The sequence below is a fragment of the Mandrillus leucophaeus genome, unplaced genomic scaffold, assembly GCF_000951045.1.
Source record: "Mandrillus leucophaeus isolate KB7577 unplaced genomic scaffold, Mleu.le_1.0 Scaffold1029, whole genome shotgun sequence".
Lineage (NCBI taxonomy): Eukaryota > Metazoa > Chordata > Mammalia > Primates > Cercopithecidae > Mandrillus > Mandrillus leucophaeus.
The window spans coordinates 104808-176620 of NW_012098421.1; the positions used below are offsets into that span (position 1 = coordinate 104808).

The following is a 71813-nucleotide window of genomic DNA, read 5'->3' on the forward strand; positions in this document are numbered from 1 at the left end:
ATGATGGAAAAGTGTATAAGGAAGTTAGTATGTTCGCTTTGAACCATGACTAAGTACCTGGTACTGGACTTGCCTTCCTGTCACAAACGAATAAGAAACTAGAAAAACTACTTAAAGCAACTGTTTTCAGGCAATGATAAACAGGCAGCACGTGACTGATCCATGAGCGCAAAACACGCAGGTGAACTCCATAATCAGGAAAGAGACACTTAAGTAAAGTGGTGGCCTTGCTGAGTTGAGGAGGAATTTATCAGAGTTCAAGGCTGTTGGAATGGCTGAAATTTTGTAGGCTAGAATATCTGAGCGCTCTCTCTCTCTCTCTCTCTCTCTGTGTGTGTGTGTGTGTGTGTGTGTGTGAAAGAGAGAGAGAGAGAGGAAGAGACAGAGAGAGGAGAGCGAAAGAGAGAAGGGGGAGGAGGGGGAGAGAGAGAGGGAGAGAGAGACGGAGACAGAGAAGGGGGTAACACTGAAAGCTTGTATGGAAATTCACTGAGGATACAGATGTGCCAGGCGAGACCTTGCAAGACTTAGCAGAGCTTGCCTGCTGTAGGGGAAAGGCTGAAGAGTGATACTAAGGGTGAGGCAGTGCTGGAAGACATTAGATTTCCAACCTAGCAGTGGAGTAACTTCACTAATACCTTGAGCACTTAATTGAGAATCCAGAACCAAGCCTTAGGAGAAAGACCCATACAAAAGAGTAAGGGGAATATGCTAGGACTAAATTTAAAACCAAATAAGACTTATACTGAAAATGAATAATACCAAATTTCACATGACCCAAAGAATCCACCACTAATTAAGCTGCATGCCACACAAAACATAATATAATTTAAATAAGCCAACACAATCCAGATTCCCTATAAATATCACTACAAATGTCCAGTATACAATTAAGTTTTATCAGATATCCACAGAGATAGAAAGATGTGAACCATAAGAGAAAAGGCAGTCTATTAAAAAAAATGTCTGTGAGATGATCCAGATGTTGGGATTAGCAGAAAAAAAATTTAACCTAGCTTTTGTACTTTCAAGGACTTAAAGGAATAGAGTCATAATAAATGGGATATCAGCATATAAATGAAAACTTTTTTTAAAAAAGACATATTTCAAGAACTAAGAAGTACAGAATTTGAATTTAAAAATTCACAATATGGGTTTATCAGTAGACTGGACACTGCAAAAACAACAAAAAAGTTAACTTGATGATAGATCAATAAAAGTATTCAGTCTAAAGCTCAGGAAAAAAATGAACTGAGTCTTGGTACATATCAATATGGAGTGGTCTTACATACATATAATTGGAGTCCCAGAAAGGGAGCAGAAGCATAATTGCACAGAAAAAATATTTAAGACAATAATGGCTGAAAATATCCCAAGTTATCATAAAGCAAATGGACAAATCTAGGAAACTCAGTGAATACCAAATAGGCTAATTACAGAGAAAATCACACCTAGACACATTATGGTCAAACTGCAAATAACCAAGTATTGGGAAAGAAAAGTTTTACAGGCAGTCTGAGAAACGTAATACATTATGCATGGACAAAAATAATAAAGTGATAGCTGACTTCTCATCAAAAACAAGAGGTTAAAATCATCAGAGGGCTTAAAGTGCTGATGATGTATAAAAACTGCTAATCCAGAATCCTATATCTAGAAGAAAATCCTTCAAAACCGAAGACAGAATAGATATTTTCAGATAAATAAAAACAGAAAATTCAACACCAATACACCTCCACTGTAAGCAATGCTAAAAAAAAACTCTTTAGGATGAAAGATGACATACCAGATGGAAACTGAAATCTGTAATGTTTTAGTTATCCTTTTGATATAATAGATTTAGTAACTTAAAATAATAATCATTTATTATTTCTCCCTATTCTATAGCTTTGCTTACCTGGATGATTCTCCTGCTCTGGATATTATTGGCTGGGGTCACTCAGGTGGCTGCACTCAGCTGGGTGTTTAGCCAGGGCTGGAACTTCCAAACTAGCTTCATTCACATGTCCGGTAGTTCAGCTGTGTGGCTGAAATGGTTGGGATGGTTGGCTGAAATGTTTTTCATTCTTTAGTAATCTACTCTAAACTTATTTATTTGTTGGCCAGATTTCTAGAGGATAAAAGTAAAGGTGTATGGCTTCTTAGGGGCTAGGCCTAGAATTGGTATGACATCACTTTCACCATGTTTTGTTCATCAAAGCAAGTTAAAAAACCAGCCCAGATTCAAGGGGTGGGAACATAGATTCTGTTTCTTTTTTTCTTTTCTTTCTTTTTTTTTTTTTGAGACAGAGTCTCACTCTGTCACCCACGCTGGAGTGTAATGGTGTGATCTCGGCTCACTGCAACCTCTGCTTCTCAAGTTCAAGCGATTCTCCTGCCTCAGTCTCCCAAGAAGCTGGGATTACAGGTATGTGCCACCACGCCCAGCTAATTTGTGTGTGTGTGTGTGTGTGTGTGTGTGTATTTTTAGTAAAGACAGGGTTTCACCATGTTGTCCAGGCTGATCTCGAATTCCTGACCTTGTGATCCACCTGCCTTGACCTCCCAAAGTGCTGGGATTACAGACATGAACCACCATGCCCGGCTGATTCGATTTCTTAAAGGTAGAAGCAACATGCACATACAAGAATGTGAATACTTTTTGACAGCTATTTTTAAAGATAATTCACCACAAACAGGAAGAAATGAAAAGAACTGGAAATAGTAAAATGTAGGTAAATACATAAAAGGTAATATATATTTTTCTTCTCTTAATTTCTTTGAAATACATATGACTAAGGCAAAAATAACAATGTGCATAGATGTTATATATATGACAACAAAGCACAAAGGACTTGGGGAGGTGGTAAGTAGAACTTTACTACTGCAAGGCTGTTTTATTTTACATGAAGTATCATAATTTTAACTCTAAGGCTGTGATAAGTTAAGAATGTATATGATAATTCTCAGAAACACTGTAAAGCAATAATGCAAAAAGATATAATTAAAGCCAACAGAGGGATTAAGATGAAATACAAAAACATTAATTAACCCAAAAGAAAGCAGAAAGTGGAGAACAAAGGAATACAAAACTAATGGGACAAATCAAAAACAAATAGCAAAATGATAGACTTAAACTCAACTATCTGTTGTCTGTAACAGAAGCACATTAAATTAAAAAACACAGGTTGAAAGTAAAAGGATGGATAAAGATATAACAGTAAACAGTAAGCCAGGAAGGCTGTAGTGGCTATACTAATATCGAATGAATTAGACTTCAAGATAAGGAGTATTATCAGCGATGAAGACATTTCATAATGATAAAATGGTCAATTCATCAAGAAGACACAAGAACCACAAATGTTTATATGCCCAATAACAGAGATTCAAAAATGCAAAAGAAAAGCTGACAAAACTAAAGAAAGTGGCAAATTCACAACCACAGTTTGAGTTTTACACTCCTATCTCAATAATTAATAGTAACACTACACACAAAACAATCAATATAATATAGAAGATCCGAAGAAAACTATTAACCACCTTAATCACATTGACCTTGATGGACACAATGCTCAGTAACTACAGAATACTTATTCTTGTCTACTGCTCATAGAACATTTACCAAGATAGACTATATTATGGGCACAGTAAGTCTCAAAAAACTTTAAAGTATCAAAATTTCAGAGTTTGTTTTCTAACCATGGCAGAAATAAACTGGTAATCTCCAACAAGAGTAGTCATAAAAAAGAGAGAAGATGCAAATGATCAATATCTGTGTTTCATTTATCTATTCCTATGTAAGAAATCAGTGCAAACTTCAGTGACTTAAAATAACAACTGTTTTATTGCTCATAATTTTGTGAGTATAGGGCTGAGAACAGCTTACCTCTGCTCCATGTGTTGTCAACTGGTCTCGCTCATGTAGTTGCATTTGGCAAGTGACTGATTTAGGATACACAGTCTGAGATGAATTTCTTCACATGTCCAAAACCAAGGTGCTGACTGTTGGTTCCACGTGGCCTCTCTTTCCCTGTGGTCTTTCACACTCCAAGGGCTCTTTCTTCACCTGGCCACTCTCTCCAGCAGGATAGGCTGGTCTTCTTTTTGTAGCTACTCAGAGCACTGAAACATGAAAAAAAAAAAGAAGAAAAAACTGTGTCTTTGAGGATACAGTCCCTGGGGTGGAATTCTAGCCCATGTATTTTAGTTTTCTCTATATTATTTTCTGAGATATTTTTGTTTTTATGCTTTCATACCACATTCCTTTTTTATTCTTGTTAGCTGTGATATAGGATAGTCTATTTATGATGAAGTCTCTTCAACTGTTTGGCTGTGTGAAGTTTGTCCTTTAACAGATTGTACAGGAAGCGTTCATGGAAATAATATTCCTTAAATGACAGTTTGCAACTTTAAAAACAACATAATTCATCACCATATTAAGTTGCTCTTTAGTACAAAACAATTGTTAAGAACATCTTTTTCTTAGGACATGCTTTCTTATAGATTGAAATCTAGAAAAGTCTTTTGCATGCTTTATGTTTTCATATTTGTCACGTCTTTTTTTTTTTTTTTTTTAGACGTGGTCTTGCTATGTTGTCCAGGATGGCATCAAGCTTTTGAACTTTTGAGCTCAGCGAGCTTCCTGCCTCAGCCTCCGGAGTAGCTAGGACTACAGGTGCTTGTCACCGCAACTTCCCTCCTTCCTTCTTGTTTATGCTATTGGATGTGATCTAGTTGATTTTTTAAAATCTCTTCTCTCCAACACATTTTCCGTCAGAATTGTCGCCTGGGAAAGAAAAAAGGTAGGTAGGGCACATTAAGTTATTCCCATTGTTTCCTACTGCTCCTTAGAGGTGTTTGAGAACTTCAAGGAAAATCAGAAAGTTCTTCCTCACTTTCGGGAGAACATAAACTTTTAGCCATGTAAAATAATTTCTGGGCTGGTTTTGGTGAATTTATACCTCAAGCCACTGGGAGAAAAGTAGCCAGACTAAGCCTCTAGTCAAGAAAGTAATGATTATGTATGTTATTTTGTGTGTGCTCTCCTGAACTATGCATAATTTATGTTAGCCCTGCTGTAGAGTTAGAGCACAAGCTTGAGTGAGGACTCAAGAACTAATGACAGAAAGAGCAGCAGAAAGAACTTTTCTTGCAAGTCCTTAACTACTGCATATTGTTTATGAAGACAACATAGAATCAACTATTTGTAGCATTTTAAGGAATCCATGTACAATTTTTTTTTTTTTTTTAAAGACAGGGTCTCATTCTGTCGCCCAGGCTGAAGTGCTGTAGCGTGATCACAGTTCACTGCAGCCTCCTCCTCCCCGGGCTCAGGTGATCCTCCCACCTCATCCTCTCGAGTAGCTGGGACTAGAGGCATGCACCACCACCCCAGCTTATTTTTTAATATTTTTTTTTGTAGGGACGGGGTTTCATCATGTTGCCTAGGCTGGTTTCGAACTCCTGAACTCAAACGATCCGCCTGCCTTGCCCTCCCAAAGTGCTGGGATTACAGGCATGAACCACCGTGCCCAGCCTCAAACTCTTACTAGACCCTTTAATTTCCCCTCTGATACTCTGATTCTACCCAAATTGTTCACCTTCACAGAGGAAACTCAGTGGTTCGTGGGGGAACTTATTATTTGTGCATCCTCATTTGTGGACAAAATTCTTTCTTGCTGTGACTTGAAAGCAGCCTCCCTTTAGCTTTCACTTATTAGTCCTAGTTCTGTTCTCTGCTGCTAAGAAAAAAGGTCTGATTCTTCTTTCATGGATCAGCCCTCCAAATATTGGAGAAGCACACCGCGTTTCCTTAACCGTCTTACTTTTGACCCATATTTCATTTGTTTGTCTCAACGTCCCTCATGCAAGTTGAACCAGACGGGTCCGCAGAACAATTTTTGCTGAGAAGGCAAAAGAAATTCTCGCCCAAATTGTGGAGAAGGGAGTCGAACCAATTAAACCCAAAGCTAAAACTGTAATAGAAAAGAACTTTCAAGCTCGCAATGAACAGGATATGCATGGATTTGTCTCGTCACAGCCACTAGCCACGCCTCCACTCGTGCAGTGCGCCTGCGAGCCGAGCAGAAACCAATGGCCCATCGTAGTGAATTTCTCGGGTAAAGTGACATTCTGCGCTTTTGAATGCTCCCTTCGCCCAGCCGCCGACCCCTCGCCCCAATTTCCATTTTAAATGAAAGTCTCCCACTTTCTAGCTGAGTCAGACAAAAATAAAGCTCGGGCAAAACTAATCGGAGAGAGGCAGTTCACTGTCACTTCCTGGGTCACTTCCAGAAGTCACTTCCGGGGTCGAGGCGAGGCCAACAATACGCCTGCTACCGCAGGAGTTACGAGCTGGGCCGCGCGCAGCCCGAATGCCTAAACCAGGTTTTGCGCATGCTCATATAAAGCTCTCCTAACCCGTCTTCCGGTGGGAATTTCTTCACGTGGTCCGGAGTCGGAGACTGAGTTTAGCTTTACTGAGGAGCTCTGATTTTAAGCCGGTAAGTGCCGCAGATATCGTCCGTGGTTCCTGCGTTTAAATGGGACGGGAAGGGGTGTGTCAGGATTCATCCATGTTCTCCTGATATTTCCTCCTAATACCTGAAACCCTTGGAGTCTGAGAACGAGAGAAGGGGCTAGAGAAGCTTTGGTTGCCGTGGCAACTGCGGGACACCAATTTGGATTTTTGAGGATTTGGAAAGGGAGGATTTGTGTAACTACTCCTCAAAATACATGATGAGTCAGATTCAAATTCATTTGTTACTTATAATTCATACTCGTAGCCACAGAATTTGATTTTAGAAGATTTTCTCTGGGTGTAATGCGGAGAAGCAAAATCTGAGCCAGGGTAATTATTTAGAAAGCTAGTGCAGTAATCTAGGCACTGTTTGAAGGGGTCTTGAACTAGGGTAGTGCTGTAGGATTGCAGAGAAGAGGGGAAATTGGGGAAATTTGGGAGGCAGTATCAGGGGCACTAATACTCGATTTCATATGGGGAATGAGGAAGGGGCACTGAGCATCTTTAGGAGTAAGTCCAAACTCAGCTTGGCTTATGATTATTTTTTTAGGTTCGTTTCTCACCTTCCGCACCCTCCTCCACACACACCCCGACTTCTAGTCATGCGAAGTAGTTTAGTGTTCTATTTCCTAGAATAACGTCCTCACCTTTATTGTGATGTTAGGCAGGTTCTATCATTTCACTAAGCCCCTCAGTTTTTTCAATCTTAACATGGAAGAAAGTAATAGTACCCACCTCAGGATTGCTGTGGGGATTAAATTAGATAATTTATACTTCTGGTGCGTAGTAAGGGCCTAATAAATATTAGCTGCTAGTACTATTCTTATTATACTTCTCGTATTGTTTTGTTATACATTTTGCTGTTTCTTCGTCTAGACCTGAGATTTTTTTAAATTAGAGGGGCAGTATCTTACTTATCTTTGTATAGACTTGAAACATTAGTAGTTCGGTCTTTTTAATGTCTCATTCATTTTGGCTGTTGCTGACATAGTTAAATTCATTTTTTACTTTAAAAGAGCTGACAGGTATCATGCATTTTGCTGATCAAATTGTATTTATTAGATAAAAAGATAGCTGTTTTTCTGTACAACTCAGAAGACTGTGGATTAAGATGTACAGGAAGTAACTGGTATCTCAGTTTGTAATAGGTATGAGTGATTTCAGTGAAGAATTAAAAGGGCCTGTGACAGATGATGAAGTGGAAACATCTGTGCTCACTGGGGCAGGAATGCATTTTCCTTGGCTTCAAACATACGTAGAAACTGTGGGTAAGTAAAACAGTAACATTGAGCCATTTTAACTTAAAATGTAAGGAGATGGTAAGATTCGATATGGATACAAAATCAATAACCAGGCTGGTTTAATTTTCAAGAGGAATATGTGGAGTGTTTTTAGGCTGTAAGCCAAAAAAAAGTGTTTTTTCTTTTAGAACTCTTTGACTTTGGATTAATAGTAGTCTGTATTATGCTAGGTACACATTTTTTCCAGTAATACTTACTGAGCACTTTTATTTCTGGCATTGATTAAATATTGGGGAGTCATAGATGAAGAAGATATGGTCTCTGCCATTGAGGAAAACATGCCCAGGAAGTGTTCAAGAAGTTGCTGTTGAATTGCATTGAAATTATTTCAAATAGAATTGATCACGTAATAGATTTTTTTTTTTTTTTTGGAGACAGAGTCTTGCTCTGTTGCCCACACTGGAGTGCAGTGACTAGATCTCGGTTCACTGCAACCTCTGCCTCCCGGGTTCAAGTGATTCTACTCAACCTCCCAAGTAGCTGAGATTACAGGTACCCGCCACCACGCCTGGTTAGTTTTTGTATTTTTAGTAGAGACAGGATTTCACCATGTTGGCCAGGCTGGTCTTGAACTCTTGACCTCAAGTGATGTGCCCTCCTCAGCCTCCCAAAGTGGTGGGATTACAGGTGTGAGTCACTGCACCCGGCCTAGATAAAAGAGCATTTTCCCTCATTTTTATCTAATGTAAATGCAAGCATGTTTTTCTATGGGATAAAATTTCCCCCATTTTTATCTAATATAAATGCAAGTATGTTTTTCTATGGGATAAATTCCCTATAAGAATTTATTTAATATAAGTATAAATAAAAGAAGCTATTATTTGTATGCTGGCGTATTGAGTGGTTTACATTTGGGATTACATTTGAACCAGCATTTTACTTACTGCCCTTAAATATGTATTTTTTTGCCCAGACTTTTTTCCCCTTGACAGAGATTCCTTGGCTCCTAAAATTTCGCTTCCATTTTTTCTTTCGATCTAAGTATCATCTCATTTAATGATCTCAGTAAATTCTCAATAAATTTTTGTGCTAGGCAGTTTAGGTAGGAGGAAACTGAATCTCAAAGACATTAAATTCGTAAGTGGTGGTATCAGAAGTCAAATCCAGGTTTGTCTGATCTCAAAGCCTACACTTTTAACCACTGAGATATATTTTTTAAAATGAGACAATATATGTAAAGTACCTAGCATAGTATCTCATGCATAGTGAGTGTTGAAAAATAATAGTGCCTTTCCTCTCCTCATTTTAGTTTTGCTAGATTAATGCACGTGGCTTAAGGCAGATTTGAATGAATGATACTTCAGAGATAGTGCTACTTCATCCCTGGTAGGGAACTAATAATTTAAATTTCCTATAGTTATATCATACTTGGGTATGTTTCTGTTACCAGTGTTCTATAGAAAGTCTGAGTCAGTCTGCAAGCAGATAGGTTTAAGACCAAAATTTACATGCTTAGAAATATTTTATATGTCATGGATAGCCTGTTAAACCCAAAATACTTTTGGTCTGCAATGAGAAAATACTTGGAAGTAATATTGACATTGTGCTGGTAATTAACCATAATAGGAAAACAAAATTGCCTAACAGTTGCTGTATTTGTTTTTTATGCTGGTAGGTATCTTTTGGCATTTTGAAGGGCATGCCCAGCAAGCCCCTTAGAACAAAAACTTTGAAGACAGGGCCAGTCTGGATTGAAGCTGTATGATGAGTACCTGCAGTAGTGCTTGGCACACAGTGGTGCCCAAAAAATATTTGTTGACAGACTGATAAGTTTCCAGATTCTTTGACTAGCATATTAGAAGTTAGGTTGATGACACTAGTTCTTTATTGTACGTCTCCATTCCATGTAAAAATGTGTTTTCCTTGACAATTTTTTTTTTCTTAAAGTTATCAGGATCAAGTAAGACTATCTTTTGCTCATTAAAGAATGAAATGAGAAGAGAACTTTTCCTGAGGTAACTAGGCTAGGTTGGAAGACAAAAGTATTTTCCAAGCATTTAGGTATAGTTATCTAAAGTCGATTTGTAGTCTCAGTTGTGAAAGCTTGAGCGATAGAAGGGAGCTTAGCCTGAGAACAGTTCTCTCCTTTAGGTAAATAAAAGATGTTTTAAGGATGAGGTATTTTGTCAGTTTACTAGGCTGGCTGGCTGGTATTGCCACCGACGCTGAGCAGCTTTGGTGTGGGGATCTTATAAAATGCAGCTTCTGATTCAGAGAGCTGGGCATAGTACTCTGTAGTTGTAATGAGATTCCAGGTGATACTTCTGCTGCATGTTCCAGGACCACATTGAGTAGCACGGGCAGGTCCCCAGGTGATTTGTATGTACATTCAAAAGTCTGAGAACACTAGCGCAGTAGTCTTCAAACTTTTCACTTTTGTATTCCCTACTTTTTTCTGAAAAATTGAGTACTACCTTGCACAGTTTTAAGGAATCATCTGAAAATATTTTATTGTATGTTTAATATTTTCAAGAGATGTAATTTCCAGCACGTTGGTATTTTTAAATGAATATATATTACTTTATATGTGATGGAGTCCAGATAGCATAGGAATGACATACAGTTTTAATACCTTGCATTATCCATTTAAAAATTAAGAAAAAGTTTTTAATACATGGAATTTTATGTTCCTTTTTGTTGTACTTCTTGCAATAAAAGTTATGTATCAACATTTATACTTTTTTGTGTTTATATCCTATAAGTTTTAAGAATTAAAACTTTTCTAGGTTGAGACATTGCTATCATTAATAGTTAGTTGTACATAGCTGATCAATATAACATGTATTAAAAGTGTTGCTGGCCAGGTGTGGTGGCTCATGCTCATAATCCCAGCACTTTGGGAGGCCAAAAGAAAGGATCACTTGAACCCAGGAGGTCAAGGCTACGGTGAGCTATGATTGTGCTAGTGCGGTCCAGCCTGGGTGACAGAGCAAGACTCTCTCTTTTTCTTTCTTTCTTTTTTTTTTTTTTAAATAAAGTTATCTAAAACTTTTTCCCAATTTTTTTTTATATATTTGTGGGTGACTTTTATGTATTTCTAGGATGAGAAAAGATTTAGCATTGATTATGCTATTTTTTTTTAACTGACATAAATTCTGAGAAACCTTAGTCACATAAGAAGATGGCAGTGAATGGAGTTTAATTATAGCCATGCATCAGGTCCTTGAATTTCTTCTAAATTATTCATGAAAAATTACATGATTTATTGTAAAAAATTATGTTTTGATAAGCAAAGAATTGGGAATTGCCTGACTTGCCAAAGGAGATGTTAGAGTTACTTACTTTTTCAACACCTGTGTTTTCACCTTCAGATAATATGTAATGATTTTGATTGTGAAGCTTTGACTATGTAGGCACAGCTGTCTAGGAGATTAACTTGTGGAAAGGGTATGTAAGGAAATCAAAGATCTGCAAGTTAATTGTTTTAAAAGTATCTTTGCAAAGTACCTTTGTGTACTTACTGGAGTACAATTACCCAGCTGGACTAGAGGGGTCTGGTAGTTCTGTGGGAAGAGAAGAAGAGGTAGCAATGTAACTAGTCATTTATGTAATAGCCCTGTATCTAAGCCCAAATGTTCTTAACATTGGGATTGCCAATACTTTAGAGATATAAATGTTTATTTTTGCAACTGTTTTAATCTCATTTGTATTTAATATCATTGAGTTACTAGGAATTTGGTCCTTAAAAAATGAAAGCCCACTTGGAGTTTGCAGAACATGGGTAGGTAATAAAGACCATGTTTGCCTAGAATGACCTGGCATTTTACCCATTCTAAATACCTGGGACTGTGCTTTTGGGGGCCTGTTTGAGAGATTCTCCCCAAATTATTTAGCACAAGGATTAAAGGATGATTGAATCAGATTTAAAGGCTCTGGTGACTCTAGTAGCCCCAAAACATCAAATTAGATATTTTTTTATCTGCTAAAAATAATTAATATAATGTAGAAGGGTTTGTTTCAAGTGAAGCTGGCTTTGATACTGGAAATGGACTGGGTCAAGTAATGCCTACTGTTTACTTGTTAAAACTTCTCATCAGAAGTAAGTTTTTTGAATAGTTGAACTGGAGCCATTGTGGATAAAAACTCTTTTCTTTTTCATTTTTATAGCCATTGGAGGGAAAAGGAAGAAGGATTTTGCTCAGACAACAAGTGCTTGTTTAAGTTTTGTCCAAGAAGCTCTGCTGAAGCACCAATGGCAGCAAGCTGCAGAATACATGTACAGTTATTTTCAGACCTTGGAAGATTCAGATAGCTACAAAAGGCAGGCTGCACCTGAGGTAAACAAAGTTTGAGTTTGCTGGAAGAAATGATAGATTCCCAGGAGTTTCTGCCTCCAGCTTCACCTTCACCTATAGTACCTTTTACAGAATCTCAGTGATTTTGCTAAAAGCTACTAAAACTACTTTTGGGTGGAGAGTTTGTATTGGGACCTTATTTACACACTTCTTTTTACCTGTTATTTTAAAGGAGAATAAAATATTCATTCCAATAATTCTTCCTTTTCCCCCCTCTTTATGGATGTTTCCCATCATCATGTAAAAATTTTGTTACTCTTTTTTTTTTTTTTTTTTTTGAGACAGGGTCTTGCTCTGTCGCCACGCAGGAGTGAAGTAGCACAATCTCAGCTCACTGCAATCTCCACCTCCTGGGTTCAAGAGATTCCCCTGCCTCAGCCTCCTGGGTAGCTGAGACTACAGGCGTGCACCACCACGCCCAGCTAATTTTTTGTATTTTAGTAGAGACGGAGTTTCGCCATGTTGGCCAGGATGGTCTCAATCTCTTGACCTCATGATCCGCCCGCCTTGGCCTCCCAAAGTGCTGGGATTACAGGTGTGAGCCACCATGCCCAGCCTATTCTGTCTTAAAATCGTCTCTTGACCCAAACTTCCCCCATTGACTATGCTTCCTAGTTTTACTCTCTTTCAGCAAAACTTCTTGAAAGAGTTGTTCTCTTTTTCCAACCAGAGTGATCTTTTTTTTTTTAGTTCTATCAAGACGTTGTTAATACACCATCATCCATTTAAATTGTACAGTTCAATGTATTTTCATATGTTTACAGAGTTGTGCAGCCAACCATTACCACACTCTAAATTTAGAACCTTTTTTTCTCCCATGAAACCAAAACCCTATACCCACTTGCAGTCTTTCCCCATCCCTCCTCACAGCTGCCAGACACTGGCAGCCACTAATCTTTACTTTCTTTTTCTTTTTTTGTTTTCTTTTGAGACAGATTCTTGCTCTGTTGCCCAGGCTGAAGTACAGTGGCATGATCTTTGCTCCAGCTCCTGGGTTCAAGTGGTTCTTGTACCTCAGCCTCTTGGTTGGCTGGGATTACAGGCATGCACCACCACACCTAGCTAATTTTTTGTATTTTTAGTGAAGACACGGTTTCAACTCCTGGCCCCTCAAGTGATCTGTCCACCTCGGCGTCCCTAAGGTGCTGGTATTACAAGCGTGAGCCACTGTGCCCAGCCTAATCTATTTTCTATTCTGGACATTTCATATAAGTGGTTCTGTACAGTATGTGGCCTTTTGTAAATGGTTTTGACTTGGCATAATGTTTTCATGGTTTATCCATGTTGTAGCATGTATAAGTACTTCATTACTTTTATTGCCAAATAATTTGTCATATGGAAATACCATGTTTTATTTGTCCATTTATCAGCTGTTAGACACTTAGGTTGTTTTTGCTTTTTGATTATTGGAAATAATGCTTCTGCGAACATTTGTGTGCAGGTTTTTGTGTGGACATTTGTTTTAATTTCTCCTGGGTCTACACCTGGGAGTGGAATTGCTGGTCATATGGTAACACTATGTTTAGCCTCTTGAGGAGCTGCCAGACTGTTTTCCAAAGTGGCCATGCCATTTATATTCTCACCAGTAATATCTGAGGCTTCTAATTTTTCCAATCCTTGCCAATATTTTGTTATTGTCCTGTCTTACTGATAATAGTCATCCTTGTGGTTGTGAAGTGGCATCATCCTGACTATGATTTGCATTTCTCTAATGACTAATGATTCAGAGTGAGCTTTTTAAAACATGTCATATCATGTCACTCCTCTGCTGAAAACACTGTAATGGCTTTCCATTTCATTCAGTAGAAGCCAAAGTCATAATTGCCTGTAAATTCCTATATGATGTGCTTACTCCCTTTCCTTGTTTGACCTCTCTGACTTCATCTCCTGAAACAGGTGGAGCATTCCGAATTCAAAAATGTGAAAACCAGAATGCTACAAAATTCAAAGCTTTTTGAGTACTGACATGAGATAGTGACACCGTTGCTTTCTGATGGTTCCATGTATACAAATTTTGTTTTGCGCGCAAAATTTCAAGAATATTGTATAAAATTACCTTCAGGCTGTATGTATAGGTGTATAGGAAACATAAGTGAATTTCATGTTTAGCCTTTGGTCCTATCCCCAGTCTCATTATGTATATACAAATATTTAAAAGGCTGAAAAAATTTCAAATCTGAAACATTTCTGGTCCCAGCGATTTCAGATAAGGGATACTCAACCTGTATTCTCTTGCTTGTTTTTTCTTTTCCATCCTCATTGGTTTCCTTGTTCTTACTTGAATGGGCCAAGCATATTCCTGACTGATTGCCTTTGCCTTAACCAGTTCTTGGAAAGCTCTTTCTTCAGCTATCACTATAGGTACCTTCCTTCAAGGCCCCTTTTCAATGAGGCCTACCTTGACTATTTAAAATTGCAATTGCCTTACTCCATCTGCAACCTGCACTTTCTGAATGGCACTCCTGATCTCCTTATCCTGCTCCATTCTTTTCCCCTAACACTTGACAATTAGATTTCTTGGTTATTGTTTGTCTCTCTGCATAGAATGTAAATTTCACAGGGCAGGATTAAAACAGTGCCTGGCATGTACTACTAAATTTCTTCAGTAAAAGACAGTTTACCCACAAATAATTTGACATGAGTGTCTCATAGGTCTTACTGACATAGTCACCATTGCATCAATTAGTTATCTTCTAAAGCAAAAAAAAGAAAGCTGAAAAAAAGTTTAACCATTCATTGAAAATTTAATTTATGGACTTAAGTTACATATACCTGTGAAACATTGGACATGTTACAGCCTCTTCTTGTCCAGATTTTGTTTTGTAAAATGAAGGAATTGGATGAGTGGTTTTTGAGCACTTCTTTGGCTCTATTTGGATCACCAAAGGCTTTCATTGAAAGTATAAATTCCTCTACTCCACACCCCTGTCTTACTGAGTCAGAATATCTTTTTTTTTTTTTTTTTTAGATGGAGTCTCACTCACTCTGTCACCCAGGCTGGAGTGCAGTGGCACGATCTTGGCTCACTGCAAGCTCCACCTCCCGGGTTCACGCCATTCTCCTGCCTCAGCCTCCTGAGTAGCCGGGACTACAGGCGCCTGCCACCACGCCTGGCTAATTTTTTGTATTTTTAGTAGAGATGGGGTTTCACCGTGTTAGCCAGGATGGTCTCCATCTCCTGACCTCGTGATCCGCCTGCCTCAGCCTCCCAAAATGCTGGGATTACAGGTGTGAGCCTGTAATAGAATATCTCTTTTTAACACGTGTCCCATGTAATTTTGTGTACACTGGGTGTAAGAATAGCTATAATAATCTCGAAGTTTTCTTTTTTTGTTTTTGTTTCCTGCTTTTTTTTCCCCCCTGCATTTACCCATCCCTGGTGGTAGGTGATCCAAGACCCAGGTTTTCTTTAAGTTCCCAGATACTACAGTGTGATATTCTACAAATGAAATCTTGATATCTCTGAGTTGGGAAGATGAGGATCATTATACCAAATGATAATATGTGTGTCATATATAATTATACCAGGGATAGTATGTGTATCCACATATAACCAATGTGTATGTTCATAGAAATAATTGATTTATGGTTCAGTTTAATTTACTTTGAAGTTGGTATTATTGTTGTACTTTAAATTGAGGTTAGAGAAATAGAGATTTGCTCTCATGAAAAAAGAGCTCCAAGTTCTGTCCCCAAAGTTTTGGTGATCTGAGGATAAAATTTTTTTTATTAAGATTTGTCCATAGCTAATGAAAATTCTTAAATTGGCCTTCTAAATAGAGAAGAAATGTAGTCCATAGTTGTAGAATTTGATGGGCTCTCAGGAAATAGGTAGTTTGTTGCCCTCATTTTGCAGATGATGAAGATGAGGCTGAGAACAATGAAGAAGCCAATATTATTAGAACCCAAATTTTCTGACTTTAATATTCATCCTTCCATGCCAATTAAACATTTTGTATGAAATATGTATCTTAACTGCCTTTCTTTAAACTACTAAATTAGTAATGATACTATTATACTATCTGGTATTTTAATAGAAATCTAGAAGGTTGAAACTATCACATAAGGAAGTAGTATTAATTTTACATGGCAAAGTGGAGTAAAATGTTGACGGTAGTGGTCTCTAGGAAAAGGAATCACAGGTTATTAATGTTGTAATCAGGAAAACAATATCTTAGACAGAAACTGAATAAGGCAAAAGTTTTACATTTTGGCAGTAATTTCTGCTTTGACAGATTATTTGGAAGCTTGGAAGTGAAATTCTATTTTATCATCCCAAAAGCAACATGGAGACTTTCAGTACTTTTGCTGACCGGATGAAAAATATTGGCGTCATGAATTATTTAAAGGTGAGAATATGGGCTTTGTGAATTTACCCTTGCGGTATTCTTTTTTTCTTTCTTTCTTTCTTTTTTTTTTTTTTTATTGCTTGTGTCAGTGATAAGGTAGTTAACCTAAAAAATGTGGGACAAGGATAAGGCATCTGGATAAATAGAGAAACTGAGAGAAAAGAGCATTATGAGAACCATTTACTTCTTGATTTTCAGTCACCTCCCGTGTTCTCTGACTGAAAATTCCTTTTTTTGTGTATTTCTTCTGGCTGCCAAAATCAGTTATTCAGAGATTGCAGTGGTATGCTGATGGGTCAAATTCTGAAATGTTTGCTGAAGTCATTTGAGCTTAGAGTTGGTGTTTAGAAAAAGGAAAGAGCTAAACAAGTTGGGAATTTAAATACGTGAAAATATTTTAGTACTCCTAATGTTTAGGTGGAATCTTGACCTCCAAATTCATATATTCTTTTGTAAAAGTCTTATTGAAAAAGATTGAGATATTTTCAAAATATTGTATCTCCCTCTCTCTGTTTTTGTCTCAAAGGGCACTTTTTCAATACAAGTTTGTAAATGCTTTGCTTTAAAAAAATGTTTTGAGTGTCTACTTTATGTGCCAGGTGCTCTTATGGTTTTGTTCTCTGGTAGACCAGATATACTGTGAGTGGAAATTAAATGGAGGCAGTTTACAGTTCTACTTAAGAAAAGCTTTCTAACTAAACAATTGGAAATGGGAATGGCCTACCCTGATGTGTGCTGTGCATCTGTTTTTTCAGGTCTAAACTGGATAGCCATTTGATTGTGGGGAGAGTGTGAAGTTTAAACTGTTGGTTAGGTCCCTTTTGGCTCCTAGAATCTACTCAGTTGAAGTAAAGAAACTGAAAGGGAACCTCATTTCTCAATAAGAGTCTGAGAGTGATAAATAGGATAGATAATAAAACTTTTTTTGTTGTTAATAATTTTAAAAACACTTATTGCCGCTTACCAGGTATTGTTCTAGACATGGTTCTTAATAGTAGAGGAAGATCATGTAAATGGAATTAAGTGTTATGGCTACCATAGTAGAAATGTAACATATAGTGAGAAGATAAAGGAGAAAATGGCCAGTTCTCTGGAACTAGAGAGGGTTAGGATTTAATGGGTAGGGGAATCAGGAAAAGAATGAAAGTGATACTTGAGATAAGTTTGAAAAAGCTGTTGGTTGTTCACTAGGCAGATTAGGGGAAAGCAGCCCTGTGTGGCAGGGGTTATAAAGAGTTCAGAAGCCCTACATCCAATAGTTTAGTTACTCTAAAAATCATTTGGGTAGAAGTCGGAGGAAGTAGGCTGGGCGCTGTGTGCTGCACCCTAGGAACTTGGATTTTAATTCTGTAGTCAGTGGGAGCCATTGAAGGAGTTTATGCAAATAACTAACAAGATGAGATTTCTTTGGTAGCCACTTGAAAGATGAATTGTAGGGAGGCAGGAATGGAGAGGCCAGTTGACAAATTATTGCAGTACTTTGGCTCTACCCATATGATTAATTGTAGTTCTAATTATTCTCCTCTTTAATGTCTTCCCTTCTTGTAATACTCATTCTTTGTATAATTATTCTTCCTGCTTCTCCTGTATCAGGGATACACTTTCCTTCCCATCTGAACTGAAGTCATTCTTCAACATTCCTTATTAATATTATTTTCTCTAAGCTTATATAGCATGTATAAAATAGTAATATTTATTGAATGTCTGCTATGAGCCAAACTATTAGGTGGTTTGCAAGTATTATCTCATTTAATCTTGAAAACACCCTTCTGACGGGGCAATAACGTTCCCGTAAAACAAATGAGACTCACGAAGGGTGAATAATTTACCCAGGTTTATTTAGTTTTTAAGTGGTGTATTAACCAAGACACTCCATCTTCAAAGCCTCTTTTTTCCTCAGTATATCACACTGTCTTTTGTTTGTAAGTTTACATAATTTAGCTCATATTTGCATAGTGTTAATTGTTTCCTATGTCTTACTTCTTTGCCAGATTGTCCCCAACATCAAAATTTTCAATGTCAGGTTATTTGTATTCTACCAAGGTCTTAGCCCAGCATGTATTATATATTTACTGAGCTTTTTGACTAATGGTTATCAAATGGCTTAAATGGCAGTGTGCCCTTACTATTTTTGCAGATCTCCTTACAACATGCATTATACCTTCTGCATCATGGAATGCTTAAAGATGCTAAGAGAAATCTGAGTGAGGCAGAGACATGGAGACATGGTGAAAACACATCTTCCCGGGGAATATTAATCAACCTTATTCAGGCCTATAAAGGGCTTTTACAGTATTACACCTGGTCTAAAAAGAAGATGGAATTGTCAAAGCTTGGTGAGTAAATACAGGTAAACTTTTTCTTGTGATGAGACTGAGGGGCAGAGGGATCTTAAGGAGTAATCTAGTAATTTCCCTATTGACTTCATCCAGATATTACGGTGAACAGACTTTTTATGGATTTAAAATTCTTGATCCTTTATAATACTTCTGATATATAAAAGGCTTCAGTCACAAATTAGATGGTTCATAATTAAGTTCATGATTATTTTAGGTTCGTTGCTGTTTTGAATGTGGTTTAGACAAGGATAAACACAGCCAGACATTAGAGAAGTGAAGACAGGTTTGATTCAGTAACTACTGACAGGAGGAAGAGCTAAGCTCCATTCCAGTTTCTATGGAGGTGACTTGGGGTTGTAAGGGGTGGGGGTGGGGAGGCTAAAAAGCAGGAGGCAGAACCACCAGTAAATTTTTCTGGAGTTTTCACAGGCATGCATTTCAAGAGGGGCTGGCTGGGGTAATCCTGGGGATGTGGCCTTGAGCTGTTAGAAACTATGTTACTGTCTGTTCAAGTTTTTATTGGCCAAGTTTGAGGCCTAGTTCAGAAGAGAGCTTAGAGGAGCCTGGCTGGAGTTTGGTCAAGAAGAAAGTCTTTGCCAATTTCTAAGAAAGGCTATAGGTTTTCTTTAGCAGTCATTATTACATATAATAAACATTTCTTCCTGTGTGTCTAGAATGGAGTTTAATTTATTTTGTAATATTATTATGTTATTTCTCAGAATAATATGTTTAAAGAATACGTCAAAATGGTCATTTCAGTTTTGTATAAAGGTTGTAATGGACAATTTCTTGATTTATTGACTATACCAGAAGTTGACCATTCAGTTCGCAAACTGATTTCCCTTCTGTTAAGCTTCAGTGCTGTTATCATCTTCATTCATGCCCAGATTTGCATTCATTGGAGCTGTATGATTCTTTGCAAATTGCTTCCTTGTATAGTTTCTCCATAGTCTCTCTAGGATTAACCCCTTCTGTTTTCATTCTCCTCCATATCTTAGTCCTAAGTAAGTAAGACTGCTTAGTCCTAAATACTAGGACTAAGTAAGCAGTATTTCCTTATGTGATAAGTGGTATCTCCTTGGTCTCTGGGCAGGTAGTTTCACTAACTTCGACTCCCTTCCCTCTTCTTTCAAGATACTCTGAAATGCTGTCTTCATCACAATAATCTTGTGAGGTCTTTGTAGAGTCTCCTCATCTAGAATGCTCTCTACTCTTCAAGACTCATTGGATTGCTGTCTCAACCCCTCATTCTTACACCTTAAACTTAATATATCAGCTGCATGTTCAGCCTGAATCATTTGGCTATTCATCTCTTGCTTTCTAATTGTGCTAAGTTTTTTCAGGTGTATTTTATTAGTGTAGATGTCTTCCCATTTAGACTAGTCAGTCTTTGATGTCATATTCCTCTATTTCTTTTGTTAGTCTTGTCATATTTTCTGGTGTAATACTTCTTTTTCAAAAGAGCTTACTCATTGATTAGGTTAGTTTTAAAGTCAATATTTACTTTTCTTCTTACACATGGTTAGGTAAAACCCAAGCAAATATTTGATGATTAAAGCTGTTGGAACATCCCATTTGTAATGTTACTTCTGTGGATAGATGATTCAGTACCTTTCCATAGCTGACAGTTATGTAGCAACAATAGATGATGATGGGATAATACGTAGAGGTCTTAGATGATCATTCACCTCAAATGTCTATTTAATGAGAAAAAAAGTTAGGATTAGTTCTTCATAACGAAACTCATAGGCACTTACCGTGTGAGCTTGTATTTGGAGTCAGCTTGGGACTTTCTTGCTGATATGTGTGGCTCTGTCTTGGTTGGGGTTGATGCACTTAGTGACTAGGAACCTCCTTCTATAATAAATTCAAACACGATTTATACATAGGGATCTGCCCCTTTCTCTTTGAGACAGAGTCTTTCTGTCACCCAGGCTGGAGTGCAGTGGTGTGATCACAGCTCATTGCAGCCTCGACCTCCTGGGCTCAAGTGATCCTCCCACTTCAGCCTCCCAAGGACCTGGAACTACAGGTGTGCACCATCATGCCTGACTAATTTTTTTTTGTAAAGATGGGGTCTTACTGTGTTGGCCAGGCTGATCTTGAGCCCCTGGGCTCAAGCATCCTCCTACCTCGGCCTTCCAAACTGCTGGGATTACAGGCATGAACCACCACGCCCAGCCCTTTTTTAAAAAAATTTTTTTCCATATCATGTCTTACCTACTTTCCTATCACCTCATTTCTAAGTTCATATTGCTATGTATTTAATCGATCTACTGGGAAAAAGATACCAGTGCCTCTGGTTTGCAGTATCTTGTGCTTCTAATAGCTATTTTTGAAAGACTTGAGTAACTTTCCTTGTAAATCTTTAAGATTGAGAAATAGATACAGAAAAAGCATATAAAACAAATGTGAGATATAATGAATAAATTTAAAATGAACATTCACATAACCACCACCCAGATTAAGGAACACAAAATACTGTCACCCTAACCTGAAAGTTCTCCCTGTGTGCCTTCCTGACCACATTTCCTCCCATTCTCTCTCAAGAAAATCCCTGTCCTGACTTACGGTAATCACTCCCTTGTTTTTTTTATACTCTTTCCACTCATGTATACATTTGTAAACAATGTGGTTTAGCTTTGCCTATATCTGAATGCTGTATTTGGAGTCATACTGTATATGTTCTTTTAGGCCTTGCATATTTTGTTCAAAATCAGTTTTAAGGTAATACATATTATTGGATATAGCTCTAATTTTTTCATTTTTATGGTTATAAAATATTTTATTTTATGATAGTCACACTATTCCTTCTATTACTGATGGCCATTTAGGTTATTATTTTGGGCTATTACAATTCTGCTTTGAAATTAACCCCTATTAATTTCTGTATACCGGTGCACATAAGTATGCATTTCTAGGAGTAGAATTGTCATAGAATATGTTTTGTGCATCTTTAACTTTAGTACATAATATACTAAACTCTTTCCAAAGAGGTTACCAATTTGTACTTTACTGACAATCTGATTAGAGTTTTCTTTTTTTTGTATTCTCCTCAGCATTTGCTATTGTCAGAGTTTTCACATCAGCCAGTTTGTTGAGTATAGTGATCTCCCATGGTTTTTTTTCCTCTATAGCTTTATTGAGAATTAAGATATAATTCACATACCACACAGATTCACCCACTTAAAATATACAACTGAGTGGTTTTTAGTATATTCATAGAGTTGTAACCATCACTACAATTTTAGAATATTTTCATGACCCTAAAAAGAAACCCTGTACTCTCCATTTCTCCCCACCCCTCCAGTCCTAGGCAACCACTAATCTGCTTTCTGCCTCTAGAGATTTGCCTATTCTGGACATTTCATACAAATGGAATCATACAGTATGTGATCTTTTACTTAGCATAATATGTTTTTGTTTTTTTTTCCCTAACAGAAAATTTTGACAAAGAAAGCATGTTTTTAATGTTATAGCATGTAATGGTACTTCATTTCTATTATTGAATAGAATTCCATTGTGGATACCACATCTTAGGTTCATTCATCAGTTGATGAGCCAATTAGATTGTTTCTACTTTTGACTATTTCGAATAACATTGCTGTGAACATTTATGTACAAGTTTTTGTATGGACATGTGTTTTTATTTCTTTTGGGTATATACCTAAGAGGGAAATTGCTGGGTCATGTAACTCTTAAGTTTATCCTTTTTAAGAACCACTGGACTGTTTTCCAAAGCAACTGCACTGTTTTACATCCGCAATAGCAGTGTATGAGGGTGCAAATTTCTCCACATCCTCACCAACACTTGCCATTATCTGTCTTTTCCGTTATAGTCATCCTGGTGGGTGTGAATTGGCATCTTGTAGTTTTTATTTGCATTTTCCTGGGGATTAATGATGTTGAGCATCTTTTCATGTGCTTATGGGCCATTTGTATATCATTTTTGGAGAAATTTTTTTCAGATCTTTTGCTCATATTTTAATTGAGTTACCTGCTTTTAGATTATTGAGTTGTTGTAAGAGTTCTTTAGTTGTTCTAGACAGAATTCTCTTCTCAGATATATCAGATTCATGACTTGGAAATATTTTCACCTTTTCTGTGGGTTTTCACTATCTTTTAATTTTATTTTACTATTACTATTTTTTGAGACAGAGTCTCACTCTGTCACCCAGGCTGGAGTGCAGTGGTGCAATCTCAGCTCACTGCAACCTCTGGCTCCCAGGTTCAAGTGATTCTCCTGCCTCAAGCTTCCCGAGTAGGTGGGATTATAGGTGCCTGCCACCACGCCTGGCTAATTTTTGTATTTTTAGTAGAGATGGGGTTTCACCATGTTGGCCAGGCTGGTTTCAAACCTCTAACCTCAAGTGATCTGCCTACCTCAGCCTCCCAAAGTGTTGGAATTACAGGCTTGAGCCACTGTGCCTGGCCTTCTTTTCACTATCTCTATGGTGTCCTTTGAAGCATAAAAGTATTTCATTTGATGAGGTTTAATTTAACTGTTTTTTCTTTTGTTGCTTGTAGTTTTGGTATCACATCTAAGAAGCTATTGCCTACTCTAAGGTCACAAAGATTTTTACTTCTTCTGAGAGTTTTAAAGTTTTAGTTCTTATATTTTGGCCTTTGATTTATTTTGAGTTAATTTTTATGAAGTGGGTAGGGGCCCAACTTCATTATTTTGTATGCGGATATCCAGTTGTTGTAGCATTTATTGAAAAGTCTATTATTTTCCCACTGAATTGTCTTGGCACCCTTATTGAAAATTAGTTAGCAGCTGGGAGTAGTGGCCATGCCTGTAATCCTAGCACTTTGGGAGGCCAAGACAGGTAGATCGCATAAGCCCTCAGGAGTTTGAAACCAGCCTGGGCAACATGGTGAAACTGCATTTCTACAAAAAATACAAAAATAGCTGAGTGTGGTGGCATGTGCCTGTAGTCCTGGCTACTTGGGTGACTGAGGTGAGAGGTTTACTTGAGCCCAGGAGGTAGAGTGAGACTGCAGTGAGCTGAAATCATGCCACTGCAGTCCAGCCTGGGAGACAGTGAGGCCCTGTCTTAAACATACACAAAAGAAAATTAGTTACCTATAAATGTGGAGGTTTATTTCTGGACTCTGAATCTTCCATTGATCTACATATGTCTCTCCTTGTACCCATATCATACAGTCTTGGTTACTACAACTTCGTAGTAATTTTTTTTTTTTTTCCTGAGACCAAGTCTTATTATGTCACCCACGCTGGAGTGCAGTGGCATGATCTCAGCTCACTGCAATCTGTGTCTTCCAGGTTCAAGCGATTCTTGTGCCTCAGCCTCCCAAGTAGATGGGACTACAGGCGTGCGCCACCATGCCCAGCTAATTTTTTTGTATTTTTAGTAGAGACAGAGTTTCACCATGTTGGTCAGGCTGGTCTCGAACCCCTGACCTCAGGTGATCCACCCACATCGGCCTCCCAAAGTGCTGGGATTATAGCCATGAGCCACCATGTCTGGCCGTAATCATAGAGTACATTCCCCAACTCTGTCTTTTTTGTTCTTCTTTGGTTCCTTGCATTTTCATATGAATTATAGAATCAGCCTCTCAACTTATGCAAAAAGGCCAACTGAGTTTTTGGTAAGAATTACATGTATCTGTAGATCAATTTGACAATAGTAAGTCTTTCAACTGAACATAGAGTGTCGTTTCATTCATTTAGGTCTTTAAAAAATTTTTTCAACAGTATCACTTTTCAGAGTAAAATTTTGCATCTCTTTTGTAAAATTTATACCCATTTTGTTACTTTTGATGCTTTTGCAAATGGCATTGTTTTCCTAATTTTATCTTCTGATTGTTCATTGGAAGTGTATAGACACAGTTGATTATTGTGTATCGATCTTGTACTCTGCAACCTTTGTGAACTCATTTATTAGTTCAGTAAATTTTTAGTGGATTCTTGGGATTTTTCTGTGTACAAGATCATGTCATCTACAAATAGAGATAGTTTTACTTCTTCCTTTCCAATCTTGGATATCTTTTTGTTATGTTCTTACTTAATTGTCCTGGCTAGAACCACCAATATAATGAACAAAAGTAGTGAGAAAAGACTTATTGTCTTATTCCTGATTTTAGGGGGAAAGCATGCAATCTTTTATCATTCAGTTCAGTGTTAGCTATGAGTTTTTCATAGATGCCCTTTATCAGATTGAGGAAGTTCCTTCTATTCCTACATTGTTGAGTGTTTTTATCATGAAGGGTTATTGTGTTTTTTCAGATGCTTTGTCTGCCTCTATTGTGATTATCTTGTGGTTTTGGTCCTGTATTCTTTTGATTTGGTTTAGATCAATAGATCTCTATTTTATTATTTGCATTAATTGATTTTCAGATGTTAAGCCAACCTTGCATTCCTAGTATAGATCCCACTTGGACATGATGTATAATGCTTTTTATATGTTGCTGGAGTCAGTTTGCTAATGTTTTGTTAAATATTTTTGCAGCTATATTCATAAGAGACACTGATCTGTAGTTTTATTGTGTTGTCTTTGTTTGGTTTTGGTATCATGGTAATACTGGCTTAGAATAAGTTAGGAAGTATTCTCTTCTGTCCTTTTTTGGGAGAATTTGTGAAGAATTAGTATTTTCCTTTAAATATTTGTTGAAATTTACCGTTGTAGCTATCAGGAGCTGAGTTTTTCTCGCGGGTAGCTTTTTAAATTACTACTTTAATAGAAGTCCTCAATATTTAATGAATGTTAAAAAACCTTTTATCTTTGGGCAGATAAGGATGATTATGCTTACAACGCAGTAGCCCAGGATGTGTTCAACCACAGCTGGAAGACGTCTGCAAATATTTCTGCATTGATTAAAATTCCTGGAGTTTGGGACCCTTTTGTGAAGAGTTATGTAGAAGTAAGTAGAATTTTCATAAAATGTATTGGTTTTATTTTGTCAAAAGCCTTTACAAAGACTCCATGCCTAATCTTTATTGATCAGAAAGAAACTAATGGAAAAAATTATTTAAAAGGAAACAAAAATATTATGTCTCGTTTTTGGTCTGAATTTGTTTATTTTCACCACTGTATAACCCATCATGGCCAAGTATCTATAAAATAAATAGCTGTATAGTTGTAAATGTTAATTCAATCTTATTCTTGTTGAGTTTAAAAGAAACACAGTAAGATATTTTATGATTTGGTGGGATATAGAAGGAAAGAGGACAAAAATCTGAAAAAGAGGGTCATAATATATGAGATAAAGAATGATGACTTTTTGGAAGTTCGTAAGAATGTCCTGTCATCCCAGAGTCGTCGTAAAAGGACTGAGGGCCTTGGTGCTAGGCACTAGGAATAATAAATAATTTGCTTTGTGAAAGTTATTGAGTGGCGAATTGATAATTGTGTTGTCAGAAGATAATCTCCAAAATCATAACCTGGAAATTCCTGTGTAAGGATGGGAACAGAATGAAAGCAACTACAATTCTTGTGCACTCCTTTTGTGGCTGCAGTGATGTAGGGCACTGAGGTTAGTTGCATCACATTTTCAAGCATTAGTGTTCCCTGCTTTGAGGACTCTTATTTTTTATAGGAAGAGAATTTATGTTGAGGTGGCTGCATTTTTTATTAGTAGTAACAAAATATAGGGAAAAAATGGGAACCCTGTCAGTTTTGTGATTTTTAAAAAATACCCATCAGTAAACTTATGCTGTGTATTATCTTTCGTACAGCTGTCTTACAGAATTCAGCTAAGGTATTATGATTTATTTTATATAGATGCTGGAATTCTATGGGGATCGAGATGGAGCCCAAGAGGTACTCACTAATTATGCATATGATGAAAAGTTTCCATCAAATCCAAATGCCCATATCTACTTATACAACTTTCTAAAGAGACAGAAGGCACCAAGATCAAAAATGATAAGTGTGCTTAAGGTATAGAATTTTTATCTCAATGTTTGAACAGGGTTGGGAATCTACATTAAAACACTCTTAGGCCATTGCTTTCTAACTTTTATAGCATCCACAGAAAATGACAATAATATACAGTACACTGAGATAAACAGAAAGTTGGCTCCAGCTGCCATCTCCATGTATGTATCATTCACACTATCCCCTGCTGCCTGGGTGAGACTGAGGAGAGAGGATCAGAAGTCTTGTTCGCACTGATATTTTTTGAAAATCAACTTTATTGGAATTTAATTTTCAGAGAGTAAACACACTTATTTTAAGTATATGCTTAGATGCATTACATTCATGAACCACCATTCTAATCAAGATAAGAGAACATTTCTGTCACCCCGGAATGCCTTTCATTTCCCTTTGCCCCATACCCATGGCCCCAGACAATCACTCATCTGCTTATTATCACTATAGATTAATTTTTTTTTTTTTTTTTGAGACGGAGTCTCGCTGTGCTCCCAGGCTGGAGTGCAGTGGCTTGATCTCGGCTCACTGCAAGCTCCGCCTCCCGGGTTCACGCCATTCTCCCGCCTCAGCCTCCCAAGTAGCTGAGACTACAGGCGCCCGCCACCACGCCCGGCTAGTTTTTTGTATTTTTAGTAGAGACGGGGTTTCACCATGTTAGCCAGAATAGTCTCGATCTCCTGACCTCGTCATCCACCCGCCTCGGCCTCCCAAAGTGCTGGGATTACAGGCTTGAGCCACCGCGCCCGGCCGATTAATTTTTATCTCTTCTAGAATTTCATATAAATGGACTCTTATGTAGTCATTTTAATATGGCTTCTCTTGCTCAGCATAACATATTTGAGATGCATCCATGTTATTGTGTATATTAGTAATTTGTTATTGCTGAATAGTATTTCATTTTTATACATTCACTTGATGGACGTTTGAGTAATTTTTTACTTTTTGGCTATTGTGAATGATGCTGCTGAGAAAATTCATGTACAAGATTGTGTATACACATATATTTTCATGTTTCTTGGGTAGCTACCTGAGAGAGGAGTTGCTGCCTAAGAGTAGTAAGGAAAGTATGTGCCTAACTTCTTAAGAAACTGCCCAACTGTTTTCTGAAGTGACTGTACCATTGACATTCACACATCAATATGAAAATTCAGTTTCTTCACATCTGTGCCAACACTTGGTATTGGAGGTCTTTTGAATAATAGCCTCTTGTGGGTGTATATAGTGGTGTCTCACGTGGCATTAAATTGTATTTCCCTAATGACTGATGATGTCGAGCATCTTTTAATATGTCTATTGGCCATTCCCATATGTTCTTTTGTCAAGTGTTCAACTACTTAGTCTATTTTTGGGGGGATCAATTGTCTTCTTACTGATTTGGAAATTTTTATATAATCTGGATATAAGTCCTTTGTGAATAATATTAATTATGAATATTTTCTCTCTGTGCCTTGCCTTTTGGTTTCCTTAATAGTATCTTTCAAAGAGTAGAAACTTCTAATTTTGATGTTCAGTTTATACATTTTTTTTCTTTTATGGTTAGTGCTTTTTGTCTAAGAAATCTTTGCCTATCTCAAGATAATGAAGACTCTCTTCTTTTTTTTTTTTTTTTCTAGATGTGTTATATAGTTTTATGTTTAGGTCATGGTAGATTTTTAGCTATTTTTTTGTGGATAGTGTGCGGCAAAGATCAAGGTTTATTTTTTCCCATATGGTTGTTCCAGCATTATATTGAAGACTCTCCTTTCTCCATTTAGTATCTTTGGAACTTTGTTGAAAACCAGTAGGCTGTATATGAAGTCTGTTGTGTTCTAGTGATGTATATTTCCACATCGATATATGAAAATTCAGTTTCTTCACATCCTTGCCAGTAGTTGGTATTGTAGGTCTTTTAAATTTGAATTATTGCCATTCTAGTGAGTGTGTAGAAATATCTCATATGGCCTTAACATGATTACTGTAGCTCTGTAGCAAGTCTTGGAATCATATCATGAAAGTCATACAAATTTGTTCTTTTTCAAAATTGCTTTTGGCTTTTCTAGGTTCTTTAACTTTCCATGTATATTGTATAATCAATTTATCTGTTGCTACAAAAAGGTCTTGCTGAGATTTTGAATCTATAGATCAGTTTGAGAGAATTGACATCTCAACAGTATTGAGGTTTCCAAAGTGTAAACATGGCATGTCTCTCCATTTATTTAGGTTTTTAATATCTCTGAACTGTTTTGTAGTTTTTAGTGTATGTCTTTTGTTAAATTTGTCGCTAAGTGTTTCATGGGGTGGTTGTACATAATATTGCTTAACATTTTAAATTGTGGGAAAATATATACAAAAATAAATGTTACCATTTTGATCATTTTTAAAGCACATAATTTAGTGGCATTAAGTACATTCATTCAGTTTTGTGCAACCACCATCACTGTCTATTCCAGAATGTTTTCATTATCCCAAGTAGAAACTATTCATTAAACAGTAACTCATTGCCCACTCTTCCCAGCCCCTGAAAACCTCTATGTTAATTTCCATCTTTGTGAATTTGATTATTTTAGTACCTCATATAAGTGGAATCATATAACATTTGTCCTTTTGTGTCTTGCTAATTTCACTTAGCATGATGTTTTCAAGGTTCATGTTGTAGCATATATCAGAATGGCCATTTTTATTTAAGGTTGAATAATATTCCATTTTATATACCCACAACATTTTGCTTATCTATTCATTTTTTGGTAGACATTTGGGTTGTGTTCGTTGTTTGGCTATTATAAATAATACTGCTCTAAAGATTAGTGTACAGGTATTTGTTTGAGTCCCTGCTTTCACTTCTTTTGGGTGTGTACTTAGGAGTGAAATTGCTGGATTATATGATAATTCTTTAACTTTTTGAGGAATTGTCAAACTGTTTTCCACAGCAGCTACACATTTTACATTCCCACCAGCAATTCCACATCCTGGCTAACAGCTTCTATTCTCCATCCCCTTTTTTGATCATTGATATCCTAGGACAGGGATCCCCAACCCCTGGGTCATGGACCGTTATGACCAGTATCTGTGGCCTGTTAGGAACCAGGCCACACAGTAGAAGGTGAGTGGCAGGCAAGTGAGCATTACCTGAGGTCTGCCTCCTGTCAGATCAGCGGTGGCATTAGATTCTCATAGGAGCCCGAACCGTATTGTGAACTGCACATGCGAGGGATCTAGGTTGTATGCTCCTTATGAGAATTTAATGCCTGATGATCTGTCACTGTCTCCCATCACCCCCAGATGGGATCATCCAGTTGCAGGAAAGCGAGGGCTCCCACTGATTCTACATTATGGTGAGTTGTATAATTATTTCATTATATATTATAATGTAATAACATAAAGTGCACAGTAAATGTAAAGTGCATAAATAATGCAATCCTGAAACCATCCTCGACCCTCACCCTGGTCTGTGGGAAAATTGTCTTCCACGAAACCAGTACCTGGTGCCAAAAAGGTTGGGGACCGCTATCCTAGTGGGTGTGAAGTGGTCTCTGTGCCTGATTGTGGTTTTGGTTTGCATTTCCCTAATGTCTAGTGATGTGTATCTTTTCATGTGCTTATTGGCCATGTGTTTATCATCTTTGGCAAATGTCTGTTCAAGTCCTCTGCCCTTTTATCAATTGGGTTGTTTGGTTTTTGTTGTTAAAGTATAGGAATTATTTGTATATTTTGTGTTCAGTTTTTAGTAATGGCATTTTAGGGATGAAAGACAAAGGTCCTTTTCAACCTAAAGAAATGACAGAGAAAAGTTCTTCTCTCTGTTTTCTTTTAAAAGGCCGATTATCTTTATACTTTTCATGATCAAAATTGGCATTATCAAACCTTCAGATGTGAAAACTATGTTTTATAAATTTTTCAACAGGCTTTGTTTTACTAAATAATCCTTTGCTGTTGTTGTTGTTTGAAACAGGGTCTCACTCTGTTGCCCAAGCTGGAGTGCAGTGGCATGAACATGTGAGGCTCACTGTAGCCTCCACCTCCCCGGCTCAGGTGATTCTGCCACCTCAGCCTCTCGAGTAGCTGGGACTACAGGCACATGCCACCATGCCTGGCTAATTTTTTGTATATTTGGAGAGACGGGCTTTTGCTATGTTGCCCAGGCTGGACTAAACAATACCTTTGAAGTTGCTATTTTTATTTTACTCTGTTAAGATAGCTTTTGGCTCATTTATATTAAAAAATGTTAAGGATTGTGTTTAAAACAAAAGCAAGACTGTGCTTTCATTCAGGTTATCAATCACTAATGGTGTTTTTGAAAAGATTTTTAAAAAGGCTACAGAAAATAACTGTTGAATACTTACCTCATTTATATTCAAGACAAGATAGATTCAGAGAAATTCTGTTTTTCCTTTTGAAAAATACAGTATTTGGAATTAAGATCTCAATACATGGGTTTAATAGCAGATTGAACATAGCAAAAGAGAGGATTAATGAACTGCACAGAAAATACCAGGCTAAACCATGGAGAACAAAAAGGATGAAAGGTGCAGAAACGAGCATACAAGTGAATTGGTGAAAAGATCTGACATATTTGTCATTGGAGTCCGAGGTGGAGTACCTCTGAATAGAACAGGGCAAAAGCAAGCAAACTAATTTTTTAAAAACCCTAACATTTGAAGGGTTCATGACTAAGAAATTTTCAAAACTAATGGAGGATTTCTAGCGTTCTGGTGATGTGCTATTATTTGATCTGGGTGCTGGTTACCTGAGTGTTTAACTTTGTGAAAACTGACTGGATGCCATGATTTGTATACACTTCTGCTACATGTTATATTTCAATTAAAAAAAAAAGTGAATTGAGCCTTAAACAATTCTATAAAATCATGAGACAAATGTGGCTTTCATAGGAACCGAATTTCAATAATATTCTCTGATATTGGTGTATTGATCTTGATTGATCTTTTTAAAAACGATTAACAGAAATTAACAAAATTTACTTTTAATTTTGTTGGAAATTATTTCAATGTAAGGTCAAAGTACTTTAGTAAGCAGAATGAATTCATTTCTAGAATTAAATGTATTAAAATGAAAAATACAGTATTATTTTGAATTCCATTTTTTGAATATTCATAAAAATAGTTCTTTCTGTTTTTTAAAAGAGAAATTTTTTCATTGTGTGAAAGTTTGTTAAAATATTTACTCATATACCCTTAGTAAACTGTTCCTGAGCACAATCTGTGAAATTAACTCCCAGCCTTTTTAGTTTTTTTGCTTTATATAAATATTCTGTGATCTCTTCTGTTTAGTAAATAAGTATATTTTCTCTGTGGTAATTGATTTTTTTCTTTTTTTCCTTCAGTCCTGGCTTCTGAAATAAATTGTTTTAAGTTGTTGAGCATGGTAAACAATATAGATGTATATAAGGAGCAAATAAAAAGTCCCTGCCTATTTCCCTCGATTCTCCTGTCTTGTTAGCAGGGACTTAAAAAAAAAAAAAAAAAAAAAAACCAGCTTTACAGAGAATACTTTTCAATACTTAGATTGAAACTAGATAAAAAGCAAGGTAGTTTAAAAATACTTAATAAACTTATGGAGAGCATATTAGATAGTAAAAACTTTATTTTGAAAGTAAGCTGAAATCTGAGAAATGCTTTTACAAGTATGTAAAAATTACAAGACTGTTCTTTCTTTCAGATTTTATATCAGATTGTACCATCTCATAAATTGATGTTGGAATTCCATACATTACTTAGAAAATCAGGTAATAAATATTGTTTTTTACCTTGTGTAGACAAGCTATAGACTAGGGACCAGGAAACTATGGCCCATCAGCTAAATCCACCCCTTGCCTGATTTTATAAATCAAGTTCTGTTGATGTCCATCTGTTTATGTATTGCCTGTGGCTACTTTTGCACTATAGTGACAGAACTGTGTAGTTGTGACAGAGACTGTATGCCTTGCAAAGCTTAAAATATTTGCTATCTGGGCCGTTATAGAAAAAGTTTGCCTACTCCTGTCATACAAGGTGAAGGCAGTAGTTTGCAAAAGAGAAATGGCTCGATTTTATATAATTCACTCCATTTTAATCCCTACTAGATTTCAGCACACCATAGAAGGAAATAAGTTGGCTAAGCCCAAACTTGTCCTAGGACTGCCTGGGTTCCTCTCTGAATATAAAAGAACATGTATAAAATGCCCAAACAGGGCAGGTACTTTAAGTAATGTTCTCAGTAGAGGAGTGTAACCCACATTGAGATCAGACTCACCACCATTACCTCATTAGCAGGAATTTTTATTGAGTTTTTCAGATTCATTGCAGGAGTAAAAGCATAATGAATTTTTAAAAACTGTTAACCAGAAGGCTTATAATTCAACATTTTATCAACAACATATATGTAAAGTATATATACAGTTGATAAAATATATACATGTATATTTTAGCTTTGTACATTTCAATACCTTATGTAAACTTGAATTGTTACAACCATTGCAGAAAAAGAAGAACACCATAAACTGGGGTTGGAGGTATTATTTGGAGTCTTAGATTTTGCCGGATGCACTAAGAATATAACTGCTTGGAAATACTTGGCAAAATATCTGAAAAAGACTTTAATGGGGTAAGAAACATACAGTATTTATTACTAGGTCATCATAAATAATATTTCCCAATATTTTAGCTAATATCTGTCAATTTTTAAAGATCTTTACTTATGTTTTTGGATTTTTTTGAACTGTGTCTTTAGCTGTTTTCTGAGTACATTTTCTTCTGAAGCAAAGAAATACAGAGTCATAAGGGGAACATACAAAAATTCTATCAATTTTTTTTTATGCCATCAAAATAAATCCTGTGCTTAGCACTGCTGTTTGCTAAGGACTACGTATGTGTTTTCCAGTTGGAAATAAAGACTAGCAGGGATCACTCTTTGCTAATGACTCGTGATTTGTGCGTCATTAACTTGTAAGATCACATGGGAAGCAGCTTTCCTTCTACCTGTGTTTGATCATTTTTTCAGTGAGTATTTTTAGGACCTCACAAGATCATCATACACTATTCATTCAACAAGTACTCATTAAATCCATTGTGACCTGGGTATCTAAAAGTGTACCTCTGATTATAATATTATTAGTGTCATATTTTGAGTAAAGGAAAATGAATTTCCTGTTATTTTTACTTAGTGTGTGAGAAGAAGGGATATCACAAAACTGTTTCATATATTTATTATATCCAGTTTAGTTGTTAGGCAATTCAGTATCAGTTGGAACTTGTTTCAGGCTTCAGATCTGACTTGTCTTGATGGGACAGTGCTGTTTATAAAATGGTTTTGGTGTCGTGTGTTGACGCACTCACTGTAAACCATTTTCTAAATCTCAAGCACTGAATAAACTACTAGATTATAAGGTCCTTGAAAGCAAAGAGGCTCATTTTTTCGAACTGCTGTTTGTTCTACCATAGGGGGCACATGGGTGCCAATAAGCATTTGCTCAATTAAATTATAGAGATCTAATGTGCAACACATACTGTAGTTAATATTGTATTGCATATAGGAAATTTACTATGAGTAGAGTTCAGGTGTTCCCACCACACAAAAAAGTTTATGTATATAAAACATGTTGTATATCTTAAATATATGCAATGAATAAATTATTCACTGACACATAGAATTGCCTGCACTTAACAGTTTAACCTATTTGTTCATGTATTTGTATAATAAGGGCATCTTAATTTGGATAGTCATTCATGGCAGCATATAATTTTAAGTAAGCTTTTACTTAAGTAATAGTAATAGATAATGTTGACTGAATATTTACTATGTACCAGACACTATGCAAAGAGCTTTATATAAGACCTGCTGTACCCTACTACTGGAATAGTTTAATCTTAATAACATCCTATGAGATCAGTACTGCTAATGTCCTCAACGGCACTGAAGCTCAGAGACGTTCAGCAACTTGCCCAGGATCACATACATAGTAAATGGAAGAGCTGATATTTGAATCCAGGAGTCTGGCTTTGTGTCTTAGCACAGACTCGAAGACACTGTGCTAAACTGTCTGTTTAGTGAAATGGAAAATGGGATATGGAGATAGAAGAGAACAAAAAAGGATTTGCTTTCCTGTTGTTGCCAATCATGTGTTATGCCTTGGCCATATTCAGAATTTAGCTTGGAAACATCTTCCTTGTCATCTTTCTGTAGACTCTAAGTCTAAATTCTGGTAATACAGATTTGTTCACATCATTGACCCTCTCTTTTGACATTTTTCTTTTCCAGAAACCACCTTGCGTGGGTTCAAGACGAGTGGAACTCCAGGAAAAACTGGTGGCCAAGCTTTCATTTCAGCTACTTTTGGGCAAAAAGTGATTGGAAGGAGGATACAGCTTTGGCCTGTGAGAAAGCTTTTGTGGCTGGATTACTGTTAGGAAAAGGTACATGTTTTTGTTTTCGTTTTATCTAGACATAGCTTTTGGCTGTTTGGAATAATTCATTTAGAGCTTACCTAATGTGGTACCTAAAAATACTAGGTGCTTAAGACGTAACTGCTTAATGGAAGAGTGAATCCTGAGTTGGGACCAGGTCATGTGCTTAGATTAGAAGCAGTGATTTCATATCATTGATTATGAATGGTTTTCGTCTCCTGACTTGAGTGTTGTTAGGGGTCATTAAGATACATGATACAAACTTTTCACAAGAATTGACCATTTAGCCTTGTTTTATAGAAAGTTTACTGATATTTTCAAGTATCAAAATATTCTTTATTGACCTCACTGTTCTTTAATAGCTTCATATTATACCAATATTTACTTGTCTATTTCTGTAAGCACGAAACATTTCCTCCACTTAAGAAAAAGAATACCTTCTACTAGCATATGAAAAAAATTATCTTCAGAGAAAAGGAATATTGATTTTTTTCTTCAAAGAAAATATTTTGGGTGGTAAAACTCTTACCTGCTTTCTACCACTGAAATATTGAAAAGGTGGCCAGTACCGAAATGAAACTATCACAGAGTATGTCCAGAAACGAAGAAAATAAATCTTATAGTGACCACTAGTAAGCAGTCCATTGCTAGGGAGCTTAAGGTGTCCTGAAGAGATTCTCCAATTCATTTTTGAATATAGTTTCTGTTATTTTGGAATTAGTAGTCTCAGTGAATGTAATAAAATGTTGATTAAGAAGAAAATAAAAATTCTCTAATACACTGATGACAAGGAACAGAAAGGTGATTTGGATTGTCATTTTTCTACTACTTTATGAGTAGAGAGGCATCTAGCACAATTATCAACAGGTCTCTTTGAGCAGAGTAGAAGGATCTGGGTTATGGGAGGTGGAGGTTGCAGGTTGCAGTGAGCCAAGAACATGCCACTGCACTCCAGCCTGGGCGACAGAGCGAGACTCCTTCAAACAAAAAAAAAAAAGGAAAGATCTGGATTAATTTTCCAATTCTCTCACTCACTTGCTATGTAACTTAGATCAAGCAATTAACTTTTAGGAGCCTTTTCTGTGAAGTGGGCATTGTAACACCCGTCTTATTATTGTAAGTATCATGTGAACATCCCATCAAAGTGCTTCGTAATTTCTAAAGTGCTCTACAAATATGAGGCATCAGTTACTCCCGCAAGAGCCACATCTCCTCTCAGGCTGTTAGTGTGGGGTTAAATGAGTCTATTCATTAGTTAAGCTGGGCTTGCTTCTTGCTCTGGTTACCAACCTTACTTTATAGGATTCAAATTCTAGGCATGGTCTGCCTTTGCTTTGTGCTTAGAGTGGGGTATGATGGCTCTCTTTCTTTCCATGTCTCGCTAAAAGCAAGCCAGGCCCGTTTCTCCTTGGAGGGGCCTTTCTTTGTTGGGATTGAAGCTACTTGGTTGCCCTGTGACTTCAGCTCTCATGGACTTGAGAGTTAATATTTGTAGTTTTTAAAGCTTTTTCTCTGTTAGGGTGGGAACGAAGTTCTTTTCAGCTTTCTGTATAGGTACAGGCAAAAATTTGTGTGCAAAATATTTTGTTTTTTACTAAGGTAGTATGATATGTTTAGAAACACAAATTATTTTGGTGATACTACAGACACCACTGCTTCCCAGCTAGTAAAATGTTACTAGCTGGGTGTGGTGGCATGCAGTGCGCCTGTAATCCTGGCTACTTGGGAGGCTGAGGTGGGAGGATTGGTTGAACCCAGGAGTTTGAGACCAGTTTGTGTCACATAGTGAGACCCCATCTCAGGAAAAACAACAAAACAAAAATGTTAGCAATTCTGGCATACTAGTTTCAGGAATAATAAAAAATGGTTACTATAGATACAGTATATGTCCTTGCATTTTCTCAGGTAAGATGGATGCATACAAGCTGAAACTGTAATGAAATTAATTTTTCTTATGTGATTTATGGTCTTATTCATTTACCAACTCTAAAAATCCTCAATATCCAGTTTACGTTTTTCTTATGGAAATATGATTCATTTGTCTGAAATATTTGACAAATGCTTGACAGTCCTGTGTGTTGTAAGACTATGAAGAGCAGGTGGAACTTCTAACGAGCACGAGGCCCCTCTGTCAGAGCTACGTGGTCTCCACCTTGCTGCTCGCTACATGGCTAGAATGAATAGATAATGTTTGACCATTTCTAACCTATGATTTGTTTATTCTAATCCTTCACACCAAGATTTTCTACAGAGAACTTTCTTACTGTTATGAATGTAACTTTGACTGATTTACAAGCTAACATTGAGAAGAAAGCTGTACAAATGTGCTTTTGCAGAAGGCTCATTTAATATGTGACTGTATATAATACACCTATCACCATCACTAGGGTGTAGGAGGAAAGGTAGAAAACAAGCTAAAGTCTATGCTTTAATTATGATGGATTACAAACATCTTTGTGTATGGGAAGAAATATATTTCATTGGCACAGTTGAGAATATACTTTCGCCATATTGCTAATGCAAATACCCCTTTTTGTATATAGGAAGAAATATATTTCATTGGGCACAGCTGAGAATATGCTTAGGACATATTGATAATACAAATAAATCTATTTTCATAGTCATTAGTGTGCTAAACTTAAAGCAAAAATTTAAAAATGTAGAAATATACTTGAAAAATGTGAAAATGTGATGAGTATTAAAACTTTTTATTTTGCTTTACTTTTTAGGTTGTAGATATTTTCGGTATATTTTAAAGCAAGATCACCAAATCTTAGGGAAGAAAATTAAGCGGATGAAGAGATCTGTGAAAAAATACAGTATTGTAAATCCAAGACTCTCATACTGAATTTTAGTTATTTCACAGTAGTAGCTACACAGTAAGTAGCTCAGTAGATAGTTATTGAATGTGTTTATGTAGTTATGTGTTATGTATTAAGAAGCTTATATTACTACAAAAAACTTATTTTTATATATTTTTATATTTTTGTATTATTCATAGCTAGAGAAACAGTATTACTGCCTTTGCTCTTTGTAACTTTGTCTGTTTTCTTTTTTGTAATGTTAAATGTTACATTTGTTAAAGAATAATTCTTCAAATGACAAAATATTAGAGAATATAGTTCTACAGCAGTTATTGTTTGCAAATACTTTGCCTCTGGCTATTGTGTAATAAACTATAACTTGTGGTGCTGTGAAATGAATTTATATTCTTTTATATTCTAATTAATCAATTTTAGGTATACCACCATGAAGAAATATATTGGTGATGAGTTCTGTTGAGGAATTTTGAAAAGAGAGAAGGATTTAGAAAACACTCTTTCTCGGCCAGGTGCGGTGGCTCACGCCTATAATCCCAGCACTTTGGGAGGCCTAGTTGGGTGGATCATGAGGTCAGGAGTTTGAGAACAGCCTGGCTAACACAGTGAAACCCTGTGTCTACTAAAAATACAAAAATTAGCTGGGCGTGGTGGCAGGCACTTGTAATCCCAGCTACTCAGGAGGCTGAGGCAGGAGAATCGATTGGGTGGAGGTTGCAGTGAGTCAAGATCGCGCCACTGCATTCCTGCCTGGGCAACAGAACTAAACTCTGTCTCAAAAAGAAAAAAAAAAGAAAAGAAACTCTTCTTTTTCAGTATAAAGACATGACAGTTTGGGGCAAAATAACCTCCTGCTAGAGAGAGACCTTTTGCTCTAGAGGACTAATTTGGGTTGTAGCAGTAGGGAGGGCTCGCTCTTTTCAGTTGGCATTGGCCTCACTTCAAAAGGCTCTCGGCTTTTTGGTGCCTGGCACAGCAGTCTAAGATCGCGAGGTCAAGAGATTGAGACCATCCTGGCCAACATGGTGAAACCCTTTCTCTACTAAAAATACCAAAAAAAAAATTAGTCTTGGTGGTGTGCACCTGTAGTCCTAGCTATTCAGGAGGCTGAGGCAGGAGAATTGCTTGAACCTGGGAGGTGGAGGCTGCAGCGAGCTGAGATAGTGTCACTGCACTCCAGCCTGGCAACAGAGCGAGACTCCGTCTCGGAGAAAAAGAACTCATGCGTCCCCTCTCCTTTTTCTCTTGGAAACTAGGATGCAGCGGTATGTAGCTGGACAGTGGAGGAAACTCGCCAGTGGAATAGTATCCCTGAGTCACACAGTAAACCCACTGGGAAAACCTAGGCAGAAGCCAACAGCAAGTTTCCTGGTTTATGGGCTGAGCTTTATAATATGTTGGGATAATTGGTAGAATAAGTGCTTCTTCAGAAATGTCAGCTTTTACATTTACTGCTGGGATAACTAGTAATTGAGTTCCATGAAAACTCACTAACTTCAGAGCAAGTCTAATAGTTAGATGGTGAGACACACGTTTCCCATTGGCTTATATTCCTACTAATTCTAAACCATCAAGAAGATTAGGGGACAAATTGTGCTTTGTGAATAGTTTATATTTCAATATTACTTCATAAGAAAGGTCTATCAATAAAGAAGTACTTAGAAAGTACATGTAAAATGAGTAGGCATTCCACAGAGCCAAAATAAACCAAGTTTAACTTTTAACATAAATAGGGTAGCTTTACTGCTGCGAGTCCATGATTCAGTTGTGTAGGAGTTCTGTATAAGACTAATACTCTAGCAGTGAAATTCCCAAAGTATGTGGAAAACATCTGAAAGCATAGGCCAAGATCTGCTTTCTGAAACTTTTCGTCAAAAGCAATAAAATAGGATTATGATTTCTTTTGATCTCTAAGAAAATGGAGGTGAGAATAAAGAAATGAGTAGATATGTTCTTGGTTTCCATACAAAGCTGTCTCAACATTTTTACATCAAATGTTCTTATCTAATTGTTAGTGCAATTCACCTGTTTAACTTTTTTTAGGTCCACTGATGTTTAAGCTGCTTCCATGAATAACAGTAATAGCTAAAATTCATCAAGTACTTTGGGCTTTACCTTTCATTGTAAAACCACCACAGTCCTGTGAATTATCCCTATTTTACCAATAAAGAAAATGAGGTCATTGGAGATGAAGTAACTTGCCAAGGTCACAGCTCATAGGTGTTGGCACCAGGATGCTAACCCAATCAATGTGGTTCCAAAGATCACACTCTCACATAGTATCTGTATGGCCTCCCAGTGCAGTCGGTGTTGACTACATGCCGAGCGCTGAGCCAGGTGGAGTGAGACAAAGCAGCAAAGGTAAGAACCCAGGTCTGCTCATTTCTGCCTGCCAGCGTCATTTCACAAAGCCCCTGACCCTGTGACGACATGCAACTCTCTGGAAAGATGCCTTGAAGACAAAACAGCATAAAGCACAGGGCACCCCTACGTCTCTTGCCTGAGTCACTATATTCCTTAAGTGACCCCAGTCCTTGCCTTTTCCTACACATGAGATAAAGTCTGATAGGATTAGTGATTATGCTTCTGTAATCCATAACCAGATGTACTCTTACACCTAAACATTGATGAGATTCTGCTTGAATGTAACTTTTGAGCAAGTTTGATGTGATTTTGATCTACATGAACCCTACCACCTGTATATAAGCAGTGAGCTGAAATACTGTGCTGGAACAGTCTGACAGGACTGCTTGCTTATATGGTTGCTACTTATAACTATTCATCACTACTACTTTAAGACACTTTAGCAGTAACTAAATACAGATAATTTAAAGTCTTGTTTTCTCCTTGAAACCTCTGAATGTATAGATTTAGGATGTACAACCTGATGTTTTGATATGCATTCTGAAATGATCACTACAGTCAAGCTAATTAATATCTTCATTATCTCTACATAATTACCATTGTGTATGTATGTGTGATGAGAAGATTTAAGATCTTCTAAACAAATTACAAGTATGTAATACAGTACTGAGCTGTCATCACCGTGCTGTACGTTGGATCTCCAGAAATCATCTTGTATCACTGAAACTTTGTACCATTTGACCAATATCACTCCATTTCCCCCTTCCCTCAGCCCCTGGCAACCATCTTACCCTCTGCTTCTATGGATTTGACTCAGATTTCACATACAAATGAGATGATCATGCAGTATTTCTCTTTCTGTGGTCTTGCCTATTTTAATTTTGCTCAGCATAATGTCCTTCATGTTCCGAATGGCAGGATTTCTTCCTTTGATAAGGCTGAGCAATATTTAATTGTATTTTTATAAACCCTATCTTTATTCATCTGCCAAAGGACATTGAGTAATGCTGCAATGAACATAGGAGTGCAGATATCTCTTTGCAATCTTGATTTCAATTCCTTTGGGTATATACCCAGACTTTTCTATTTTCAATTTTTTGGGGGAACCTCCGTATTGTTTTCCATAATTTACATCCCTGCCAGCAGCATGCAAGCGCTTCCTCTTTTCATCCTCACTAGCGCTTATCTTTGACCTTTGATACTATTCATTCTACCAGATGTGAGGCTGTATCTCCTGGTTTGATTAGCATTTCCATCGTGACTGGAGATGTTGAGCACTTACTCATATACCTGTTAGCTATTCGAATTTCTTTTGAGAAGTGTCTATGTAGGTCCTTTGCCCATTTTTAAAATTGAATTATATTTTTGTTATTGAGTTATATGAGTTCTTTCTGTATTTTGGATTATTCGCCCCTAGCTGATTAATTATATGGAATGTGAATTACATCTCTGTAAAGCTGTCAACACCCCATTCCCTTCCTACCTCCCCTCATAGAAAGAAATAAAAATGTTCTATGGAGTCAGAAAGGTCTGGGTTCAAATTCCAGCGTGGCTGAAGCCCCCCAGCTAGCTGGGCCTTACCGTTATTCTGTAAAATGGGATGGTCTGGAAAGGTTGATATAAAGTGCTGAACATGGTTCTTGGCAAATGTTTTTTCTCAATAAATAGAAACATTGTTTTATGTTAACATTTTTGAAAAAGGAAAAGCAACAAAAATTAAGAAAAAAACAGAGAGGTGTGGCCTTTTGGACCCAGTTATTTACCTGTATTTACAGCACAAGGGCTTTTTCTGCTGGATTGAATTAGAATCTTTGTATTTTAAATATTCCAAAAGGAAACAAGCAAGACCTTTGATGGATGGTCTACAAATAATATGACTAACATCTGAATAAGTCAATCCAAGATTCATGCTTCTAAACCAATCTGCCACCAAGAGTCGACTCAGTCCCACAAAAAATGCGGAGCCGACTTCTATGTTGTTTTCATAGTTATGAAGGTAGCCTTTAGCTCTGCGAGTAGAGGCAGCTCTTTGTTTCTGCCCATCAGTCCCATAGTGATACCACTGCCAGTTATTTAATTACAACTCTCCTCATGCCTATACCAAGAACTCCCAGATAATCTTATCAATGGAACTGAATCATCAGTCAATACACTCTTCAGTAGGCTGCATCCGAGACAAATTTTTCCAAATGAAGGACAAATAAAAGTGATAACTGTACTTTCATTCTTTTTGGGTACATCATGATGGAATGAAAAATATCTGGGCTGTAATTCAGAACACCTGAATTGTGTTGCCATCTGTATTCATCTAAAGTGGGGCCCTAAAATATTTCACTGAACCCCTCTTGGACTTCATTCATTCATATGCTCGCTGGTAATGTGATATCTACCTTGTTGACTTAATTGTCTTGAGAGAATTGAAGATCAAATGAAATGCAGTGTGAGAAAATACTTTCTAAACTGTAATGCTTCGTACAAATGAGTTGTTATACTTTCTCTAATCTCAGGTACAACCTGTTCATCTTTAGACTGTGAGAGAGGGAGTCTGAAGGCAGATAGTTACATCAGTAAACTATGTGAGAAGCTACTGAGCTAGAACATTTCTTTTTATATTTTTTTCTGTTATGTTCCATGACCTGATTTAGGATAAACACCTGACTCTCAACATCACTTTTTAAAAGACAGTTGCATTGGGCGTGGTGGCTCACACCTGTAATCCCAGCACTTTGGGAGGCTGAGGGGAGTGGATCTCTTGAGCCCAGGAATTCAAGACCAGCCTGGGCAACATGGTGAAACCACCATCACTACAAAAAAAAAAAAAGTAAAAATTAGCTGAGTGTGGTGGCACACACCTACAGTTCCAGCTACTGGCACCACTGCACTCCAGCCTGGGTGACACTGAGACCCTGTCTTGGGGGGGTGGGAAAGTTAAAAGGCACATGCTATATGAAACTGTGCGTGTGTGTGAATGTGTGTATTACTGCTATGGGCTGAATTGTGTCCCCTAAAAAAGAATGGTTGAAGTCTTACCCCCCAGTACCTCAGAATGTGACCTCATTTGGAGATAGTTTTTACAGAGAGAATCATGTTAAAATGAAGTCATTATGGTGGGCACTAATCCAATATGACTGGTGTCCTTATCAAAAGGGGAAATTTGGACATAAATGCGCACAGGGAGAAGGAGCACCATGTGAATGTGAAAACAGAGCTCGGGGTGATGCGTCCACAATCCGGGAATGCAAGATCGCTGGCAGACCCCACCAAGTTAGGGATCAGGCATGGAGCAGTGTCCCTTGCGGCCTTCAGAAGGAACCAACCCTGACAACATCTTAATCTCAGACTTCTGGGCTCCAGAGCTGTGAGACAATAAATTTCTGTTGTTTAAGCCACCAAGTTTGTGGCTGTGTTACATCAGCCCTAGCTAATTTTTTAAAGGATTATGTTTGCTTCAAAAGTGGAAACTGAAGTGATTTCAGATACTCTGGTCCTAGCTTATAGTTTCAGAGTTATTTCATAAGCTCACCTGACGTTCAGTGAAAATGTGTTTTCTGTTCTTTTCCATCCGTAACTTATCTAAAAGCTCTACTCAACTTTCATTATGATATTCTTAATCCCCTGCAGCCAAATATCATCTCTCCATCCTTGGGATCCCTAATGGCAGTTTGTTCCTCCCTTATTACCTTAATCTTATATCTGCCTGTATTATTTGGATACTTTAATCCCTTTTTCTCAGAGCATAAACTCCTTGAAAAAGTTTGTTTTATATGTCAGTTTTCTGTTAAACATTTCTCTTCCAGCAAATATTTCACACAAAATAGTATGTATTTACTGAATTGACACCAAGACATCTTTGTAAAATTATTGCATGATTATTATATAATTATACACACACACACACACACACACACACACACACATATATATATATATATAGAGAGAGAGAGAGAGAGAGAGAGACGGAGTCTTCTCTGTCACCCAGGCTGGAGTGCAATGGTGCAATCTCTGCTCACTGCAACCTCTGCCTCCTGGGTTCAAGCGATTCTCCTGCCTCAGCCTCCTGAATGTCTGGGATTACAGGCGCATGCCACCATGCCCAGCTAATTTTTTTTTTTTTTTTTTTTTTTTAGTAGGGACAGGGTTTCACCATGTTGGACAGGCTGATCTCAAACTCCTGAGCCTGTGATCTGCCCACTTCGGCCTCCCAAAGTGCTGGGATTACAGGCGTGAGCCACCACGCCTGGCTATAATTACATATACGATTATATATAAAACGTAGTATCACCTGAAATGTTACGTATTTTAATAATCAGAAACTCATGCTGTCACCGTCTGATCAGATTATGCCCACCAATCTTTCTCTGCTAATCTTGCAATGACTCTGCTCAAAACAATAAGATCTCCATATTTTTCACGGCAAAGGGAAAATGGAGACATAAATGTCATGGGAAAATCAGAAAATACTCTCAGGTCCTACATGAATGAGATAATACACTCATTCTTACATATCCCAGGGTTAGATGGTTCTGAGAGGTAATGGGGGTTAATTCACTGGCTGAAATTAGTCCAGTGTTACTCCTCCTGCTTAAGCCTCCAGAACCATGACATTCTGTGACATTTGAGCAAATAACCCAGAAGAAATAGCACAGTCAACAGTGAATCATGGATGACATTTATTTTATTTTAATCTTTATTTATTTTGAGACAGGGTCTCAGTCTGTCACCCAGGCTGAAGTGCAGTGGTGCAGTCATGTCTCATTGCAGCCTTGAACTGCTGGGCTCAAGCAGTCCTCCTACCTCAGCCTCCTGAGTAGCTGGGACCACAGCCATGCACCATCACATCTGGCTAATTTTTAATTTTTGTTTTTGTTTTTTTTTTTGTAGAGACAGAGTCTCACTATGTTGCCCAGGCTGGTTTCAAACTTCTGGGCTCAAGCCGTCCACCCACCCACCTCAGCTTCCCAAAGTGTTGGGATTATAGGTGTGATCTATGTTTTAAAAAGCACCACTCAACTAGGTATACTTTCGTTTTTTTTTAAGGCAGAGTTCCACTCTGTCACTCAGGCTGGAGTGCAGTGGTGTGATCTCGGCTTACTGCAGCCTCTGCCTCCCGAGTTCAAGTGATTCTCCTGCCTTGGCCTCCTGAGTAGCTGGGATTACAGGCGTGTGCCACCATACCCAACTGATTTTTTTTTGTATTTTTAGTAGAGACAGGGTTTTGCTATGTTGGCTAGGCTGGTCTTGAACTCCTGGCCTCAAGTGATCCACCCACTTCAGCCTCCCAAAGTGTTGGGATTACAGGCATGAGCCACTGCACCCGACCAACTAGGTATAATATTGAACAGTACAAATAGGAAAGCAGGACTATGCTGATGATCATTCTGACTACTCCCTCCTATATCTGTCTATGTATGTATGTATGTATGTATCTATCTATCTATCTATCTATCTATCTATCTATCTATCTATCTATCCATCCATCTATCTGCCTACCTACCTATCTACAGGATCTCCCTCTGTCACTCAGGCTGGAGTACAGTGGTGTGATCACAGCTCACCACAGCCTTGAACTCCTGTGCTCAAGCAATTCTCCCACCTTAGCCTCCCAAGTAACTAGGACTACAGGTACATGCCACCATGCCCTGCTAATTAAAAAATTTTTTTTATAGCAACAGGGTCTCACTATGTTGCCCAATCTGGTCTCAAACTTTTGGGCTCAAGTGATTCTCCTGGCCTCCCAGGAGGCCTCCCAAAGTCCTGGGATTATTGGCATTAACCACACCTGGCCAATTTTGTTTGTATTTTAAATGCAATTTGGGGCATTCATAATCCAGAACATTGTGAGTATAGACTTGGCTAGACTAAGATTCACTGTCCCTTCTTGATGATACCCTGGCCAATGCTGTTTCTGGCGATCAGTTGGGCAGCCAGGTAGGGCGCCCTCTGTAGCAGCACATCTGGAACAAGAAGAAACTTGGACTTCATCTGCATTTCAAATGGAAGCTTTTGCCAGTAAGGAAATTCAAGGTGGACCAGAACCATGGAAAACGCTGAAAGGAGAGTTAGCTTAAGTGCCAAATGTCCCCATGGACTTACGCTTTGGTTCATGCCTGTTTGGATTTGGGGCTGTGTGAGTTTGGGACTCATGTTCTGCATTTATTCATTCAACAAATATTTATCAAAACCTGTTATGTGCAAGGGATGTGAACAAAGGAAAACACATTTTTATTTTATTTTATATTTATTTTATTATTATTTTTTGCGGTGGAGTTTCACGCTTGTTGCCCAGGCTACAGTGCAATAGCATGGTCTCTGCTCACTGCAACCTATACCTTCTGGGTTCAAGCGATTCTCCTGCCTCAGCCTCCCAAGTCGCTGGGATTACAGGCACCCGCCACCACACCCGGCTAATTTCTTTTTCTTTTTTCTTTTTTTTTTTTGAGACAGAGTCTTGCTCTGTCACCCAGGCTGGAGTGCAGTGGCACAATCTTGGCTCACTGCAACCTCCACCTCCCAGGTTCAAGCAATTCTCCTGCCTCAGCCTCCTGAGTAGCTGGGACTACGGGCATACGCCACCATGCCTGACTAATTTTTTCTATTTTTAGTAGAAATGGGGTTTCACTATGCTGGCCAGGCTGGTCTTGAACTCCTGACCTCGTGATCCACCTGCCTTGGCCTCCCAAAATGCTGGGATTACAGACGTGAGCTACCGCGCCCGGCTGCTAATTCTTGTGCTTTTAGGAAAGATGGAATTTCACCATGTTGGCCTGACTGGTCTTCAACTCCAGACCTCAGGTGATTCACCTGCCTCGGTCTCCCGAAGTGCTGGGATTTCAGGTGTGAGCCACCGTGCCCGGCCATGAAACATATTTTTAAAATACTAATGTGGGAACATATACTAAGTGAGGAGGAGTGTCCCTACAGCAGGTATAGATTTGGCAAAGGAAGGCACCCAGTTGTCCTGTGCTTCCTGAGGAAATTGTCCCAAATAGTCCTTGTTGACTCCTTGTTTTCACTGTGCTACCCTCCCTCTTTTACGGTCTGAATGTGCCCTCCCTACCTCAGATTCATATATTGGAATGTAATTGCCAATGTGATAGTATTAAGAAGTGGGGCCTTTGGTCCGTGATTAGGTCAGGAGGGCAGAGGCCTCATGGAAAGGATTAGGGTCCTTATAAAAGGCCTTGAAGGAGTGGATTTGAACCATTCTATCCCTTCCACCGTGGGAGCAACAAGTAACCATCAATGAGGAACAGGGCCCTCATCAGACACTGAACCTGTTGGAATGTCTTATTTTTTTTATTTTTAGAGATGGTCTTGCTCTGTTGCCCAGGCTGGAGTGCAGTGGCATGATCATAGCTGACTGCAGCCTCAAACTCCTGGGCTCAAGCAATCCTCCTGACTCAACTTCCCAAGTAGCTGGAACTACAGGTGTGCACCACCATGCCTGGTTAATTTTCTTTTTGCATTTGTAGAGATGGGGTCTCACAATGTTGCCCAGTCTGGTCTCAACCTCCTGGGCTGGAGTAATCCTCCTGCCTCAGGCTCCCAAAGTGCTGGGATTATAGGCATGAACCACCGTGGCCAGTCCCTACTGCCTTGTTGATCTTGGACATCCCTGCCTCCAGAAATGTGACAATACATTTCTATTATTTATAAATTACAGTCTGTGGTGTTTTGTTACAGCGGCATGGACTAAGATTCCCCTTCTTTTCCTTCACTGTGTCCTCTTTCCTCTCCTTGGTCCTTACTGTGGATGCAAGATTCATGAAATGCCCTCTCTTCCTACCATTCCAAATATACACCTTGCCAGATCCCAGGAGTTATGCAGCACACCCCGCCTCCTGCCATGGCCCCTCCGTATGCCCCACCCTCTTGGGGCCCTTCAGCACTGTAGGAGCCATTGAAGCTTTCCTTCTACAGAGTGTGAAGTCTGGGATGATGTAATATATGGTGTTCTCATGCTGACTCTGGGCCACTCAGCCTGTGAAGAAACAGTAAAAAAGTGTGAATTTCCGGGCATCCCCACAGACAGCGGGAATTCTTCCCAGTTTTAAGGAATCGAGCACCTCTGCCACTGACACCATTGCACTTTTGGCTAAGCAAAGGTGTGCCCCCATAACACTAGCAGCACTAGAGTGGGGCTTCATGTTTAGATGGGCTGGGGGAAGGGGGAAGGGACACCTCCCACTGCTTTCAAAGGGAGCCCGCAGGAGGGACACTGCTCAGAAACCACCTTAGCAGGGAGAGGCGGGGAAGAGGAGGAAGGAGGAGAAAACGGGGTGGAGTGGGGAGAGGAAGAGAGGGAGGACCTTGGGCAGGGCAGGGAAGCCAACCTGAGCAAACACAGCAGCCCGAGTGTTCCCAAGGCCACAATGCTGAGAATGTCCACTCCTAATCTGTGTGGTGGTCTGCATTGCTGGGCCCCCTGGCTCTCTTCTGGCATTCTCTGCCTCTGCCTCATATTCTTATTGGGCCAGGTGGGCTTGCTGCAGGGACACCCCCAGTGCCTGGATTATGGGCCCCCTTTCCAGCCCCTTCTGCACCTTGAGTTTTGCTCTGACTATGAGTCCTTTGGCTGCTGTGACCAGCACAAAGACCGCCGCATCGCTGCCCGGTACTGGGACATCATGGAATATTTTGATCTGAAGAGGCATGAACTGTGTGGAGATTACATTAAAGACATCCTTTGCCAGGTAGTGAAAAGTGCCTTCCAGCCCCAGGGGTTTGGGTGCTGGGTTGCATGGTGTGGGTCCTGAGTGGAGGGTGCTTTGGGAGCCCAGCCCTTTAGAGGTTCAAGTGCCGGGTGCCTCATCTTTGAGCTGCCATCTTTGGACGCGCACACTGACATGAGCGTGTTCTGAATTTGGTCTCCATGGGTTCCCCAAACCTCTCCCTCTGGGTTTCTGCTGGCCCTGATTCTTCTCCAGGCTCCAGGAGAATGAGAGCAATACTCTTCCTGGAGCTCTCAGAGCAGCCATTATTTGCCATGGTCCCTCTGCGGTGCATGACAAATAACTATTTGCATCCTCTGTGGTGCTCAGAGAGTTAGGCACTTATACCCATGGCATTTACCGAGTACGTTAAGGGAGGGAGTGGTGGCATCTGTTGGGGTCCAGTCCTTTCTCATCTGGCTGATTTGTGCCAGGGCATCTCTGGTGTCACGATGGTGGCAGCAGGGGTTGGGGACTCTCCCCAGAGTTCTGTCTGCCCAGCACTCCAGAGCTGGAAGAGAGAGATGCAAGCTGCTGCGTAACAGTGACTCACAGTTTCTGCTTCTCCTGGTTGCCAAACAGCCAAAATCCACATCCCTGGGAGGCATCGTTTTGGTTGAGCTCAGCCTGAAAACAAGACGGGTGTAGCCTGCACACACAGACTTTGTAGGAAGAGGATGTTTGGGGGTTAATGGAGAGAGGTCAGCATTTGGAAAGCTGATGAAAGAGGTTGCCTGGGGAGGACCCCTCTAATGATGTTGGGGAGGACAGACAAGAAGTCCAGGCAGCCTTTTGAACTGAGACCCCTTGGGCTTGTCAGCACAATGACTTGGCTATCCACAGGCGTCTCTTCATGACCACTGTTCCTGAACTTGCTGACCACCGTAACTGCCACACAAGATGTGGAGTGGTTAAGTGAGCTTCCCAGAGTCCAGGAGAGAATTACAGCTGGGCCTGGCCCAGAAAGTCAGCCACCTGGGTGGCACCGCCTGGGGCTACACTCTTGGACACCACTCCTCAGCTGTTTCCTGGAGAATTAACTCTAGGATACCCATTAGGGTAGAAGCTGAGCTTTTACAAGCAGCACTGAGAATGTTTATTTCTGAGATCTCCCCTAGTAAAAATGTATACCCCTGACCCTTCCCTCTTGCATAACGTTTCAGAAAGTCAAAGTCAGCAGTTCTGTTGTTTCAGGGATTTGAGGAATAAGAACAATTTCAGCCAAACAATCCTACACATGTTTATTCGTTCCCATTTATAAGGTCCTCTTTCTTCCCCAACACATGTAGTGTGCACCCAGCAATGATTCTGCAGGCAGTTGTTATGATCCTCATTTTACTGATGAGGGCTCAAGAGTTTAGATGACTTACGCAAGGCAAAACAATCCTGGGGCACAGAGCTAGATGCTCAGGCTCCAAGTTTTGTGCCCTTTCAGTCACACCATGCTAAAGTATAGTAACAGCAGCACTGGCTTGTTTACTTAATGGTTTTCTGAGGTCCCCAAACTATATGCTCCATTGGAAGGAAACTTTGTGCGTTTCGCTCACTGCTTCATCCCAGTCAATGTAGAGAACAGTGCCTGGCACGTAAGAGAGACTCAACAGGAGGGTCACATAGGACTCTTTTTTTTTCTTTTTTTTTTTTGAGACAGAGTCTTACTCTGTCACCCAGGATGGAGTGCAGCGGCATGGTTTTGGCTGACTACAACCTCTGCCTCTCGGGTCCAAGCAATTCCGCCTCAGTCTCCTGAGTACCTGGGACTGCTGGTGTGTGACACCATGCCTGGCTTTTTTTTTTTTTTTTCGTGTTTTTAGTAGTGACAGGGTTTCACCATGTTGGCCAGGCTGGTCTTGAACTCCTGACCTCAGGTGATCTGCCCACCTCATCCTCTCAAAGTGCTGGGATTACAGGCGTGAGCCACTGCGCCTGGCCAGAGACCTTATGGCCTTTAATTGTCTTCCTTTAAAGTAGGGAAGTATCTGTTTAGTTACTGTGCTAACTGAGTAGAAGCCACTTTGCAAACTCTAAATGGCTGCATGAGAGTGTGCCATAGTAGTGGTTCTCTTTCCACAGCCTCCTTCTATTCTCTAGTTTTGGATCCTTAATTCAGTCTCCCCTCTCTCTTTTTCCCACTCTCCGAGAGTGGACAGAATGAGCAAGGGGACACTTAAGAGTGGGTCGGTCATGTTGCTTCTTGACAGCTGCTGTAATAAGTGTCTTAAATGGAAACAGACACCCCGAGGGGAGCCTGTGAATCTCTGGGCTCCTTCTTCCCCTCCACCCAATGACCGAAAGCTGGCTCTGCAATCTACAATTAGAGGAAATAAGACAGAACAGGGAACTCACATATACATGAAAAACGCTGCTGGTCCTTTTGTGAAGCGATGGGAGCACAGAGGTGAATGAGATGGTTCTGTGCAGGCTGGCTGGCTCAGGAGAGTCATTAGTGATCAGAAGGGGGCTTCTGGGCCAGTAGGTGAACTCTGCTGGAACGCACGGCTCCAAACGACACCCTTTGAATTGGACTTTCTTACCTTTCTAATCTCAGTTGCCCCTGCCTTTCATCACTACTGGGAGTCACTCATCTGCTCACAATATTCTATTTTCCTTCTAAAAAATGTTATAGTCTAGGGAGGTCTGAGTAGCAGCTACTCCTTTGGGCAAATAGTCCTCATATGTTTGTGTAAGGAGCAGGCACATTGCCCTATAGCCACAATTCAAATGTGTATAGGTTCCAGTATGGTACTTTGCATATATTAAACACTGAAATATTTTAAATAAATAATTGAAGAAATTGCTAGACACTTAATCTCTGAGAGTGATACATCCAATGTCCATTCTGATAATTTTATTTTTCATTGTAAAATATTCCAAAAATATGGAAAAGCACAGAAAAATTAAATAATTAACACTGTATCTCCAACAACCACATTTGAACAAATATGAAATTTTTGCCAGATTGTTTCATATTTGTATAAAGAAATAAAATCTTAGTAGATATAGCATCCGTAAGAAAATGAGGCTAGGCCAACACGGTGGCTCATGCCTGTAAATGCCAGCACTTTGTGAGATTGAGGAGGCAGGAGAATCACTCGAGCCCAGGAGTTTGAGATCAGCCTAGGCAACATGGTGAGGCCGTCTCTATGAAAAATAAAATAAAATGAAAATTAAAAAAATAAAAAGAAAGAGATCTAGAAATTTAGTAATTTTTTGAAAATATATTCATGCATAATTTAATAAAACTTTAAATGTCAAAAACTAGGCTGAAATGTTAGAGATAGCATAGTGAATATGAGAGATTTTCCCTGCTTTCTGCCTTCCAGGAGCATTAACTGGGTAGAAAATCACAGAGAAGAGTTTTAGCAGCAGTTGGTAACAAAAACTCCAGAATCCTGACTTTTTTCCCCGAGGACCATTTTTTCTTTTCTGCTTGCTCAAAACGTGAGCTTGCTCAAAGCGCTGGTATGGCAGGTCTGATGCTGAGCCTGAGCTCCGCGTTCTTTTCTAGGAGTGCTCGCCCTACGCAGCCCACCTCTACGACGCCGAGAACCCCCAGACACCCCTCCGGAATCTCCCCGGCCTCTGCTCTGATTACTGCTCTGCCTTCCATTCTAACTGCCACTCCGCCATCTCCCTGCTGACCAATGACCGAGGCCTCCAGGAGTCTCACGGAATGGACGGTGTCCGCTTCTGCCACCTCCTGGATCTTCCTGACAAGGACTATTGCTTCCCCAACGTCCTGAGGAACAACTATCTCAACCGCAACCTGGGCATAGTGGCCCAGGATCCTCGGGGCTGCCTGCAGCTCTGCCTGAGCGAGGTGGCCAACGGGCTGAGGAACCCCGTCTCCATGGTCCATGCCGGGGACGGCACCCATCGCTTCTTTGTTGCCGAGCAGGTAGGAGTGGTGTGGGTCTATCTCCCTGATGGGAGTCGCCTGGAGCAACCCTTCCTGGACCTCAAGAACATCGTGTTGACCACCCCATGGATCGGGGATGAGAGAGGCTTCTTGGGGTTGGCTTTTCACCCCAAATTCCGCCACAATCGCAAGTTCTATATTTATTATTCGTGCTTGGACAAGAAGAAGGTAGAAAAGATCCGGATTAGTCAGATGAAGGTTTCTCGGGCTGATCCTAACAAAGCTGACCTGAAATCAGAGAGGTGAGAGGTACTCATGAGAGCCTGCTGCTGTACTGTGTTCCAAAATAATGCCCACCAGGTCTGTGGGATAATAGAGGGGAATTTTACTGATTTTACAGAACTACTCCAACTGTTGAGAAAGGAGTCACTGTGGATTGAGGACGGCCCAAGTTAGACTCTTGAGTTAAGGCTGTTTAATGGGATGTAGCCATCACCTTACAGTTACCCTGAATAAAGACATACTTGCCTGTCTTTACAAAGGGTAAGCAAGGACCAACAGTCATAAGGGTCTGAGAAAGAATTATAGATAATATCAACATGTGAAACATAATAGTAGCCTCTGATTATTATGTGGCCATTACATCCCAGGCCCTTTACTTTGAATGTGGGATTTCTCATTCTAACTGGAAGCTGTGGCACAAGGCCATCAAGCTATGGCTGCATGGCCAAGTGAAGACTCAGTTTTAACTGACCCCAAGCTCATGCTCTTTCCACCCTACCACTCTGCCTTTTTTTCCCCCTTCTTCTCCTTTCTCCCTTGCCTCTTTTCCCATGGTAGACAGGTTGGAGGATTGCAAAGAGCATAAAGAACTGGTAGATTAACCCCTCTTAAGTTGCTCGAAAGAAGGGATGGAGCATTCTGGTAGGGCAGAGAGTAAGGGCAAGCCCTAGAAAAGGACGGTTGTTACCCTGGCTGGTTCCACAGCTCATTAAATCAGGTATGAAAGAAAAATGAGGCCGGGCATGGTGGCTCATGCCTGTAATCCCAACGCTTTGGGAAGTTGAGGCAGGCAGATCATTTGAGGTCAGGAGTTCAAGACCAGCCTGGCCAACATGGAAAAACCTTGTCTCTACCAAAAATCAGCCAGGCATGGTGGCACATGCCTGTAGTCCCAGCTACTCAGGAGGCCGAGGCAGGAGAATTGCATGAACCTGGGAGGCAGAGGTTGCAGTGAGCCAAGATCACACCATTGCATGCCAACCTGGGTGACAGAGCAAGACTCCAGCTAAAAAAAAAAAAAAAAAGCCAGATGTGGTGGTAATCCCAGCTGCGGGAGGTTCTCAGCTGAGGCAGAATTGCTTGAATCTGGAGGTGGAGGTTGCAGTGAGCTGAGATTGCACCATTGCACTCCAGCTTGGATGCAGAGTGAGACTCTGTCTAAAAAAAAAAAAAAAAAAAAAAAGAGAGAGAAAAGAAAAATGAGCCATGAAAGAGTTATACTAGGAAAAAAGGGTCATCTCAGAGCCCCAAAGCTACCTGCTTTGTGATCCTCAAAAACTCAGAAGCAGGTCTTAGCTGACTTGGCAAATCTTGGTGGCTTGGACCAGTCATTTCTGGGTATCTCAAGAGGATGTAACTTTAGCTTGTGTCAAATCCTAATGCATGGTTTCCTTTTTCTCTTCCAGGGTCATCTTGGAGATCGAAGAACCAGCCTCAAACCATAATGGCGGACAACTTCTTTTTGGCCTAGATGGCTATATGTACATATTCACTGGGGACGGGGGACAGGCTGGAGATCCCTTTGGCCTGTTTGGAAATGCTCAGAACAAGTAAGCTGGGTGGAGGCTGGGACCCTGTCCCATCAGAGTGAGCCCCTGGTACGGTGTTTTTGCAGGGATGGCATCAAACTCAAATCACATGCTGCAAGATGTAGTCCACTCCATTGAGGCAATGGGAGGAATGTTTGGTTTTCAGTTCCATAAATTTCAGACACAGTGTATTTTGGTAGTTAATATTATTAATGCTCAATATAACTGTCAGAGTGTTATGTAAAGGAGAATTTGGGATTTTAAAAATATATATATCACCAGGTCATTATTCACCACACTAATCATCTAATTCAATTCCACTCAATAATATTATTGAACACCATGTTCCAGGTGCTGTGCTAGGCCCTGGAGACACATGAGAAGTTAACTACTGAGAGCCAATGTGTATTGGGTGCTTGCAGCTTGTCAGGCACTGGTCTAAGTACATTTGAGAAGGTAATTTTAACAATCTTCAAGGGCAAGAAGTTATATCTAATATCTATTTTGTTAATTGATATATCGCCAACACTTAGGACAGTGCCTGGCACAAGGGAGCCTTTCCATAATTACACATGGAATGAATGAATCATATGAAGTATACATATAATAGTATCCATTTTACAGACAAGCAAATGGAGGCACAGAGGTAATACAATGAGTAAGCGGAAAAAACAGAATCCCAACCCACACAATATGGCGCCAGAGCCCAGTGATGCTGTGTTGCCTAGACAAAGGTCATGTGGTCCTTCTGCCCTTTGCACCCAGTAAGCACTTGGCTTCTATTGTTCCTAGTAATAGAAATATTGAGGTTAATAATAATACAAAGCTAACATTTGCCAAATACCTACTGTGATTCAAGAATTGCATTAAATGCTATATACACAATAACTCATTTAACCCTTATCGCAAAACCACACTGCAAGGTAAATAATATTTATCTAGCAATATATTTTAAATAGAGATGGGGTCTCACTGTTTTGCCTAGGCTGTTCTTGAACTCATGGCGTCAAGCTATCCGCCCACCTCAGCCTCCCAAAATGTGAGATTACAGGCATGAGCCACTGCACCTGGCCAATATATTAAAAATAATAGCAGCCCCTGATTATCATGTGTCCATTAGATTCCAGACCCTTTACTTGAGTGTGAAATTTCTCATCATCATAGGAAGCAGTGGCACAAGGTCATCAGTTACTCTCCTCTGACTTTCAAATGAGGAAAGTCAGTCCCAGAGACCATAGTCATTGGCAGAGCCTCTCAAACACTTCTGTTCTGTTCTTTTAACTGACCACGTTGTTAAATAAAGAATAAACAGTGTAACTAGCTTCTTTTAAAAATTTGTCATATTAGACCAAATCTGAGAGAAGCTGTCCTCATCATTAAAATAAGAATTGAAGCTGCAACGAGCCAAACATGGGGCAGTCTTAAATATCTTGTATAGATTTAAAAGAAAATCTTCAAGCTCATTCTTGCTGGTACAAAAAAATAAGGAAAATAAGAAGTCACATCTTCCCATGTGATCCTTAGCAGTCTCTTGGCATCAACTATGAGTCGGCCCTTGTGGGTTGTCTCTTCCAGTCCTGTGCTTTCCTTGGTTACCTGATTCTGTTTCCTGGCCTTCTTTCTTTCAGAAGTTCCCTGCTGGGAAAAGTTTTAAGGATCGATGTGAACAGGGCAGGCTCAGATGGCAAGCGGTACCGAGTTCCCTCGGACAATCCGTTTGTTTCTGAGCCAGGGGCCCACCCCGCCATCTATGCCTATGGGATTAGGAACATGTGGCGCTGCGCTGTGGACCGAGGAGACCCCATCACGCACCAGGGTCGAGGCCGGATATTCTGTGGGGACGTGGGCCAGAACAGGTTTGAAGAGGTTGACCTCATTGTGAAAGGCGGCAATTACGGCTGGAGAGCAAAGGAAGGGTTTGCATGTTATGACAAAAAACTTTGTCACAATGCCTCTTTGGGTAAGTAAGAAGCTCTCTCGGTGATTTCTTGGATGAGTTGAGTGGGCTGGAGGTGGAGGTGGGGAATAAAACCTAAATGTCCTGCCCTGCAGGTCATTTAAATCACGCCTTGTTCGTGTCCTGTGGCGTAGTGCTTCTCCAATCCGTCCTCCAGCCACTCACTGGCACCAGAGACATCTTGGCAGTGGCTATTTTAAAAAAGTGAATTCCTAGACTCTGCCTCAGGCCTAATGAATTTGAATTTTGGGTAGATTGGAGGCATGAGATTGACGTAGGAATCTGTATTTTAGTAAGTTACCCACATTAATTTTAGGCATATTATTTTGAGAACCACTGGCAGAGCAAAATTGGTGTATGTTTTTATTTATTTCCCAACTGGTACAGGCCACTGAAATGATATTCTGCATATAGTCAAGTAAGAGGACACTTTCTTTTCTTTTTTTCAGACAGAGACTTGCTCTGTCACCAGGTTGGAGTGCAGTGGCACGATCTCGGCTCACTGCAACCTCCGACTCCCTGGTTCAAGCGATTCTCCTGCCTCAATTTCCTGGGATTACAGGCATGTGCCACCAATCCCAGCTAATTTTTGCATTTTTAGTAGAGATGGGGTTTCACCATGTTGGCCAGGATGGTCTCAATCTTCTGACCTTGTGATCCGCCTGCCTCAGCCTCCCAAAGTGCTGGGATTACAGGCGTGAGCCACCATGCCCAGCCCAGGACACTTTCTAAACACCAATAATCAAGGTGTGATTTAGAAACTCCACGTGGCTCAAAATTCTAGTGTTCTGACTCTATTACTACTTCTTAGTCTTTTCTTGTCCTCTAAGTTATAAAGCAGTCTTACAGACTGTGACAATATTTTCCATATCCTTAAACCAGGGTATCTGCCATATCAACCTACAGGGAAAACTTAGCCATTTGGATTTCCAGGTCACTGTCTCATAGATGGAAAGAATTTTTGGCTTCCTCTCTGCCTGAGGATAGCAGTTAAGTAGGAAGCTTGCAAATATTGTGGATGGCCTATTGAGAACAATAAACATGACTTACTTGCTTGCCTGTCCTACTGAAGACCAAGAGGTAAAGTGTTCTTCACTGAATTAGGCAACTGCATTAAAAAGTCCCCTTCTTCCTCCTTGAAGCTTTCAATTTTAGGCCACGACTCTCACTCTCTTTCCTCTCCCCTGGACAGATGATGTTCTGCCAATCTATGCTTATGGCCACGCAGTGGGGAAGTCAGTCACGGGAGGTTATGTCTATCGTGGTTGTGAATCCCCAAATCTCAATGGCCTGTATATCTTTGGAGACTTCATGAGTGGGTAAGGAAGGACTGATGTCCCTTCTCTCTCTTTTTATTTGAACACTTTTACTGAGGTATAACTTACATATGGTGAAATATAATCATGTAGGAGCACAGTTGTATGATGTTTTACAGATGTATGCACTCATATTTCCAGCAACCATATCAAGAGGCAGAACACTTCCATCACCCTAGGAGGCTCCTTCTTTTCTATTGCCTCTCTCTCTCTCTCTGTTTCTCTCTCATACCAGGGGCTCACTTTAAAGGGACAGGGGCCCAGCTTCCATCCAGCTTACTTGCTCTGAGCATTTCCAAACATGCCAAAGGGATCTCCAGCCTGTCCCCCGTACGCAGTGAATATGTACATGTAGCCATCGAGGCCTAAAATAAATTGTCTCTCTCTCTGTCACACAGACGCACACACCCACACACACCCCGCAGCCAGAGATAAGCACTCCCACCACAGCTTAGTTTTGTTTCTGGAACTTCGTATATAAATGGAATCATTATAGTATGGACTCTTCTTTCTGTGCTTGGCTTCTTTAACTTGGCAATGTCTGTGGGATTCATCAATGTTGTTTCCATGTATCAGTAATTTGTCTTTTTTATTGCTTTGTAAAATTCAATTGTATGAATACACCACAATTTATTCATCTGTTCTCTGTGTTGCTGATGGACATTTTGGCTATTTCCAGTTATGAAATATTGTGAATAACATGGCTACTATATTTTATAGTTTTCAGTGTAGAGATCTTGCATATTTACTTATCTCTTAGTGTTTGATGTTATAGTAAATGTTATTTTGTTAAATTCCAGTTTCTGATTGTTAATTGTTAGTATGTAGAATTTTTTTTATATTGAGCTTGCATCTGGCAACCTTGCTGAACTCCTTGTTCATTCTGATTGCTTTTTTATAGATTCTACCGGATTTTCTATGTGGAAGGTAATTTTATTAGAAGGTCTGTGAATATAGACACTTTTACTTTCTTTCTTTTCTTTTCTTTTCTTTTCTTTTCTTTTCTTTTCTTTTCTTTTCTTTTCTTTTTTTTTTTTTTTTTTTTGAGATGGAGTCCAGACTGGAGTGCAGTGGCGCGATCTCAGCTCACTGTAAGTTCCATCTCCTGGGTTCACACCATTCTCCTGCCTCAGCCTCCCGAGTAGCTGGGACTACAGGCACCTGCCACCACGCCTGGCGAATTTTTTGTATTTACTTTCTTTTTTTTTGAATTGGAAGCCTGCTCTTATTTTTTAACTGGCTTACTGCTCTAGCTTAATCTCAGTGCGGTGTTGAGTAGAAGTGGGGGAAAGCATTCATTTTCACCATCATATTGGTGTGATGTTACTGTGTGACATCACACCAATATGATGTCAGCTGTAGGTGATTTCTACACACCCTTTATCAAGCTGGGGACATTTTCTTTCATTTCTAGTCCTTTGAGAATTTGTATTAGATATAGATGTTGGGTTTTGTCAAAGGCTTCTTTTCATCTTTTGATGAATCATGTGGGCTTTTAAAATTTTTAGTTTCTTAATATGGTGAATTTCGTCAATTGATTTAAAAATTGTTAGAGCAGTCTTGCATTCTGAGAAAAATACCACTTGGTCATAATGCATTATCTTTTTTTTTTTTGAAACAAGGTTTTGCTCTGTTATGTAGGCTGGACTGCAATGGCACGATCATAGCTCACTACAGCCTCGAACTCCTGGGCTCAAGTGATCCTCCCACCTCAGCCTCCCAAGTAGCTGGTGGCACCCAGCTAATTAAAAATTTTTTTTTTTTGTAGAGATAGAGTCTTACTATGTTGCCTAGGCTGGTCTTGAACTCCTGGCTTCAAGCTATTCTCCCACCTTGGCCTCCCAAAGTGCTAGGATTACAGGCATGACCTGCTGCCCCTGGCCCCATCCTTTTTATATATATAGATTTGATTTGCTGGCATGTTGTTTGAAATTTTAAAATCTATGTGCATGAAGGAATAGTGAACTGTAGTTTTTCTTTCTTGTAATATATTTGTCAGACTTTGGCATCAGGGTAAACAGGCTTTATAGAATAAGTATTCCTGTTCAATTATCTGGAAGAGTTTGTGTAAAATAGGTATTATTTTTCCTTATGTGTTCTTCATTCCAAGAAAAACTATCTGGGCCTGAAGTTTTCTATGTGAAAAGACTTTTAATAACAAATTTAATTTCTTTATTAGATTTAATTATTCAGTTTATCTATTTCTTTCTGAGTGAGCTTTGGTAGTCTGTGCCTTTCAAGGAATTTGTCCAGTTTGTCTACATTGTCAAATGTATTGGCATTCAGTTGTTCATAATATTCCTTTATTATTCTTTAAATATCTATACAAACTATGGTGATGTCACTTGTCTTGTTCTAGATACAGCTGGTAGTTGTGTCTTCTCTTTTTTTTTTTTTTAAATCAGTCTGGTTAGAGGTTTATCCATTTTATTGATCTTCTATAAGAACCAGCTTTTGTGTTCATTGATTTTTTTTTCCTATTACTTTTGTGTTTTTTTCTATTTCATTGATTTCTTCTCTTTTTTCTTCCTTCTGCTTGATTTGGGTTTAATTTGCTCTTCTATTTCTAGTTTCTCAAGATGGAAGCTGAGGTTATTGATCTGAGACCTTTCATCTTTACTAATATATGTGTTTAGTGCTATAAATTTTCCCCCAAGTACTACTTTAGCAGTATCCTGTAAATGTTGATATATTGTGTTTTCATTGTTATTCAGCTAAAAATATTTTCTAATTTACCTTTTGATTTCTTTGTCCCATGAGTTATTTCAAAGTGAGATATTTAGTTTTCAACTACCTGAAGATTTTCCAGAGGTCTTTCTGCTATTGATTTCTATTTTAGATTTACTGTGGTCCCAGAACATATTGTATATGACTTGGGGAACTATCTTGGATTTTCTGGGTGGGTCCTAAATGAAATTACAAGCGTGTTTAGAAGAGGAAGGTAGGGGGAAATTTGAAGATGTGAGAGATAGAAAGTGATGTGACAACGAAGGCAGAGGGAGAAAAGGTGACGTGATGTGGGGCCATGAGTCAAGGCATAGGGACAGCTTTCAAAAGCTGGAAAGAGTGAGGAAACTGATTCTCCTGCAGAGCGTCTGGAGGGAGCACAGTCCTGCCAACACCTTGATCTTGGCTCAGTGAAGACCGTTTCAGAGTTCTGGCATCCAATTCTATAAAAGAATAAGTGTATGTTGTTTTAAGTCACAAAGTTGTGGTAATTTGTAGTTGTGGTAATTTGTTACAGTGGCAATAAGAATGTTATCATTCCTAATGCTCTCAATTCCTTTGGGTAGATGCATGTTTCTATCTGATATCATTTTTCTTCTGTCTGAAGAACTTCCTTTAACATTTCTTGTTGATGGGGTCTATAGTGATGAATTCTTTTCACTTTTGAGTCTTTATTTTGCCTTCATTTTTGAAAGATGTTTTCACTGGGTATAGAAGTCTGTGTTAGCATGTTTTTTCCTTTGATTCTTTAGAGGTTGCCCCACTATTTTCTGGCTTGCATCATTTCCAATGAGAAATCTGCTGCCAGACTTCTCTTTGTTCCTTCATATGTAATATTTCATTTTTTTCCCTATGACTGCTTTTTAAGATTTTCCCTTTATCATCAGTTTTGTGCAATTTCATTAAGATATGCCTTAGTTTGGTTTTCTTCATATTTCTTGTGCTTAGAGTTTGTAGCAGTTATTGGATCTGTGAATTTATAGTTTTCACGAAATGTGGAACATTTTTGGCCATTATATCTTCAAATATGTTTCCCTCTGTCTCCCACTCCTTCTCTCCTTTTTTTTTCTCTTTTCAATTTTTTTTTTAATTAACAAGCTACATAACCAAGAACAAAAACACAGCAACCTTAAAGCTGAAACAGCATTAAGTCAAACTGCTGCTGCAGTTCACGGATGTACCTGGGGTATGTGCTCCCTTATTGCGAGGCAGGATGTAGGCACATGACTGTACATTCAGGCATATATGTGACCAAGAAGAATGAGAGAAATGGAAAACACCGGAGAACAGAAAGTATCTAGGACTTTTCATCAGGCAATCCCAAAGTGCTCTGCTCTCTTCCTGTTCTTTGCCTCTGTATCCTCTGTGGTTCCAGTTCCAGCTGAACTTGTGACAATCCCAAATCGCTCCTTCCTCTTTTTCAGTTTCTCATCATCTTCAGACTTTCTGGAGATTGAAGAGACATTCAAACCAAATCTTTGAGCCCTTTCCTTCGGCTTATCCAAGTTAACCATAGGTTTGTTATCAGATGACAGACCTTTTGTTGGAACTGAAGAAATCCCAAACCTAGCTGCCCGACCAGCTTTCTTACTCTCCAAGTACACAGGTACATTGAATCATTCAGCTCTCTTCTGCATTCTCTCAGTCTGTGGTATTTCAGATGTAATCTTCACCACTTTCTTCTCTGCTGCCACATCAACAGTTTTTTAAGGGGGTTCTTCCTCTTTGACAGGGAGCTCAATGAGCTTTGTTTCTTATTCCTCTGTTTCATCTCCCAGAACATCTTCATTTGCCTCCTCTTCAGCGTGTTCTTCAAGATATGCCTGGAGTCTGGATAAGATCTTGCTTTGTTCCCTTGGTCTCCAAACCATGAGCAAGATATTCTTGCCTTAGTTCAGCAAGCTTCAGCTTATGGATCTCCACCGTCTTGGTTGCTATCTTGTTACCCCTCCCTTCTCTCCTTTCATTCAGAGGCTCTAATTACATGTATATTGGGCTGCTTAAAGTTGTTCCACAGTTCACCCATGATATATTTGTGTCAAAAATTTTTCTCTGTGTTTCATGTAGGGTAGTTTCTATTGCTATGTCTTTAGTTCATGAATCTTTTCTTTTGTAATGTCTAGCCAGCCATTCATCCCATTGAGTGTGTGTGTGTGTGTGTGTGTGTGTGTGTAATCTCAACATATTTTTCACCTCTAGAAACTTGATTTGGGTCTGCTTTGTATCTCTCATATCTCTATATAACTTTTTAAACATATGGAATATAGTAAGAGTCACTGTTTGAATGTTCTTGTCTGCTAATTTTAACATCTTCCTCAGTTCTGTGTCAGTTTCGATTGACAGATTTTACTTTCTATTATGGGTTCTATTCATCTCCTTCTTTACTTGCCTCATAATTTTTGATTGGATGCCAGAAATTATTAATTTAACTTAGTAGTGCTGGATATTCTTGTATTCCAATAAATGATTTTGAATTTTGCTTGGAGACATAGTTATTTGGAAGTAGTGTGATTCTTTCAGGTCTTGCTACTAATTATTTACTAAACAGAACCAAAGTAGTGCTTTTTCTAGAGCTTTCTGTTCCTCACTACTGAGTTCTATTCCTCACTACTTATGCTATTCCTGATCCCAAGTAAATGCTAAGTACTTTTTCTTCTAAATCTTTCCTTTGTTTTTAAATATTTTCTCACATGTACCTGCTGTTGAGTATGCTGACGATTACTTCAGGGGAACCTTTTGCAGCTCTCTGGCATTCGTTCTCTGTGCAATTTTCTTCTCTCCAGTATCTATCCTGCAATCTCTTACTGCATTGATCTTCCTGGACTCTCAGCAATGTCTTTTCAGCTCAAGGAGCCTGCTAGGCTTTGCCTGTATTTTCCCTTTCTGTGCTGGACACTCTCAAGGTAGTATACTGGAACAATCATAGGGTTTACCTTGTTTGTTTCCTATATCTCAGAGAACATACTCCTATATTGCCTGATCTTCAGTATCTTTGAAGTCATTATTATTCTATTTTGTGCAGGTTTTGGAATGTTTAAGATGGGAGAGTAAATCTAGTCCCTGTTAGAAAAGGTGTTCTATTTTTATGCTGCAATTCTTAGTTACAGAGATGGGGTAAAATGAATAATTGGTCAGGTCCTTTATCATCACTTACTAGATCTTTGGGATTCCATTGTTCTTTATGTTTTTCTCCCTACAACCTCCATTCACTACTGCTCCCATACGCACATCATTTGGTTAACATGCAGTGATTCTTTATTTATTTATTTATTTTTGAGACGGAGTCAGGTTGGAGTGCAGTGGTGCAGTCTCAGCTCACTGCAACCTCTGCCTCCTGGGTTTAAGCGACTCTCATGCCTCAGCCTCCCAAGAAGCTGGGACTACAGGTGCATGCCACCATGCCTGGCCAATTTTTGTATTTTCAGTAGAGACAGGGCTTTGCCATGTTGGTCAGGCTGGTCTCGAACTCCTGGTCTCAGGTGGTCTGCCTGCCTCAGCCTCCCAAAGTGTTGGGATTACAAGCATAAGCCACTGCACCCAGTCATAGGCAGTGATTCTTAATTGAGGTGTACTTATAAAAATCCCTTGGGTTTGGGATCTCTGTTTCCATAAAACTTTCCAGGTGATTCTGACGAGCACCCTGGGTTTAACCAACTTCCTTTCCCTTTTCTTCTAAAAACCGGCTTTAGTTCAGATAGATGATAGAGGGATAAGTAGCATCTTTTTGCTACTATATAAGCATACAGCAATAATAATAACAGTAGTTTTTTTTTTAACCCTTACAATGTGCCACACACATTGGTGAGATCTTTATGTATATTATTTTATTTAACCTTCAAAATTCTGCCCTATGGTAAATTATGTTATCACTCTCCATTTTACAGATGAGGAATCTGAAGTTTAGAGATATTGGGCAACTATCCAAAGGTCACACAACTAATAAAAATAAGATCAGTCTTTTGTAGTGGTGCAGCCTACACGGTGCAGTGCATCAAACTCTTTTTTTTTTTTTTTTGAGACAAAATCTCGCTCTGTCACCCAGGCTGGAGTGTGCAGTGGCATGATCTTGGCTCACTGCAACCTCCACGTCCTGGGTTCAAGCCATTCTTGTGCCTCAACCTCCCGAGTAGCTGGGACTATAGGCGTGCACCACCCTGTCTGGCTAATTTTTGTATTTTTAGTAGAGATGGGGGTTTCACCATGTTGGCCAGGCTGGTCTTGAACTCCTGACCTCAAGTGGTCTGCCTGCCTTGGCCTCTCAAAGTGCTGGGATTACAGGTGTGGGCCATTGGGCCTGGCCCAAACTCCTTTTATAATAGAACATGAACTTCCACATCTAGGGCAAGTGGATGATTGAAATATCTCTGAAGAAGCTTTTTGGTTGCTTGGAGGGAGGCTAGTTATTGATCTCTCAATGGGAGACTCAGTCCTAGTACTCAAGGGTCCCTGATTCTAGGAGAAAAAGTATTTTGCAGAGTGGATATATGGATTCCTAAAACATAAGGTTTTATTTTTCATCTAGTCGACTTATGGCTTTGCAGGAAGATAGAAAAACCAAGAAATGGAAGAAGCGGGATCTTTGCCTGGGCAGCACTACGTCCTGTGCCTTCCCAGGGCTGATCAGCACCCATAGCAAGTTCATCATTTCCTTTGCTGAAGATGAAGCAGGTAACATATATACAGAGTTGTTTGATTTCTACTTCCTGGAACTTGGATAATCACAGGCATCAACTAAACGTTTATTTTAAATAGTAATTATCACTTCTACTATGATCACTATCACTTAGTCATCTTTTATAATGTACTGGATACTATTCTAAGCACGTCATGTTTTTCACCTTATTTCGTAATCATAACACCCCCATGATAAAATTACTTTTGATTTTTTCTCCTTTTTTTTTGAGACAGAGTCTTGCTCTGTCACCCAGGAGGGAGAGCAGTGGTGCCATCTCTGCTTACTGCAACCTCCACTTCCGGAGTTCAAGCAATTCTCCTGCCTCAGCCTCCTAAGCAGCTGGGACTACAGGCATCTGCCACCACGCCCAGCTAATGTTTGTATTTTTAGTAGAGATGGGGTTTTGCTGTGTTGGCCAGGCTGGTCTCAAATTCCTGACCTTGGGTGATCTGCCCGCCTCAGCCTCCCAAAGTGCTGAGATTACAGGTGTAAGCCACGGTGCCTGGCCCCATGATGTAATTATAATGCTCATTTCACCAATGAAGAAACAGACTGAATATGCCAGCCTACTCCTTCCAGGTTGAACCACATAACTCACTGTGAGGGGGAGATCTATGCTGAACCGCAGTTCTAGGAATGTGGAAAGGGCCAACAGTGGACCAGACTAAATGGGCAGTGGGTGTTTATGCTGCCGGTGCTGTCTGGGAAACGGGCCTCTAGTGATCATCTCACTGGTTGGGCCAGGCTCTTTCCTGACCTTGCCAAGAGTTTGTGAGCAAAGGAGGATTTTATTTATTTATTTATTTAGAAATCTGAGAAAAAGGTAGACATCTAGGTAGGAGGTCCCTCAATAGACAGACTAGGCACGTGTTAAGGGCTTCAGTGAAGCATGATATGCACATGTACATGAGAGAGAGACCCAGAGAGACTCAGTTCTAATACGTTTCCAAACATTTTATCATCAGAAAACCGATTTTTAACTTCAGCTTTACATAAGTTATGTTTCACTCGGAAAGATAAAGTTTTCAAATTTTAAATATTTTTGTTTTGTTTTATTTGAGGACAGTGAACTTTCCAGTATTTGGCACTAGATATCATCATGTTTAGAGGCAGAGATAATAAGGTGATCTCTCAAGGTCCCTTCCACATCTAGATTCTGTATAGGTGGAAAAAAATAATAATTAAACAACAGAAAACAAAACCAATCAAAAAGAAAAAAAGAAAAAAAAAGATTCTCTGTAGGTATAAACCAGAGTCTCAAAGAATTCTGAAATATTTGGTTTCTTTCCCCTCTGGGCTGTGAGGTGGCTGCCTGGGACCTTCACTTGAGTAGGATATAAGGAGACCCAGTCATCTCCCGGACCCTTTCCTCTCAGTTAGCTGATGAACGGATAGTTTGAGATGAATGTTTTATAGGAGCAGAGGAAACTTCAAGAATTTTGGAAACTTCAAGTATTTTAACAGAAAAAAGTCTATGTGAGTTTCAAATTGGAAGTCCAAACATATGAAAAAGGAGAGAAACCACAAGCTGGCAGGATGATGGCCAGTGGAAAGAGAGTGACGTGAAAGCTACAGGCGGTGGTGGGGCCTCTCCTCTGCCGGACACCGCCGTGGGTGAAACCCCCCCAGAGGTTGGACCCCCAGAGTCTGCCCAGGGATCCTGGGCTGCCATCTTCTGTGGCTGTTCTTGGCTTTGGTGACTTGGTTTGTTGTGCTTGTAGATGTCTCACAGTAGAAAACAGTTCAAAAGAAAAAAAGCCAAAAAAAACCAGTCATGGTACATCTGGCAAACAAAACAGAGTCCTTGGCTGAATTTTATGGGGTAGACTTGCCAGAGTGTTCCCAAGCCTTTGCCCAAGGGCGGCCCTGAGGCTAATGAGGCTGTTCCTGAGGCAGGTTATTATTATTTTTTTTCCCCAGAGTTGCTTGCTCCTTGTGTTTTTGCATAAACTGATTCATATTTTCTGCTCTTGGCATATTCTTTTCCTCTGAGAGGCATTTTTAGATCTGAGCATTATTTCATTATTTTATTACCAGTCCACTGGCTTTAGGTAAGTCACCTTTTACTTGGAACTCGAGCTCTGCCTCACCTATGGCTACAGTTCGCGTCCTGGGTCACGTCCTACAGTTCACGTCCTGAGAGTTGATAGCTGGTATGAATTACTGCTGAGCGAATGGCTGGTGCGGAGCTGCCCATTGCTGAGGATTCATTCATGGGATTTCTGAAAGTCAGTCACTGAAGCACATTCCCAAGAGGGCTGGTCAAATGAATTATGTTTGCAGTAAATTTGTATAGCATGCATTTTTGTTTTACATGGCATATTATAATTTTTTTTTTGTTTTTCTCCCCTAAGACATATATTAAAAATATCAGTTGGAAACTACAGATGAAATTCACCTCTAGCATTGTTTTAACCTAAAAATAAAATGGGAAGTCTATGGAATGTGGAAGACATATAATTTACACAAACTGCAGTCCTGCATAGGCAGGGTTTTCAATTTTCTTTTTAGACTAGGAAGGCCTTTGCATGGTCTCGAGGGGCCCCTGCCTATGTACTCGTGGACCTTTCTTAGACACCACATTTATCGAATGGTAGAATCACTCCGGATGGTGCCTGGGGTTCCAATTCGGACGGAGCAAACTGACTCTGAAGGAGGGTGTGTCCTAATTCATCAGATCTCTTACATGGGGAAGACTATAAATTTAGTTTGTCAGTACACAAATCATAGTCTGTTAGGCAGCTGCTACCCTGTGTAGTGGCTATGCAAAGACCAAGAGGCTCACACTTAGCACAAGACAAACACTGGTCTCTGTTCTCCACAAAAAGCAGTTGTTTAGAGCTGTTGTGTGGTGGCTCATGCCTGTAATCCTACTGCTTTGGGAGGCTGAGCTGGGAGGATTCCTTGAGTGCAGGAGGTTGAGACCAGCCTGAGCAACACAGGGAGACCCCATCTCTACAAAAAGTTTAAAAAATGAGCCTGATGTGGTGGCATGCACCTGTAGTCCCAGCTACTCAAGTGACTGAGGTAGAAGGTTTGCTTGAGCCCAGGAGGTGGAGGCTACAGTGAGCCGTGATTGTGCCACTACACTCCAGTCAGCAACAGAGCAAGACCTTGTCTTAAAAAAAAAAAAAATCAGTTGTTTAAATAACCCAGAGCTGTATAAAGCTTTAGGTTTTTCAGAACTGCAACTTAATAGACATTTTCTTTCATAAAATTGAGAAAGAGTTGTGTAAGGCACATAACAGCAAGTGAATTTAATTCAGTGTAATGGCACAAACATTGGGTCAGAGAGATGAGAAAGTAATAATAACTACGATTATCGAACACTTTTTTTTTTTTTGAGACAGAGTCTCGCTCTGTTGCCTACTGCACTGGGAGTGTAGTGATGCGGTCTTGGCTCACTGCAACCTATGCCTCCCAGATTCAAGTGATTCTCATGTCTCAGCCTCCTGCATAGCTGGGATTACAGACGTGCGCCACCACGCTCGGATAATTTTTGTATTTTTAGTAGAGGGGGGTTTTGCATGTTGGCCAGGCTTGTCTCAAACTCCTGACCTCAGGTGATCCACCTGCCTCAGCCTCCCAAAGTGCTGGGATTACAGGCATGAGCTACCGCGCCAGCCTGGTTATCTAACACTTTCTAATTGAATACCTAACAATCACTTGAGGCATTGTGATCCCCATTTTACAAATGAATAAATATCTTGAGGGCTGTGCAGGTGAAGACGTCTCCCAAGATAGCATGGAGAGGAACTGGTGTTATCAGAAATCAAACCAGACTTCTGGGACTCCCCACTGGGGCTTATGACCCCACAGCATAATGTCCCTCACAAATAACTAGAAAGCAAGGTGGAATGAGGTAGTTACTGTGAGAAAAGAACATTTCCCAGAGCTCCAAGTGGCAGAAATGGGAAGGAGTGGGGCTCTTTCTAAGAGTGTATTAGTCCGTTTTCACACTGCTGATAAAGACATACTTGAGACTGGGTAATTTACAAAGAAAAAGAAGCTTAGTGGACTCACAGTTCCGCATGGCTGGGAAGGCTTCACAATCATGGTGGAAGGTGAAAGACACATCTTACATGGTGGCAGAAGAGAGCAAATGAGAGCCAAGAGAAAGGGATTTCCTCTTATAAAACCATATAAAACCGTCAGAGCTCATGAGGCTTATTCACTACCAGGAGAACAGTATAGGGGAAGCTGCCCCCATTATTCAATTACCTCCCATTGGGTCCCTCCCACAATACGTGGGAATTATGGGAGCTATAAGTCACGATGAGATTGAGATTGAGTGGGGACACAGCCAAACCACATCAGAGAGATACAGGAGAGAGTGGGTAAAGGTGATTTTTGTGGGACATGGAAAAGACCAAGAGAAGAGGTGGAGAGTGGGGACGGTCACCAGGAAATAAGGAACTCAAGGACAGAATGAAAGAGGAAAATGGGAGTAAGGCTGAAGGGAAACAAAACGACTAAAGAAGGGACAAAATAAAGCAATTGACAGATGGTCCTCAGCCTGCAGACTGTGTGTATCCAAGTGTTCACAGAGGAAAGAGGTAAGGAAGGAAATGGAGATTCACGGAGGTGAAGTTTCTGAGAGGAAGGAGGTGATAAGGGAGAAAGCTGTTTGGTTTGATAAACAAACATACACATGAAATTACCTCTGCTAGGCCATACACTCAGCTAGTCTTTGGGGGTTCGAAGATGGACTTTCTCCTCAAGGAGCTCACAGCCCAGCGAAGCAGACGTCAGTTAGGTTTCTGGGATTCCATTCTTGGGGCTCACTGCATTTTAGGGCCATAACTTCTTTTTGACCGTTTTCTGTGCATCCAGTTCTGTGTCTCAGTGCTGCCTGATGTCACATTATTGCCTGTCTATTTTTGTTGCCTTAGGGGAGCTGTATTTCCTGGCAACCTCTTACCCAAGTGCCTACGCACCACATGGATCTATTTACAAGTTTGTTGACCCCTCAAGGTGAGATTTGATGTCATTTTCTTCTCAAATGCATTTTTCTCATTTCTTATCTCCATGGCAGGCCATAAAAACAATCCTCACTGTCCCTCAAATTACCAAAAATTATTGATGAAGCAAACTCATGTTCTAGATGAAAAGTAGTTTGGACAAATAATGGCATAGGACAATGAGTCTATAGAAATTATGAAATACTTGGGAAACGGTCTCTTTGCAGTTGTACATGAAGACCTTGAGTCTTTCTAGGGTTTTCTGACCTAGTCTAGGTCTGTGCCTTTTTTTTTTTTTGAGATAGAGTTTCACTCTTGTTGCCCAGGCTGGAGTGTAATGGTGCGACCTTGTCTCACCGCAACCTCCGCCTCTCAGGTTCAAGCGATTTTCCTGCTTCAGCCTCCCAAGTAGCTGAGATTACAGGCATGCACCACCATAGCTAGCTAATTTTGTATTTTTAGTAGAGATGGGGTTTCTCCATGTTGGTCAGGCTGGTCTTGAACTCCCGACCTCAGGTGATTCACCTGCCTTGGTCTTCCAAAGTGCTGGGATTACAGGCGTAAGCCACCATGACAGGCTATTTTTTTTTTTTTTAAATATGCTTCTGGAAGTGTCTGTCTGAGGTCATCTAACAACAGGCATACACCTCTAAGCACCTGAGTAAGTACTGCTCCCCTGTCCCCTGGGCTTGGTGCAGATCTCCAGGTCTTTGGCAAATATATTTAGCTGCCAAGTTCCTTAGTAGCTCCAGCTGACCTTTTCTGGAGTTTAGTGTTTATTCACTTGCTGGGCTCTATGCTGTTTCCTTCTGCTTCTTTGCTTATCTCTCTCAGAGGCTGACCAACCTCCACCAGCACAGGCAAAAGCCACAATACCACTTCCCGCTTGAGAGGTTGTTGGGTCTGGGTCAGGTTATCTGCCCCGGGGAGGGTGATGCAGTGTATCCATCCTGAGGAGTCTGGGCAGTGCACTAGAATTTTTTTTTTTTTTTTAATAGAGTCTCACTCTGTTTCCCAGGCTGGACTGCAGTGACATGATCTTGGCTCACTGCAACCTCTGCCTCCTGGGTTCAAGCTATTCATGTGCCTCAGCCTCCCAAGTCACTGGGATTACAGGCATGCACCACCACACCCGGCTAATTTTTGTATTTTCAGTAGAGATGGAGTCTTGCCATGTTGCCCAGGCTGATCTCAAACTACTGGACTCAAGCGATCCACCTGCCTCGACCTCCCGAAGTGCTGGATTTACAGGTGTGTGCCACCACACACCCTGCACACACCCTGCCCCAGTGCTCTAGATTTATCTGAAAATTCTTGCCAAAGCAAGAAAATCTCCCCCTGAATTAGCTTACAGATAGACCTACAGAAGAAAATTTTCCCCTGAGGCTTATGTTACCCACATCTGGATTGGCATATAGTAGACATGAGGCAAATAGGTCCAGCCACTGGTTAGGGCTTTGGGGCCAGCTCTAGCTCAGCTTCTGTTTGGCCACAGGGCTCTCAGCTTGTGTATTCTTGGAAGTTCCTGGAAGAGGCTCCGTCCCTGAGGCTGTGCCC

General features: G+C 39.6%; 2 protein-coding genes and 1 long non-coding RNA gene across 5 annotated transcripts in view; 2 read left to right on the top strand and 1 right to left on the bottom strand.

Annotated features, from left to right (window-relative positions):
• Positions 1–3803: 3803 nt before the first annotated feature.
• On the bottom strand, positions 3804–6253 carry LOC105537843. The gene is made up of 2 exons (XR_001005783.1): positions 5805–6253; positions 3804–4101 (listed from the first exon to the last, which is right to left on the bottom strand). It is a non-coding gene; the product is annotated as an uncharacterized LOC105537843 (long non-coding RNA).
• Positions 6116–38657, top strand: TAF1A (TATA box binding protein (TBP)-associated factor, RNA polymerase I, A, 48kDa). 3 transcript variants are annotated; one of them, XM_011977525.1, is made up of 12 exons: positions 6116–6482; positions 7648–7767; positions 11908–12077; positions 16331–16444; positions 18582–18780; positions 25538–25668; positions 26529–26687; positions 32334–32400; positions 33134–33257; positions 34911–35065; positions 37786–37935; positions 38296–38657. In XM_011977525.1, exons 2-11 carry the CDS (start codon positions 7650–7652, stop codon positions 37902–37904), a joined length of 1356 nt encoding a protein of 451 aa, XP_011832915.1. In that variant the 5' UTR covers positions 6116–6482; positions 7648–7649; the 3' UTR covers positions 37905–37935; positions 38296–38657. The 3 variants fall into 3 exon arrangements, with proteins under 3 accessions (XP_011832915.1, XP_011832911.1, XP_011832921.1); XM_011977521.1 differs by lacking the exon at positions 38296–38657 and having other exon boundaries at positions 37786–38257; XM_011977531.1 differs by lacking the exon at positions 11908–12077 and having other exon boundaries at positions 6279–6482.
• A 9902-nt stretch (positions 38658–48559) lies between these two features.
• The window catches only part of HHIPL2 (HHIP-like 2), a 26421-nt gene continuing 3167 nt past the window's right edge, over positions 48560–71813 (top strand). Inside the window, exons 1-7 of the mRNA XM_011977544.1 lie at positions 48560–48932; positions 52459–53111; positions 54498–54641; positions 56249–56580; positions 57770–57896; positions 65143–65288; positions 70188–70269. Of these exons, the coding sequence (XP_011832934.1) occupies positions 48612–48932; positions 52459–53111; positions 54498–54641; positions 56249–56580; positions 57770–57896; positions 65143–65288; positions 70188–70269 (1805 nt within the window). The 5' untranslated portion in view covers positions 48560–48611. The remainder of the gene's footprint in view (positions 48933–52458; positions 53112–54497; positions 54642–56248; positions 56581–57769; positions 57897–65142; positions 65289–70187; positions 70270–71813) is intronic.

Excerpts from the sequence above, each read along its gene's own strand:
- TAF1A (XM_011977525.1), top strand. The coding sequence starts at position 7,650 with ATGAGTGATTTCAGTGAAGAATTAAAAGGGCCTGTGACAGATGATGAA. Across the intron at positions 26,688-32,333 it reads AAATGATAAGTGTGCTTAAG|ATTTTATATCAGATTGTACC; the intron begins GTATAGAATTTT and ends TCTTTCTTTCAG. Across the intron at positions 35,066-37,785 it reads TGGATTACTGTTAGGAAAAG|GTTGTAGATATTTTCGGTAT; the intron begins GTACATGTTTTT and ends TTTACTTTTTAG.